At 42.5% G+C, this 59,707-nt stretch overlaps 2 protein-coding genes across 2 annotated transcripts in view; both read left to right on the top strand.

The window, feature by feature from the left end:
• The first annotated feature begins 17,249 nt into the window (after positions 1-17,249).
• On the top strand, positions 17,250-28,710 carry LOC137503207 (farnesol dehydrogenase-like). Its single transcript, XM_068230729.1, has 6 exons — positions 17,250-17,435; positions 19,855-20,071; positions 20,899-21,028; positions 23,187-23,316; positions 28,336-28,482; positions 28,569-28,710. The coding sequence occupies exons 1-6, from the start codon at positions 17,304-17,306 to the stop codon at positions 28,608-28,610; spliced, it is 798 nt and encodes a 265-aa protein (XP_068086830.1). The 5' UTR covers positions 17,250-17,303; the 3' UTR covers positions 28,611-28,710.
• A 6,057-nt stretch (positions 28,711-34,767) lies between these two features.
• LOC136886827 (farnesol dehydrogenase-like) overlaps positions 34,768-59,707 on the top strand; it is a 26,138-nt gene continuing 1,198 nt past the window's right edge. The window contains exons 1-4 of the mRNA XM_068230461.1: positions 34,768-34,963; positions 48,072-48,288; positions 49,163-49,292; positions 51,380-51,509. Coding sequence (XP_068086562.1) covers positions 34,832-34,963; positions 48,072-48,288; positions 49,163-49,292; positions 51,380-51,509 — 609 coding nt within the window. The 5' untranslated portion in view covers positions 34,768-34,831. The remainder of the gene's footprint in view (positions 34,964-48,071; positions 48,289-49,162; positions 49,293-51,379; positions 51,510-59,707) is intronic.

The raw sequence follows: 59,707 nt of genomic DNA, 5'->3' as shown, positions 1-59,707 counted from the left end.
AGCCTACGTTTTAAATACTATTTTCAGAAATTCAGTGAACGTGAAAATTCACATAACACTACAACACTGCGCAAAATCAAGCAGTAAACTTGTTGTTTTATGTAAATATTTTACGTTTTGCTGAATGAATAACAGGAATTTCACTTTTCTTATTGGAAATCCTGCCATTCCCATCCGGGGAATTGTAAATCATAGCTTGTACGATTAAACCCCGTATCTTTGTAAACTGTACACAAAAATTATAGCGTGTCACTTTTCTTTGAATGTATAGGTATAATAAAATAAAAATGATTGCTTATACCAGTTATCGCGATTCTTTAAATACCGCAGTCAACATTTCGCTGAATAGTGGAGGGCAGATTCGTAGTCACAATCGAACATCATCGGTCTATTTCTCCCCTAAGTATGTTCACTCTTCGCTTCACTGTGACGTATGCTTGCTACGTAAGCTGCCCGCATTTACTTCGGGCCATTACGGCCTCAAAGGTATGCAAAGGTATCTACCTCCCCAGCTACTTTTCACCAATATTCAGGCAGGCTGTTTTACTCGGGACGCAGCAGCAATCCCATCTATAGGAGATGAGTAACAGAAAAAGAGACAAAGCACACCACAACAAACAAGGGTCAATTTGATGTTATTGTTGATCAGTTTTATGAGCTTATATGGGAATGATTCTTCCTTTCTACCTCCTCTTTACACTGTAACCACCAACGCACGCACTCGTAACTAGAAAGAAACTTCACCTCCGAATTGTGTATGTTCTTATCTACTTTTTCTTTACAACATTACTGGTCATATGCCTCCAATGTCTAGCATAGGCGCCATGTATGCGGCGTCCAAACACGCCGTCAGGGCGCTAACAGAAGGTCTGAGGAAGGACTTCGTTGAACACAAGGAAAACATCAAGATTACGGTAAGTTCTGACACCCCTAGGCGCATGGCTAGTCCAAACGAATTTGATAGACTACTCCTATAAAATCTTGTGTCAGTCTGTTCCGCATGATGTGTTCATCTCTGAAGGATTAACTAATTTATTTATTTATGTGAGAATTGTTCACATGAAACATGGATTGGTGTCTAAACGTTTGTAAGTGCGCGGTGTTTGGACAACACTCTCTCTGGACAGTAGATCGATCGGGCTCCAGTGCCTGTGCATTGGCCTACCTGATTTCCTGACCTTGATCTACTCGACTTGTATCAGTGGAGACGTGCGGTAAACGTTATTCTGGTTAACATTAACAACCTGGAAAAGCGTACCAATCACGCTTGGGCGGCTGTTTGAAAAGATCCAGGTATATCGACCAGTTTCCATCTTGAGGCTGTATATAGGGTGTGGAAAAACTGTTTCGTAAATTAAAGAGGTGTTAGAGAGTTCAAACGCAAGTTTTATGAACATAGGAACCATAGGTCTGCGGTGATTAGTTTCGGCGCTACAAGGGCTTAATAAGACGATCGACTGCAACCTCTCAGATGCTTGAACGTAAATGTGACACGCACGTTGCGTGAACAAACATACAGTACCTCAGAGTAGAAGTTCCAAATGCCTCTCTCCAACCTGGCGGCACAATTCACATCCACCCAACACTGATTGGCCTATCCGGCGCTTCTCGGACACTATGTGTAGCTTCAACGATCTGCATGGCTATACTGAAAGTCAACTCAAGAGCTGAGGAAAAGTATTCTTCCGCATGTGGGCACGTCGTCTGCTCACCCTTCCCATCTCGGTTTCACTTCTCCGCCACAACCAGCTTATTATTAACGTCGTGCGTCTGTCTGACAAGTAACTAGTTCTCAAATAGTGTAGTATCAAAGGAAATCACTTCCTTTCGTATACTTGTACTTTGATTACGTACCATGTCCGCCTCTGTGGTGTAGTGGTTAGTGTGATTAGCTGTCACCCCCGAACGCTCGGGTTCGATTCCCGGCTCAGCCATGAAGTTTGAAAAGTGGTACGACTGCTGGAACGGGGTCCACTCAGTCTCGGGAGGTCAACTGAGTAGAGGTGGGTTCGATTCCCACCTCAGCCATCCTGGAAGTGGTTTTCAGTGGTTTCCCACTTCTCCTTCAGGCAAATGACGGGATGGTACCTAACTTAAGGCAACGGCCGCTTCCTTCCCTCTTCCTTGTCTATCCCTTTCAATCATCCCATCCCCCACCAAGGCCCCTGTTCAGCATAGCAGGTGAGACCGCCTGGGCGAGGTACTGGTCATCCTCCCCATTTATATTCCCCGACCCAGAGTCTGACGCTCTCTCGCTGAGTCCGAGGGAAAGACCGAACCGGGAGGGTAAACTGATAAAGAAGAAGAAGAAGATTAAGTATCATGCCTATTTATTCCTTTATTGACCATGTAAAACCTACAGGTTACTGACGAATACCGAGGCAAGAGAAGCAAGGTTTATTTTTATTTTATAATGCAATTTGTGTGAGGCACATGGGGACTTACAACGAAAAGTATGAGGACGTAAGTACACAATTCCTCTCTCGTGCAACGACAATCAGAGGTACTTTCTCACAGTTCAACAAGCTGAAAACCCACCTATGAGTGGGATTGCAAAATGCAGTGTTTCCAGGAATGTTGTAAATATTGTAGTCTCTTCATTCGGAGGGTAAAAACGAACCCATCATTCCCTCATGGCAACATTTCTTCAGATAGAGGGTAGTTACGAAAATAAAGTACAAATTGTAATTATTTTTATTTCGAGTACGCTAAGGATCCTATACCTACACCATGTTATGGCCCTTCCAGTTTTACTTACGGCGAGTGGATAGTTCGAACTGAATTGACACACAGGCCTACTGACGAACAGTCAAATGAACAAAGGTTTTCGGTCACATAAATCTGGCATGCAGCTTAGTTGAGTTACGTTTCGTTTCACTTTCATTGTCGCCTTCACTGCTTGTTTACATAAATCAGACACTTTCTTAAAACTAAATTTTCAGCGACTTTAGGGAGACGTATCGTCAGAAACCCTCACGACGTATATGGGCATATATGATATGGTACTACAAGAAAACACACGAATTCCTTTAAATTCCGCGCGAGCGGAAACCTCTTCACTGACCAGAAGTCTGGCTAACATCAAAGGGACCGCTTAGGTTATGGGTTGACCCTCAGTATAGGTCCCTCTCTCTTTCAACAGGGGTTTCATACACCAGGTATTTAATGTGACCGCACAAACAACAATGTGACTCTCGAGCGTCTGGGAGGTAGGTAGCGGAAACTCATAATACGAAAGTAAAGTTGGAATTCAAGAGGACAAACTGGGGCAAATATTCGTTCTTAGTAAAAAATACTTAGGAAATTAAATGATTTCCAATAGAGATGTTCAATGAATTTCCAACTTCTTTGAAATGTTAAAAACATTTAAGCTCTTAGGCCTTTTCAATCGTGAAATTACCAGCGTTTTGCCCTAGTGTAGCAGTGGGTTCATCAGTTGGATTGTAGCAATCCAGGACGCTGTCGGCTAGTGCGCCTTTGAGAGACATCATAATTCACAGGAACGTTTGCATCATCCTCCCTGGCAAGTGACGGCAAGATATGAGCGAAAAAGGTGGAGAACAACAGGAGTTATCCACTATTTGGTTTTCGACCGCCTCGCTAAAGATTAAAATCAAGAAAGAGCTTTATCCCCGTCTCTGCTACTTTAAACAAATCACCACCAACAGGGCTCAGAGACCTGTGGCGAAGTAGAATACAATACATTTCGGAGAGTGGATGGTATCTCATGAGAGTCATGCATCTACACCTCCTGGACATCAGCTCAGCTGGGCTACTTGGACATCACTTAATCATTTGAGGAGTTGTACTGGAAGGTCTATAGGGACAACCTCAATAGGTGGGGGTATTTAGAAAAACAGACAGAACTCTGTGACTGCGGGGAGATACAAACCGCCCCACACATATACCGTAAAACTGTCAAAAATGCCCCGTCCAGTGTACAATTCGAGATCCCGTTAAAACAACCAAACAGGGAATATTGCTGATTATTGGATGAATTCGGTGTGATCCCATGAAATATATATCTGTAAAGAGCCATGTATTACACCCTTCCGGGCCTCGAATGGACGACCCACGCAAAAGAATGCCTCCACGTAACATGGTAAACACCCACGGACGAGACTAGCGTTATTCTCGAGGTTCTGAATTATCCTATATGGTCCGGTGTAAAGTTCTGTAAACTTGTGGCAGTATTTCCTCGGAGGGTCGGACATAGCTGGTCGCTTAACCAGGACTAGTTCTCCCACACGGAGTGGCCGATGAAATCTTCGGTTTCGATGACGTCTGAGCCTCTTCTCTGCCTGGGCTTTGAGATGGTCCAAAGCTATCCTAACACGAAGTTCAGCCGAAGGCCTGGGATCTTCTGGACACTGTAGCACGCGGTGCCACAGTCTCTCTGGTGTCTGATCAAAATGTGCCTCTATCGGGATCTGCCCCGTAGATTCATGAATCGTACTGTTGATGCACTCCATGATGATTGGGAGGACATCAACCCATCGCCAATGCAGTCTGGCGCAGTAAAATCTGCAAAATTTTTCTATTTCGCGCATGATCCTTTCTGATGTTGGACTCGGGATGCCTAATAGAACTAAAGATGTGCTGGATTTAGAGTTGCTCGATCTCGCGTTTGAAAATGGCGGAGGTAAATTGAGACCCATGGTCACTCAATATCTTGTCTGGCTTCCCCATTGTTGGAATGATCTTATTTCGGATCTGTGTCAGTACCGACCTGGAATTCGCCTTCTGTACTGGGCACAGCATCACATATTTCGAAAAAACATCTACACAGACCAAAATGAACTGTAACCTTCTCATCGCCTTGGGTAAGGGCCCATAAAAGTCTATCGCAGCTCTCGGGGCTTCTCTGGCAACAGCGGTTTAGGTGGTTGCCGCAGGAGATAAGTGTCGGGTTTGGTCCGTTGACAGGTGTCACATGTTGTCAACACGGTCCTAATCACCCGCCTCATTCTAGGCCAGGCAAAGGTCTCCTGGAGTGTTGAGGTAACTTTATCGATTCCCGCATGACCGATGGAATGATGCGCGAGCCAAATCAGTTCGACTTGAAGCACGGGTGGAACAACAATACGGTATTTCGTAAGGTCTTCATCTATGAACTGGTGAAGTATTCCATTGAAATATTTATATTTGGATGCCTGTCTCTCAGTCTCCTTGTATTCAGGTGTTCCTGCTGGTACCCTCTTCTTGAACAAATCGATCAACCGTCTGGTCGCGGGCCAATTCCCTTGCTCTTTGCCGATGCGTTGCAGCCTGTCCAATGTTTCACGGTCACCCTCGCTCAACTCGATGTGGCGAATAACTTGGGCTTCCGGTTCGGGATTTCGGCTAAACGCGTCAGCAATCACGTTGTCCTTTCCTGCACAATGCTCGATCTCTAAGTCGAATTGTTGAATGAATATCGTCCAGCGATTTACTCTCCCGGATGCCTTCGTCGACTTCAAAGCAAAGGTCAAAGCTTTATGGTCTGTTCGAAGCACGACTGGGAATCCGTATATGTACTTCCTCGAGTGACTGAGGACTGTAACGATTGCCAACATCTCCAATTCCGTGACTGTATACTGGCATTCATGAGCCCGAAGTCTACGACTCATGAACGCGATGTAGTTTCTGCGTTTTTCCTGATCCGGTGTCTCCTGGTACAATACCGCACGTACGCCTATCATGGATGCGTCGGTTTGGACGACGAATCTGCTCGGAAAGTCGGGGTACCCAAGCTTAATGCTGTTGGCAAGTAATTCCTTTGTCCTTTGGAAAGCTTCGTCACAGGTCGAATCCCATTTGCATCTATTATTCTTCTTCAGAAGATCCTGAAGAGGAGCTGCCGCCTCGGTGCAACCGGGACGATGATCGGCGAAAAACCCCCAGATTCCCCAAAACTGCCTAATGTGTTTGACTCGTGTTGGTTTGGGGAAATTTTGAATAGCCTGAATCTTAACGGGATTCGCAGCGACGCCCTCCGATTCTACGACGTGTCCGAGGAACAAAATGCTTTTCTGGCAAAAGTTCGACTTATCCAAATTAATTTTGAAGTTGTTTTCGTTCAACTCTGCTAATAACATGTTGAGGTGTTCCAAATACACCTCCAGAGTCTTGCTCGCAATCAGGATGTCGTCCACATAACGCACCGTGATGTCCTTCACCTGTTCTCTCAGATTCCTATCAAGCGCCCTTATCAAGGCGGATACTGCGTTCTTCATCCCGAACGGCAAGTGTTGTAGACGTACATCTGTCCGTCGAAAATGAATCCCGTCAGTATCTTGGATTCCCCTGACAACTTCATGTGGTAGTAGGACGATCTCAAGTCTACCCCAGAGAAATAATTTTTGATGCTAAATTTCTTCAAAATATCCTTAATGTTGGGTGCCCTATCGTATTCTGGTACCAAACGCTCGTTAATGACCCGTGCGTCTAGGCACACTCTCAGCGAACCGTTCGACTTCTCCGCGATGACTAAAGGTTTTCAAAATGGCGTTGGAGCTTTGGAAATTAACTGGTTTTTCCATATCTTTGATGATTGGTCGGACCTTGGCATAATGTTTCTCGGGCATTGGGTATGGGTTCCGTCGAAAAGGTCCCAAACTGGTGACAACGAAATTGTGTTTGAAATTCGTAATTTTTCCCGGTTGTGATCCAAATGCATCTCGGTGGGGTTCCAAGATTTATTTCAGTCTAGTTCTTCCCTCTTCACTTATCATGGCTTTATTAACTTTCGATAGCACTGCCTCCTCAAATGTCGGTTCTTCCTCCTCCTGCTCCAAGTTTGCAACCATTCCCTCGAATCCGATTATTATCTCTTTTTCCTGACGTTTCCCATTTAGAATTTGCTCAGGACGAAATTCCTCGTCGTAGGTATCTTGGGTAGTCCAGATCCTCTCATCAACTGCGCAGTCTCCACTTTCATTTAGTTTCGCTCCTTCCGAATGCATGTTTATCTCTAGTCTGATCTCATTGCGGTGCATGTCGATAACTGCCTTATAGTCCCTTCAGAAGTCCACGCCTAATATAATGTTGTATTCCATCTTCTCGAGGATAATAAATGCATGTGAAGTTACGGCCTCTCCGATCTGTAAATCTAAATACACCTGAGTCTTGCATACTGTGGTGCGATCTGGGATGATTCCTCGTACCTTCATGTTAGAGACCGGTAGTAATGGGATCTGCTCCTTAGATTTTATTTCCCGTATGAGCGTTCGAGAGACGACACATACGCTGGCTCCTGTGTCTACAAGTGAACGCACGCACAATCCATGGGCTCTGATGTACACAACTGATAATTCCCTGATAATCCTCTTATTCTGTAGGTGTGCGTCTTCGATCAAATCCTCGGGTTGGATTACCCACGCAGCTACGTTAACTGACGTCCACTGCGACTCGAAAGAATGGTTGCTTCCCGAACCGCAGGCTATCTCCTCACTGGTTAAGCGAATTGTTTGCGCAAGGAGCTACTGGCATACTCCGGAGCCTGGGGTTAAATTCCCTTCCACGCCCTTCTATCCGGTGGGCTTACAGTTGGAAGCTTTCTGCCCCTTCGCATAGTCCCATGGCGGCCATATCATGTATGGGTCTCTGCCACTTGTCAATCCCGGGCGGCGTGTTTTGCAGTTGTTCGACATACTGCCGAGACTCATTCCTGCGATCCCGTATGTACTCTTATCTCCTTCCTGGTCGCTTCCCCGTTGACCATTGTCCGCGCGGTCCCAGTTCTGGTACGGTCTCCTCCGCTGTCCATACTGGCGATACCGGAGTCTTGGTCCCTGATACATCAGCTCGCGGGGTCCCGGATCGCGAGCGTTCCAGCCAACTTGGCATTCCATGTTTGGGGTCCCCAATCATTCCTGATTCTCGATGGATACATCTCCCGAACTTCATTCGTACTTGTCCCCTGACTCTTTCTTTTAGGTGGGCTTTCATCTTGGACTAAGTCGACAACGTGGACCGCCTCGCTATGGCGCTGTCGAGACTGTAATCCACTCATTTGATCGAGCTGCCTCAATATTTGTTCAGCATCGACCGCATTTCGGACATTCGCCGCTATGAGCACCTCCTGCACTTCCGGTGGAAGCTGTTTGCCGATGGCGGAAATCAATTCCAACTCTGAGGGAGGACTATTCAATTCCTTAAACCTTAACAACTGGCCCACGAAGTACTCGCAGAAACGGGTCTGCCCTGCGACAGAGTACCTTCGCGAATACAATTCCAGTCTCAAATTCTGTTGCGTCTCAATCCCCCAATATTTTTCGAGGAAGCGTCGCCGGAAATCCTCATACCAACGAAACACTATTTGAACGCCCGGTACCAGAGCAAAGGCTGCTCCGTTAAGTACCGTTCCACTAGTCTGAGTTACCGGTCCGCTGGAACTCGGTGATCAATGAAGTATTGGTCTACCTCAGCAAGGAAACCTTTCAGGTGAGATGGGTGTTTGACCCGAACTTATTCGGCTCGTCATTCGTCATCTGGATGAGATTATATACGGGAATTGCTCCACTCTCCTGCGGAGTCGACCTTACCCGAGGTGCGCTGTGCAATAGTCCATTTTCGTTTCGCGGCGAAATGTCAGCGTTCGCCTCGTGGCCAATACTGCTGGGCGGACTCACTCTGTCAACGCTCTCCTGCTTCTTGAGGATCGATCGCATCACGATCTCCCCTGTCGCCTCTTGGAACTTTAACAACTCGCCCTCCTCTCGGATCTCCTTGATAAGCTCAGTGTGGATCTCTACTTGGACGGCAGCCTTGTGAGTCTTATTGCCCCACTCTTCCACTTGTCGGTTCAGGCCTTGGATCTTCCCTCGGATTTGTTCTTGTTCCGCTTCCATCTCTTCGGTCACATCCTTCCGAAGTTCCATGACTACCCCATGGGCCTGAAACTGGACTTCCTTGAGCTTGGTGGTCGCAGTATCCTGCACTTGGGCCAGGCGGTCACTGAGCTCATTCGCCACCTTGTCGAGGGATTCCGTCGTCTGTGTCCTTGATTCTCGGACCTCCGCTTTGGCATCCTGCACGTATCTCGCAACATCCTCTACACGGTTGCTCACCTTCTCCATCTCCTCCTCGCACGCGCTTACCCGGGTGTCCGTCAGGTCGATCCTATTTGTTACCCTATTCTCCACTTGCCTTAATTGCTGGATGACGTCCTCTAACTTCCCCTCTAACACCTCGGTCATCTTTGCATCCAATCTCGCAGCGGTCTCGTCGCTACGTTCACGACCTAATCTCATATCCTCTGTGAGCTCGTCTAACGAAGCCTTATTCGTAGCCGCCTGAGTCTAGCAAAGCTGTGCCTGCTTGTCTAGCTGCGCTTTAACGTCTGTTGCGCGCTGATCCTCTCTAATTGTTCCTTGAAATGTTCCTTGTGTTCTGCCAACAATTGGCACATCATCTCCCTCATGACCTCCACTTCCATATTAGATTCAATCTTGGAGAAAGCGGATCTCCCGTGGGCCGAAATTTGACCACCGGTGATCGACAGAAAGCATTAATACATATAAGGTCTAATATAAATTTCGGCGTGACCTATCTTTACTTGAAATTCCAATAAATCAATCCAAACTGAGCCTACAAACGGCTTATATCACGCACCCTATCACATAAACGTCACAATTCATTGTATGGGAAATTTCATCATATCACCCGACAATAATAATAATAATAATAATAATAATAATAATAATAATAATAATAATAATAATAATAATAATAATAATAATAATTCTACTTAGCCCTTAACCTGGAATAAATTTGCCGTTCTCGCACGCGACCTACCGAGGGCTCGATCCTACGTATGCCGGAAACATGGCCTACTCAAGTCACAAATGGATGTTATCACCTTGAGATTGGCAAGATGGTGACTGCAGACAATTACCCGTCTCAGACTGATAACATCGCATGCGTCACTGCGCAAAAATTAGAGGATGGGTTGAGGTAACCGTCTCTCGACCGCGGCCTCTAAAGTCCTCTCGAAATAGATATTTACTTCTGCCAAAATGTTATACCTAAGCACACAATCTTTGGCAGATACCCGTAGGTGGCGAAATTTGAAGAATTTTACCGGCCGTTTTCACCTCACACTGAGAGAATCATAACATTGTCTCCCAACGAACTGACAACTTCGTAGTCTGTCCCAGGTATCAATTTCAATTTATGAGCGACACTCATGCGGATTTCCACTTAAACTGGACACATGATTTTGTTGTTCTTGTCATTTTCCTATCCTATTTATTATTCACGTCGCCCCTTCTCGTGGCTCATCTTGTGTGGATTATCATCACGAGTTGTGACTTCCGCACACCCGTACGATAACCTTGACAGTCATGCTGAATATCACACAATCTGAACAACTACTGCAGTATCCAATTTATAATTATGAATCTTAGCACTTAGGACATGTGCTTAACGTCTCCATCCGTTCGATTACGTGGCGGGTACTCCAATTCAAATAACTGCCAGCCCGTTCGATACCAAATGTTCAGATAGTGGCACGAACCTGGTGGTTCGACTCCATCATAGCACACTATCCTTCCCGTGGGCGGCTCCAGCGTAAAATATAAACAATGTCGGGCCCCACGTTGGACGCCAATGATACACCCTTCCGGGCCTCGAATGGACAACACACGCATAAGAATGCCTCCACGTAACATGGTAAACACCCACGGATGAGAGTAGAGGGAAGAGCGGCTCGAGTTGCCTAACGAGCTTCGAAGCCGCTCCCCTCCTACTTTCTGTGCTGGCCTCGGCAGCTCGAGCACTTGGGGGCTGGTACGTTCGCAAGAACAAAAACAAATACTTTAGATGGAGCCTTATCTAATATGAAAGTCGGATCTCTGGGTTCAACCCTCTACTGGATACTGCTTAGTACTGCTAAAAATGACAAGAATCATATAATGGGGGTTACGAAGATTAATTTATTCAAGAATATGACATAATGAAAAAGAACGAACCTATACAATGTATTCTCCGCATACGGGAGGAAAAGAAAATAGTTAACACTGTAAATCGACTCGTCTGAGGGCGTTGTCTGCACAAAGGTATAATTGAGGTTTTGCGACCAATATCGTCTATCTTTCACTCTTTAGTCCGTACCTCTATCGTTAAATTTTAATACTCTGTCGATCACACCATGTACATACTATTCTTAGCACGTAATTAACCGGCTCCTACACTACATGATGAGATTCTAAAAAGTATATTTATATAATACACAGACAAAAACACACATATCATTGAGCTAAACCACGGACTTCCCTTATATGGCACCAAGACAAACAACGTTGAACAACGGTTCTGTTTGAACTCAAAATAATGCACACTAAATACTAAACACACTCATATGTACATATCATGCATAAATGGGGCCATTCCTGTAAGAAAAACATGGTTATCAATATCTTCTGCTCCAGCACAAGCTTAATGGAAGCTTGCACAAGGTGGCCCACTCTGACCAGGGCTCGAACTGGACGACTTCCGACTAAGAGGTACATTCCTGAAATCCCTAAACTAGCTACAGTCGCATACTATCGGATTGTGGGGGAAATTCATAATCATTTATTAATTACCTTCAAAATCGTCGTGTTATTATCATTTACAGAAATGTTCTTAGCCGAACCATTTAAAACAAACAAGCAAGCACGGTGTGGAAGCCCAGAACCCCGAGTGTTACTACAGTAGGTTGGCACGGCCGCTTTGTCCCGAAGGGAGAGAAGCAAACACATACAAAAAAGGAAGGGAAGGTTATTCGCTTTACTACAACCATCAGTCATTCCTTAGCTACGCCGGATTCTTGACTCCGTTCAATTACAACGGCCGGCGCTCCTTTCTTGGAGACCCATATTCTGGCCCAGTTCATTTGTTTATTCATCTTACCACAGAATTCCCAAGAAATACTCATTTATTCTCTACCTTCTCATTCTTATCATCAGTGCCTACTGTAGGGACCATTACTCCGAATTATATCACCGTAAAACTATCTGGGCATTCGGCCCTCTCATTACGTCTCATTATCGCGTATCTTCCTTCTTTGGGCATAGGACTCTCATGATTCCTCAGTTCCACGCTTCTCATCCTCTTCGCTCATCACCCAAAAGTTATGCATATATTTATATTTTGACCATACATTAAAGACTCTGGATTCCCTGGATCTCATCCCGGTTGCAGACAAAAAGCTCCATACAATTCTGTTTAAATAATCAAGGATCACGGGAAACTCGCAAACTGTCCCTCACAATTATACCTAAATAACACAGTTATGTACCTTTCTCGATCAGGATTTCTTCTCTCTTGCTGCACATGCAATGATTATATGTATAAGCTACGCATGCATCGTCTGACTGGCCCATGAGTTTCCCCAGCATATACGATAGCCATATTGGACATTAACTAACAGCCTTTGGACATGGTTTCCCTGCTCATCAACACTATTGTTCCAACCACCCCTAGGGGAACTCAAATATTCTTCTATCCTTGTTTCCCATACTTGCTAGGATATTCTACATATTAATAAGAATAACCCCTCACGATAAACTAATCACTAAGGAAGAAATGGGTCGTCCGAGGAGTTAGCTCCCTTGAATGTACGTTACCATGATAAAGAACAATAAAATTTCCATATTAGGACATGCATTATTTTACAACATTTAGGTATTACAAAGGAAAAACACATTCTACGACCCGGTTATACATAAACGTGCTGAGAATATTATATTTTGACATCAACTCATCTGTTTGGTGGCGATGGTTTTCCTTCCACGGGAGACCCATGGCGGAGCTTAATGGTGCATGGCCTCAGCGCTGGAAACCAGCGTGTTGTCCTTCGTCCCTGGTCCACACAAGTCCGTCATCCTGGCTGGCTCGTTCGCTGCTGAAATCTTAGAGAAATCCAAAGGGGTAACACTCCACAACTCGTCACACGGTCCTCTGTTTAACGCGACACACACACAGAATTTACACAATAAACCGGCGGGTCATTCTAATCACAGGGGGGTGCCTTCACAGCATGAGTCGGGTGGCTCACGGTACTCGAGAACCCTGACTCAGAGTAGCGATTTGGATGATACCAATTTATTAATATCACGGACTCATTTAGGCCGGCATTGTCCATAGCCGACTCCCTCTACTCGTTCCTAAATTATGCTCGCAGCTTAATTAATTGACATGCGGCACAGAGACATTTGCCTGGGCTCGCTAGGCTTCCCATCTACACTTCGCAAAGGCTTTTCTAATTCACGGCCGCGGCGGACACAACAACACTGTCCTCTCTCAGCGACCCGCCTTTATGATCTTAACACCGGAAGACTAGGGGCGCAAACGTTTCACGGTACATTAACGGCAACAGCTCCTTTCATCGCAGGAATTCCAGACATTTAAATGGTGCGTATTGTAACCCCCTCTTTCCTCCTCCATTGAACCAGGTGCGCTCGACAAGCGATCGGGAGTTCTCCCGTAATTTGATTCCCGCCTTTTAATTAATCCATTAGCGTCCTCTGGTGGGTGGAGTCATCTTTGAGCGCGATTCTTAGCTTGGGGGACGCTTTACATCCATACGTGTTTGCTATATGTTACCGCTGGACGTCTGGTGACCTCCTTTCGCCCCTTGAATAAAGTATTCCATATTTTCAATCTGGGATACGCAGAAAATTCAGCTCTATTCTTTGGTGTGCCTCCCATAATTTTCCCATGTCTGTATCAAAATATGCTATAATTTTTACGTGCCAAAATTCGACGTTTGCATCCATGAAACGTGCATAAAAACCAAAGTTCCTTCTGTTAGTTTGGAACCCTGGGAAACTAGGCACACCTCGGGGCGAGTTTAACTACCATAGCGTCGCGTCGTATCTCTAACTCTGTCTGTAAGTTGAGAGGGCTTTTTCACGGGGGCTTGGCTCCAGACCAACCTTTCCTTTGTTTTCCAGGCGATCTTTCGCGGGTTCCGTTCTGGCCACACGCTGCTCGAGTCGCTTCGCCCATCATCCTACAAATAACGCGACTTTCAGAAATGATTTAATAGGGTAGAAAGGCACCCATGATTTCAATGAGCTGTACAGGACACTTTACGGTTTCAGTGTGTTGTATAATTGTAACGTATGTGTTTATGTACGTATATTTGTATGCATGTATATTTGTGTTGTATCAACACGCTGGAACAAAATAATAATAATTCCCCTCCCTGAGGGTGAGGGCGGGTCACCTAGACGGTAAAGCCCTCTCTCTGGCCAGGAGACTCGGGCATGGTATGAAGGAATGTAGGAGACTGGAGGCGGATAATTGGATGTGCGGATATAGGAGGAGCCTTTTGGGAGAGTGTTAAGCGTTTATTACATTTCAGCAGCTTTTATTTTTAGTTTTATTGATATTTTTAAAAGTATGGGAGATGAGTTACGAAAGTATTAAAAGGGGGTAACATCGGTGAATGTATGACTTCATGTGTCTAGGGGGTGGTGGATTACTTTTCTTAAATACTGTGTTACTGGATGTGTGGTGCAGGGTGGGAAGTGATTTCAATGATGTTTGGCGGATTGATGGTAATACTTGAGACACCTCTACAAGCCTCCTGTGTAGGATAATGCAGTGACGGTGCACAAGGGCAAGCATGTGTCTTCACTTGTATGAATGTCTGCCTTTGGCCTTTATATAAAAAATTACGTTCCCAGAAGAAAACCATAATTTGATTTCATCGAATGTATATGTTAAAAGTATTTAAGCTCTTAGGAATTTTCAATCGTGAAATTACCAGCGTATCGCCCAAGTGTAGCAGTGGGTTCATCAGCTGGATTGCTATACCCTCCCAAGGCACTGGCAGCTTGTGCACCGTTGAGACATCACTCCAAGCCTCTTATGTAGAACAATGAAGTGACGATGCACTAAGCAAAGCATGCCTCCACTTGTATAAATGCCTGCGTTTGCCCTTTGAAATGATTACCAATAATCTAAGTAAATTTCTGAAAGGGAACCCGCCACCTAGGCGATATCACTAAATGCATGTCAGTAAGGCCAGGATTTTATGTAGTAACAGGTTAGATTGCAAACTAATTTGGTTAGTAGGAAGTGTCGGCCACCCGCTCTTCCATAATGTAGCAAGAATAATATAAATTATAGGGGTTCTGGTGGGCCGTACCCCTAATGTTTATGCAAACCCCCTAGCGTAGTCGTTAAGAAGGTAGTCTATACTTGTTAATCGCTTCAGAAAGTTTGCATTCTAACCTATTAATGCATAAAAATCCAGGCTGTAATATCAGTGATGACAGATAAATACCTCTCCTCTCAATCATTTTTCGCTTCTTTTGATTCCAGAGCATGAGCCCAGGAATAGTGCATACAGATATTGTTAATACTTCCCCCTGAATCGACCGAGAGTTTTTCCTTAGCCTCCCATATCTGAACTCTGAAGACGTTGCCGACGCAGTCACCTACGCCATATCGACGCCTCCTCATGTACAGGTATTGAAATTTACTTTTAGAATCCTGACCTTATTCCTATGCATAGAGAATGTGATAGCAATGCTAATCTGTCATTTCGTTACAGATTCATGAAATCATCATTAAGCCCGTTGGAGAATCATTCTAATGGTGCTAGAGTCCACGATGGGATCCAGTTCGTCCTATGAGAGACCCTGAATGGCACTCTGTAGCCTAAACGATTGATGTAAAAAATATTGAGAATGTACAATCCATTCTATCATTCATTTCCGTTGTACTGTTTCTGTATTGTTGAAAGTAGCCCATCTCGTGGCTATGGTGTTAACGCGCCAATTGCCTGACATCGTGGTTAGCTGGATCGAGTCCCGTCGATGGGAAGAAATGGTGTCATATTTCCATTTAGAAAATAAAATGACCATAAATATGCCTTACCAGATGAGTTGCCTGTGCGGTTAGGGGCCCGCAGTTGTGAGCTTGCATCCGGGAGGTAGTGGGTTCGAACATCAATGACGGCAGCTTGAGTGCTAATGCTTGACGATGATGATCTTATTTCCAGGCAATGACGTTGTAGTTTGGTGACCGGTGTTTATTCTTCAATCTGCCTCAGCTTATATATCCGAAGGGAAGGTTCGAGAGGTTTCTGGACTAATCCGGACACACTCTCTCAATTTTATTGGTCAGTGCAAAAGTTACATCCAAACAAAACAAAAATAAATTCAGTCAGTTTAAGCAACTTCACAATAACACAAATACTCAATACTCCAAGATTTGAATGGGTTGCCACGCACTGTTGGTGGGGGTAAGGGAATGAAGGAGCGGAAAGGAACTGGCCACCCCACCGTACGCAAACTCCGGCTCAGGCACACCTCTGCGGAGGTTCGGACCTGTCTTCGGGCAGAATACACCCTTACCTTATTGGCTTCTTGCGTCACACTAACTAATTTTTCGGATTTCGGAGATGCCGAGGTGCAGGAATTTAGAGTTCTTTTACGTGCCATTAAATCTACCGACACGAGGCTGACATATTTCAGCACCTTCAAATACGACCGAAGTAAGCCAGGATCGAACCTGCCAAGTTGAGTTCAAAATGCCAGTGCCTCAACCGTCTAAGCCATTCAGACCACCTAAATGACTGTTAATCAAGGGCGAAATTTTAGATACCTTGTGTGTTATGGCGGCGATGGGGCAAGAAAGCGATCGTAGCATTGATGAAGGTACAGGATTTGCCTGGTATGAAACGGTAAACCATCTTCAGGGCTGCTGATAGTGGGGTTCGAACCCACTATCTCCCGAATGCAAGCTACCAAGTACGTGACCCAAACAGACAGTCACTCGGTCTTTCTTTCAGCTAGTGTATCGAATTGTATCTCATTTCGTTCTGTACAATGCATTATTATTGGAGACTACACTTTTAAGGGAGGTATTGGTCCACCTTTGAATGCTAATTGCTATCAACTAAATTTCAATGGAATTCACAATTTTATTAATTTATGTGGTACATGTTTCGTCCTCCTTCGAGGACATCCTTTGTTACAATTGACAGCATGTCGTAGTTAAAAATCAAATTCACAAAAGGTAAACATATGGAGTTGAAAATAAATGAAAGAGCACATAACATTTTAAGAAGGAGAAAAACAGTCTATGTCTTGACACTCGCCATTCTGGCCTCCCATCATTGAAAACAACAGGCGTGTCCTTTGAAACATCGTCGGGTGTACTTGGAAATACTATATCGAGTACCTTTATCTTAATGACGATGATATGGCAGCTTCGTCGTCAAGGCGGGGCTGATAAAACGGCTGGTTATATGCATCTCGCAACTAGTGTCCCTGCCATCTGCAACTGTTTTTCTGCGAGGTTTCTAGTTCGTAGTGTAGAAGATGGAACGTTGGACAGGACGTGTTGCTGTAGTCACTGGAGCAAGTTCCGGTATAGGAGCCGCTATAGCGTATCAGCTTCAGGATCATGGTCTTCACGTTGTAGCGCTGGCGAGGAGACAGGAGAAAGTGCAGGTAAGTACAGTGCAGGAGGCCTTGGGCACAGTTACATCATACCAGCGTAAACAACGAGCTACTCATCTCAGGGCGATAGAAAGGATATTCTAGTCTAGGAAAGACTAGAGGCGAATAAATAAACCAATAAACAAACATATAAGCAAACGAAGAAATAAATAAAGAAAAGAACAAATAAATAAACAAAATATCAATAAATAAAAACAAACAAATAGTCAAATAAATAAATACACAAAAAACCAACAAACAAAGTAGCAAATAAATAAGCATATAAATACACAATTGAAAAACAAACAAATGGCAAGTAAATAAACAAACAAATAAATAGGCAAGTAAGAACAAACAAATAGCCAAATAAACAAACAAATAAAAACTAATAAGCAAATAAAGAAACAAACGAACAAGAGCAAACAAAAGTCAAGGATACAAATCGAATTAATAAAAACTAAACAAACAAATTACCAATTAAACAAATTAACAACAACAAACAAATTAACAAGTTATTAAAAATAAACATATAATACAATGTGTATAAAAAGCAAAAAAATAAATCATTAAACAAATATAAGTAAATAGAAATAAATATTTAACTAAGTAATAAACAAGTAAACAAACGAACGCAAAAACGTTCCCTTGGAAAACCTTAAAATTTTGTATTAACCTGTTCTGTATTATTCCTTCAGATATCCACATTTCCTTCCTGCCATCCTTTCTTCCCTGAACTCACTGATTGCTATTCGTATTCCTATGGGCATATTAAAAAATGATGTGCGTCACTTGTCGTCCATCCTCATTACGTGGCCAAGAAATTTTACTCTCATCATTAGTATTGTATCCGACATGTTTTCGCTTTCTTCGCTCTTATAAAGATCTTCGCTCTCGTGTACTTAAACTCTACTTTTTCTGATTATAATGGTCGCCAAATTTTTCTTAGAATCCTTCTTTTCATTTTCTCCACCTTTTCCATTTCTCCTGATTACTCGTATATGGTGAACATGCATTTCGTAAAATAGATTTTTTCTGGCTCTATTACAGTATTGTAATATCTAATTTTATTTGCCAGCTTCTTGTAGGTATCCTTAGACAGTTGGTACGCTGGTTCTATTTTTTGCGCTCTTGATTTGTTGGCTTCCTTTGTCTAGTCCACTAATTTGAATTACTTCAATTAAGTACTTCAATTTGCCAAATTTGTCGATTTTTCATATTCAATTCTTAACAATTTTAGCCAATAACAATTCCGTTCATCTTACATGAGTGTTGCCTTTATATCTGCTTCTTCGAACACTTTCATTTTTCTCCGCAGCTCTTGGTTTGTAAGCATCTTTAATAGTACGAAATTTCAACTTGATCCTACACTTGATTCCTAAGAAAATGATACACAACTTCCACATTTCCAAGTTTGGAGAATACTTAGATTTAAGTTTCAGTTTATCGATGTTTTCTTAGCCTAATAAAACATTCCAGGGCCATATTAATCATCTTCCACTTCATTTCTACATTTTTCTTGTTTTCTTTCGGTTCTTGCTCCTTTGGTTCCCAATTAAGCTGCTATATTTGTTCCTTGCGGTTGCCATAAAGACTCCTCTGGCAGTTTCTTCCTGGTATGAAACCCACAGCTCGTAACACCAACGTCCTTGCCACAGTCCCATCATTGCCAGTAATCACAGCATCTTTTACTTTAATATTCAATGTCTGTAGCCCCACGAAAGTAGATTTTGGAACCCGTTTCCAGATGCATTCGGATTGTAAGTCTCTGCGTGCAAGCAGTTCAGGCCGCTCATCACAAAGAGTTACTAGTAAAGGTTCCAATATAAGTACGATATACTTGAATTCATTTGGTTAAGTTAAAAGAAGCAGTAAATATAAAATAGGAAATAATCGTTGAACAATACTGCACAGCCGGCAGCTGGTTACTCGGAACAGAATGCAGCGACAACCTCACTAGAAACAAAACACACTGAAAGGCGCGAAAACAAGTGAAAATCGATAATGTGTTCACAGAATGGCCAACGTATGTTAAGAAACATTCTAGCGGACACAGGAAAGTTGAACAGAATTTCTTTACCCAGTGTAGTAAAAATATGTGTGTTAAATATGAAAAATGGGCCTAAGCCCAGTTTTTAACACAATTATCAAACACCCCGTAAATAACCATTATCTCCAATAACATATATATAGAATTAATCCTGAACTTCCGTATAGTATTTTTCACTAAATACCAAGAAGCCCTATTTTTATATTTTAAATTAAAAGCTCCTTTTTTTTTCCCTTTCAAAACGCATTTCATGAAGTGCTGATCTCAAAATCCTAACAAAAAATGTGATAGTAAGCGTCTGAGAAGAAAAATGATGGTAGGCTTTGTGGCCTGTAGTTTTGATTATAAATCCTCACTGTAATATTACGATGTATTCTCTTTCAGGAGGCTGTGTCTAACGCTAGGGAGGGAGCCAAGACTCGTAACCGCTGCAACCGCTACCACCCCAGTAAAGTGCCTGCAGGCAAGTTGTATCCTCGAAAATGTGATGTTCAGAAGGAAGAAGATATACTGGCTACATTCAAATGGGTGGCCGAAACACACGGGAGAGTAGACATACTGGTGAATAATGCTGGAGCGTTCGGAGAAGCATCAGTAGCAGGTGTGTTTCGGGGTAATGAAGGGTCCCACCACAACTATCGCTACTATTCTTAACCTTTCCACTCCAGCATAGTGAGAACGGACTATAATAGTGGCCTCGGGGCCGGGCCCTGAGGGTGAAACACACCCATTCAGACATCCGTGGCCTTGACGAACTTGGAAACCCCACGGTGCCCAACTCATGAGTTTCCGGATACTGTTTCCACCTTGAAACATGATTAGTTTGCTATCTCGTCGTGAATCATCATCATCATCATCATCATCATCATCATCACTGGCGCGACAGCCCTTTGTGTGCCTTTGCCTTCTGAAGAAGGTTTCCCTATTCTTTTCTGTTAAGTGCAGAGTCCTTCCAATTCTTGATTTCAATTATCTTTACATGCTCTCTCATCCCTTCTTCCCACCTTAACGTTGGTCTTCCAACTTTCCTGATTCCTTCTGGCACTGCATTAAATATCTTCTTTACCATTCTATCATTAGAACGCAGCACATGTCCTGCCTACACCAACCTTCTGATCTTTATGTAGTTAGTAATGTTTGGTTCTTTATATAAATTATACAATTCATGATCATAACTTCTTCTCCAGACATGGTTTTCTTCCACTGGCCAGAAGATTTGCCTCAAAATCCTTCTTTCAAATACCGAGCTGTCTTTCATCAGATTTTGGGAGTGCGCAGGTCTCAGCATCATATGTTAATACAGGCTTTACTAAAATTTTATACATTAGGATTTTCGTTTTCCTGAACAGCAGCTTAGACTTCAGATGTTTTGGATTTAAGACGTCTTATATAACTCCTAACCTTATATTTGCTCATATGTCTCAACAGAATGCCCTACAGAAGAATGGACTCGTATCCTCGATACCAACGTCTTGGGACTGAGCATTTGTACCCGGGAAGCTGTGAAAATCATGAGATCAAAAGGAGTGAATGATGGTCATATTGTACATATCAATAGGTAAGTAAATAATAATAATAATAATAATAATAATAATAATAATAATAATAATAATAATAATAATAATAATAATAATAACACCATTGGGTATTTGGAATCAAAAACAAATTGGCAAATATAATCAAATAAACTAAAGGGGACGACCTCCAAGGTGAAGTGCATGGAGAATTGTTGCAACCGTTTAAAATGAAGACAGGCGTCCTAGAAAAGGTTGTAAGAATTCGGAACTCAGAACTTGAACGTCAAAGGATAAGCCCAATGCCTAGGAAGAAATTAACGAGGTTTAAAGTCAACCAGGCGGTCATGTACTCGTAAGGTATGGATGGATTTCCAGACAATGTTACCTAGCAACCGTGCTGGCTATGTCTTATGGCTGGTGTTCATCTGAAATCAGCAGCCGTTGATGGATGGCCATGACTAACAGACATACTTAGGTCATTTCATTTTCGCAAAGGGAAAAATGTTTATTGTGGTTATTTTTTTTTTTTTTTACTTTTGCTGTCATTCGCTCATTTTGTTTACCGACGAGGTCAAGTATGGAAGATATGGAATCATAAATTTGCATAACACACAAACGTAGGCAGTTGAAAATCCTCATTGTACCGTTGTCGCTAATCATCATCAGCACTTTGGATGCAATATGTGTTCCGTTGATCGCCCGAAGCATGCTACCTTGACGACTGAACGGACCAGCATATTAGACCTTCTTTAGGGACAATTTGCCTGTACTACTGCAATATTTGCCCCTAACAGTTCACCGTACCATGTGGGCCACACACACCAGTCCACTTCAGTTTGCATGTACGCCGGTGCTTGGACAAGAACTTCCCACGACAGTGGATCGGGCATCGATGGACTGTGCTTTGGCCTGCCTGGTCTACTGGACTTCTATCAGTGGGTCCACAGTAAAAATGTGATGCACACTATTCCAGTTAACGACATCAATGAACTGGAATAAAGTATCAATAACGCCTGCGCAGCTGTTCGGCAGGGACTTCGCCAGTCCATGTTGAGAGTGTTCATGGAGGACACTTTAAGCATCTTCTGTGATGTGGCCAGTATTTAGATACACCCTGTAGTAATCATGAGGATGTTGCTTCCTCCTGTCTGTAGAATGTATACTGAGGAGTTTTCGCATCTTAGAAGCTCTGCAGTTTGCACTCGATGACGAAAGAGGCAACCTTCTCGTGTGTACAGACTCGTTACGTTCTCTGCAGTCTATCGCGCCTGTTTCGCACAACACTCACTGGTGCAGCAGATTTATGAATTTCTAGACAGGTTGTGTGATGCTGGTACCAGAATAACTTTCGTCTGGCTCCCAAAGCCACATTGGGATTGCGGAAATGAACTTGCGGATGAATCTGCAAAAGAAGCGGTAATTTTCCCACGTAGACCTGCCATTGTACCAGCCGCGGATATATGTTCTCAGCTACGGTGAACCGTCTTGGCGTCCTGAGAATCGGAATGGCTATCTATCCGAACTTCAATCCAGCTGGGAGCAATTAAAAAGACAACTGCCATTGGCGGTCTTCTTCCCGACCTTCACGGAGGGGTACCGTAGTTTTATGTAGGCTGAGAATAGGTCATGGAATATCTACACATTCCTCATCGTGTTCTTGTGATGCCGACTTTACCGTGACCTACATCCTCACAGAGTGTGCCGATCTCTCTGACTTAAGACCGAACCTCCTCGGGCTGCAGCAGTCACTCGACCTCTCAGACACGACGATAACGAGAATACTGCTAATCTCGTCATTCGTTTTATGTGTGAAAGTCGATTAATCAAGGGCAAATATATTTCAAGTGTTCAGTTACTCAGGGAACTTATTCTGGGAACTTACGTTGCCTTTCGATGCGCTTGTGACCTTTTTGCCATAATACCTAATACTTTCGTTTTATTTTTAAATTCATTTTCAATTTCCTCTGTTCAATGCGCTACATACATTTATTTTAATTATTGTTCCCCTTTAATTTGTTCAGAGATAATGATTAACCAGTTGTACTTTCTCTTAAAACAAGAATCACAGCCACCACTTATAGGGGATGTTTCTTTCATTCTACCTCCTCTTTACACAGTAACCACCACAGCAAGCACTCCTAACTAAAGGCAAACTTCACCTTCCAATTTTGTATGTTCTTATCTACGTTGTCTTTTCAGCATTTCTGGTCATTTGCCTACTCAATCTAGCAAAGACACCATGGACGCGGCGTCCAAACACGCTGTCAGGGCGCTCACAGAAGGTTTGAGGAAGGACTTCGTTGAACACAAGGAAAACATCAAGATAACGGTAAGTTTTGACACCCCTGGACGGCTGATGCATGGTTAGTCCAAAATAATGTGACAGACTGCTCCTGCAAAATCTTGCGTGTTTTATCTCAGAATTCATTCATGTCGTATAGGCCATGTTTGGACCACGTCACTTCAACTGTCTACTTCTGACCTTGATGTCTACCCAGTACTACCGCATAAGTTCGCGGTGTCGTTCATTCATCTCATGTGCCCATGCCTTTCCTGTTTTTAACTTTGGTTTGTCTCGCAAATCGTGGAATGCTTGAAGTTTCCTTTTAAGTGCTATACGGTTCTGCATGTCATTACGAGTGATTCCCATTTCTTCAAGGTCTCTATCAACCTCAATGAACCAAGCCCCTTTAGTTTTCTTCTGCTGAAAGAGGGCAATGATGTGGCTGGTCAGTCTTGTTCCGTGCATTCGTGTCACTTGGCCATAAAAGATAATTCTTTCTTTCCGGATGGTGTCGGTAATCTTCTCTCCTTGGGTGTATAGTTCGTCGTTATGCCATCTTTTGTACTCACCATTGTCTTTGACGGGACCTAAGATCTTTCTCAAAATCTTCCTTTCTTTAGCCTCCAGTTTCTCGAGTAGGCCTCTTTCGTTCATTGAAAGGCACCCTGAAGCGTATAAGACCTCTGGATGGATGACACATCTAGTAAAGCCTCAGGTTTGCTTTGAAATATATGGACCTTTTATTGTAGACGCCCTTGGTTAAATGGTATGTCATTTCCATTTTGTTCATCTGTATTGTAAAGGCATATTTCTGTGACAAGTTCGGTGATATCAGTTCTCCCAGATACTTGAACTTATCTACTCGTATAATTTTGTCCTCTCCGACTGTGGGCACTCTGGGTGCCAGCTTGATATTAGTTAAAAATTTTGCTTTCTCAAAGGAGATCTGGAGGCCTGCCTTCGCTGCTTGTGTTTTATGCTGAAAAACCTGTTTCATGGCTGTGTTTAAGGACTCGGAAAAATTCAAGATCGTCTGCAAGGGCTAGGCAATCAACATCAACATTTTGGCTTTTGAACCCTAGACTAATTCCGATTTGAATTTCTTGATCATTCAGTTCTCTATGCCATTCCCGGATGACTTTTTCATGGACACAGTTGAAGATTAGAGGTGATGTGATAGTCCATCTCCTCGCCTAACACTGTCTTCATTTCAAAGGCGTCTGTAATCTCTCCACTGAACTTCACCTTCGAAGTGGTGTTGGTCAATGTTTGTTGAATTATTGTTCAGGCTTTGTTGTCTAGGCAAAATTCCTTTTAAATTCCCATCAGGGAGGTGCGATCTATCGAGTCATGCGCCTTCTTAAAAAATCTATGAACGTTACAACAAATTCTTTATTTCTGAGATTCAAATATAAAAGATGGTATTTGAGGTTCAAGAACGCCCTTTCCTGAAACCTCCCTGATATTCACCGATTTGTGGGTCTAATTGCTCTGCTGCCCTCGTTTGAAGGGCTTTCAGAATCTTGTATGTTATCAGCAGGAGATAGATACCACGGTAGTTGTTCACGTCTGTTTTATCACTTTTCTTATGAAGGAGGTGAATCAATGCTGAAGTCCTGCCATTCGGAAGATCTCTGTTTCCCAATTCTCGCAGATAATTTCTATTACTTTATCCAGACTTTTGTCATCTGCATACTTCCAAAGTTCAGCAATTATAGAATCCTCGCCTGGTGCCTGTTATCCTGAAGTGGCTCAGGCGGCAGCGCGCCGGCCTCTCGCTGCTGGATTCCGTTGTTCAAATCCCGGTCACTCCATGTGAGATTTATGGTAGACAAAGTGAAAGGGGCAGGTTTTTCTCCGGTTACTCCGTTTTTTCCTGTCATCTTTCATTGCAGCAACACTCTCCAATATCATTTCAATCCAATTGTCAGTCATTTATCTTTGCCCCAGCGGAGTGCGACAAGCTTCGGCAGCTGGCACAATTCCTATCCTCGCCGCTAGATGAGCGCTTCATTCATTCCATTCCTGACCCGGTAATATGACTGGAAACAGGCTGTGGATTTTCATTCATTCTCATTTCTTCTTTCGTTTGTGGCGACGAATTGGGATGAATCCGCACAACGTTTTCAAAAGGAAATGTGGAATTTGGAGCTTCACAGTTCAAAAGGGATGCAAAATAATTTTCCAGAATCTGGCAATTGCCCTTATCATTGTGAGCCATTTTACCGTTGAAGATTCTGAATTGTAGGCTTGAAGGGTTGTATTTGTTGAGATTCCTCTTAAAGGTTCTATAGAAGTTTCGTGTATTGGTCTTCTAGAAGTCTTGTTCAATTTGTACTAACTGCATCTTGTCAAGCATACGTTTAACCCCACGGATGGTTTTTGGAGCATGTTTTCTGGCGTTGAGGAATTTTGTGCTGTTAGTACCGTTCTCATTAGAGTTCCATCTCTGCCAAGCAAGTTCTCTTTGTCTTACTGCCTCACAACATTCACTGTTCCAACATGCATATTTCCTTGTTTTTGACAGTAAAATAGTCTTCATTTCTGTTCCCAGTTCTCTGAATTCGGAGATTCAAGATTTTGTGTGAATTCTCGGGTGGACTTCAGCGTCTCTATATCAAATCTATCTTTTTCACCTGTGTCTTTCTGGAGTTTATTGGAAGCAGTTGAACTTTAATCATTGTGAGATAGTGATCTGAGTGTAGGTTGGCATTTCTCAGAACTTCGACATTCTGACATCATTCCGGGTGATGGCAATATGACCAATTTGAAATTCTCCAAGATTGGTATTAGGTGATGTCCAAGTCTTCTGTTTCCTTTGTAAGTGTTTGAAGACTGTTCATTTCAAGACTACTAGATCGAATGCCCTACACAGCTCCATAAGTCTCTGTACATTGCGATTTGTTCTCCTACGAAGTGGGTAACTTCCAACAATGTTTTGCAATTTCTTATCTTTGCCAAGCTGGGGACTGAAATCCTCAACCAGGATGATAGTGTGCTTGTCTGGAACTTTAGAGTTGATATCTTGTAGCTCTTCCCAAAACTTGTCTCTTCTTTCCGGATCCTTCTTATTTGGCTAGTTGGTGTGTGCGTGGACATTCACAATGGTGTACATTTTGTTTGTGCATTGGAAGGAAAGAGCAGAGACTCGACTATACGGGAACTGAAGTACGTGATGGAATTCAGAATCTTCTTGCTGACGACAAATCCCATCCCGAAATTATGGATAGTTTTCACGACACGTTTGGCAATTTTCCCTTTGAAAATCCTATAACCCTATGATTCGAACGCATGTTCATCAGTGAAGGTGTTTCTTGAATGTTTGATTTCTAAAGGTTTAATTTATTATTAATTTATTACGAAGACCAATGTAATTTGGCGGAAAGGTCATCTGTGTTAAATAGTCTCATTATATAAGGGCCGTTCATAAAGAAACGATTCGGAGGTTATAAAATGAACGCCTGTACCGTTATTTCAAAAGTATTGCCCAGCACTCTTGAGCCACTAATGCTACTGGCACACAAAACGGTGAATGGCCGTCTCGTAAAATTCCTGGGGCTGTGTTGTGAACCAGTTCCTAACGTATTGCTTGACGTCTGTGTCCGAGGTAAATAGCTTGCCCCTCAGAGCCTTCTTTAGCTCACATTGGATTTTTTGGTTGGCGGCGACCGTGCATGCTTCCACTGGAGACTTTGCCGTTTTGTCTCGGGTTTGAAGTGAAGACACCATGTCTCGTCTCAAGCGACCACTCGTGACAGGAACTCATCCCCTTTCTTGGCATAGCGCAGAAGATGTTCAAAAGAGAGTTCCATTCGATAACCTTCCTGTGCTGGTTGAATACTGTGAGGCTCCCATTGGGCGCACGTTTAGCGAAATTTCAGTCTGTCCTTAATGATGGCGTGAACACACCCGACGCTCACTCTGACCTCTGCGGCAATGGCTGTTACCGTACCTCGCCCGTCTTACACAATGAGGGCATCCACTTGCTGGACAATGGCATCGGTAAAACGGTGAGGCGTTCAAGACAGTGCATCATCGGCCAACAACATGCGGTCTTCCCTGAATTGCTTGGCCCTTGCAACGGACGTGCAGTGTTCTCCGTACATTTGCGCCATTCTTCGATGAATTATCGTTCTCTTCACACCTTCTGCTGTCAGGAAGTGATCTACACCCCTTTGATATTCATTTGAAGACTCTATTTCTCTGTTCAGCACGACTGGGTGCAGTGGACGATCAACGTATATGCGTGCTGGCTCTGTCGTCACGTGGTGTGCACCCGTGTCCCTCTAGCGGTGAGTTTAGGACCTCAGCGCTCTTATAAGGACCTCGCCTTCCTTCATAGGCAATTGCATTACGATCCTTTCATCAGTTTTCATTTTATAGCCACATGCTCATTTCTTTATGAATGGCCCTCAGGTATCATTTTTATTTATTTTAAGTACTGGCAGTGTCTGTTATTGCTGACGCACTTATAACAAGTACCAAATTGACAGTGGAGCATGATCACTGCCATTTTCACGCCATCTCGTGATTTAGATTGTAAAGGTTATAAAAAGAGATGGTGTTTAAATCCCTGCTGAGAACCCATTTAGAGTATGGTTCCAGGATTACTTGATTTAAGAACTAGAACTAGAAAATATCGCAAGGGATAGCAGCACCATTTATTCATGGTGATTTCCGACAAAAGGTAGTGTTGCGAAAATATTGCGAACTTTGGGACGGGAAGATTTGGGAGTAAGGAGATCAGCTTGTCGACTAAGCGGTAGGTTCTAAGCTGTCAGAGGAGAAATTGCATGGGTTGAAGTTAGTGGACGAATATGCTTGAGTTCACAACATGAAGTTGGAATTCAAGAGAACAAATTGTGGTAAATATTCGTTCTTAGGAAGAATTAGGGATTGGAATGTTTTCCCCAAAGAGATGCTTGACACATTTCCAACTTCTCTGAAATGACTTAAGGAAATTCTTCGTTAAATTTGGTGGGCGACATCCCTAAATGTATATCAGTCAGTGATGACAGATATATACATCTCCTTTCAACGAATTTTCACTTCTTTTGATTGCAGAGTGTGAGCCCAGGAGTAGTGAATACAGATATTTTTAACACTTCTCCCAGAATCGACGCAAATATGTATTATAGCCTTCCGAAACTGAACTCTGAAGATGTCGCCGACGCAGTCATCTACGCCATCTCGACGCCTCCTCATGTCCAGGTACTAAGATGTATTTTTAGAAACCTGACAATATTCTTATGAGCAGAAAATGTGACAGTGATGCTAATCTGCCATTTCTGTTACAGATCCATGAAATCATTATCAAGCCCGTTGGAGAACCATTCTAACATACCAGAGTCCACGGTGGAATCCAGTTCGTCCTGTGAGAGACACTGAATGGAATTCTGTAGCCTAACGATTCACGGAAATATATACATTGAGAATGTACCATCCATTCTGTTATTCATTTCCACTGTACTGTTTCAGAATTGTTGAAGATAGCCCTCCTCGTGGCTATGATGTTTAAGTCGTCAACTCTCTCGCACCGTGGTTAGCGGTTCGAATGCTGCCGGTGAAAAAAAGGTGTCAAAATTCCTGTTTGTAAAATCAAATTACTATAAATATGCATTTCAACAAATGAATATAAAATTGATAAAGATGATTTTATTTTGATATATCGACTCGTTTTGAGAGACATCTGGATGGAATTTGGAGTCAACGAGTGTAGGATTCAGTGCAATTAAAGAGAGGAAACTGATTTAGGGCCTATCAAATTACATTAATGAAATAATCACTTCTCTAGAGTACGAAGAGATGAGGCACCTTTGGCAAAAGATCTTTCTGAATGTCTCTCTTCGGTGGATAGTGGGTTCGAACCCCCCTGTCAGCAGCCCTGAAGATGGTTTCCTACCTTGACACCAGACTTCATTCACACTCCTAGCCCTTTCCTGTGCCATCGTCTCTATAAAGCCTCTCAGTGTCGGAGCGACGTAAAGCAACTTGTAAAGGAAAAGTCTCTCAGTCAAGACCATCCATCAATACTTCACTTCACAGCCTGCACGTTTGCTAGGTAACATCCCGTCACACCTTTTGTGTCGTTAATTCAGATTACCGCCAACCATGAGGCATATTTATGAAAAAAAAAATGGACTGGACAAGGAAGCACTTAGGGGAGGAATACGCAAAATTTAAATAGCCTGCCAAACGTTACGCAAGATCTACAACAAGAAATCCCTTTCCCAAAACATTAAGATACGTCACTATGGCCCAGTTTCATCAACACATGTTAGTACTTAACAAGGTGTTAAATCATTTTAACATACGATTTAAGAAAATTTGCGTTTCATCAACAACTGTTAACGCTAACAAATGTTAAACTGCGTATTAAAGTTAACATCAGCTATTTCCAATGTTAAATGGCTAACATTAGCATTTAGCAACCTGTTCCAAAATGGCTGCTGTGAATCTCCCTTTAGACGCGGAATCTCTATTTAGATCTTTTACACAATAATCATTACCGAAGAAGCGTTCAGCGACGTAATGAGTTTGAAAATTTGATGGATACAAAATTTCTTCATAGATAAAGGTTATCGAAAATAGTCGTTGCTAAGATTGTTGATGAAATTCGAGTAAGTTTGGAATATCCTACGAAGAGAAACTTACCTCTTTCTCCAATGTTGCAGGTACTGATAATATTACTATTTTATGCTCACACAATGGTCGGAGACAATGCTGGAATTTCTAAAGCCACTGTTAGTAGAGCGTGTGCAGCAATAACATCCGTGATAAAGAGGTATATAACCTTTCCTTCAGTAGAAGAGCGTCAGCAAATTATCCGCGACTTCTATGAAATAAGCCGTTTTCCTGGTGTTTGTTTTAGGTGCAATAGAATGCACACATGTAAGAATCCAATCACCTGGAGGCAATTGGGCCGAACTATGTCGTAATCGGAAGGGATATTATAGGTTAATGTTCAGGTGATTAGTGAGCCTAACCTCCAAATCAGGGATATACTTGCTAGGTGGTCTGGTTCTGCACACGACAATACAACATTTAATAACTCCCATATCGGAGCACAGTTTGAAGTGGGACAATTAACGAAGTGATTTTTTAGGTGACAGTGGATACCCGCTAAAAAAGTATCTGTTTACCCCCATTGAAAACCTCGCGGACTTTCTCACACGCCTCGTCCTTTTCTTTTATCGTCAAGCCATCTGTGCGCTTGCACTCAATAATTTCTATATATTTACTAACTAATTCAATTAACAACTCTTTTTCGAAGAAGGAAAAATAAGAACTACGATTCCGTTTCACTTCACGCGCCATATTTTACAGCTGTGCTCAAACAAAAGCGCATCGGAGCGCGCTGTAAAACAGCATTTTCTTACCGCTGCCTCCTTGATTCGCACCAGTTCTCAATACAGGGAGAGTTAACAGTCGATTAGTTAACATTTCACAAGAAAAGTTTGATGAAACGCAAGAAAACTAACAAGATGTTAAATTTTTAACTCCGTATTAATTAACTACTTGTTAGTATATATTTAACATGTGTTGATGAAACCGGGCATATGAAACAGTTCTGAAGGCAGTAGTTATGCATGTAGCCCAAACCCGATCTCTAAATGCCAATAAAGGACTCCTCGAAAACTGGAGAGAAAGACCACAGAATCATTAAAGGAATCATTGGATCCAATCAGAAGATTGGCATGCACCAGAAAAGATCCAGCAAAGAAGTCCTCCAACAAGATATATCGTATGCTGCCCTCGTTTCATCATTGCACCAAGATGTTCGCTTTTTCTTATCTTTATACACAGCTGTTCCTAGACATTCCATTGCTGTTTCTATTACAGCATTCCTGTATGCCACCCATTCTACGTCTATATACTGATCCTGATTGAAGTCTATAATTTGGAATTTTTTACTAATCATATCCACGTACTTCAAATTTCCTCGCCCTAGGGATACTCTCCTCTAATTCGTTTGCAGACTGATTTCACTTTCTCCATCCTAGGCCTAGAGATACTTACTTCACTACAGTTCAGACAGTGGTATGTAATAAAATGTCCCCGGTATACCGGCATATTCCTAACATACTGTAATAATGAGGTAGGAGAGGCCGAACCCCCATGTCGGCTCAAGGCTTAACGCGTCCATCCGAAGAACGAAGCATCATCATCATCATCATCATCATCAACAACAACAACAGTGTCGTATTCCCCCCCCCCCCCCTCCTTATGAACACAGCGGAGGGGTTTGGCATTGAATTCAGGCTTTTGGCACGCAATCAAGTGATTAGAAATTGTATACCCTTTTCTTCTACCCCGGTGGCAATCATTCTGATGACATATTTCCACGAACCGGATTCGAACGGTAGGCTAGTGTCAGAAACATTGTCCACTCCAGTAAATTACAACGTGTTTTTTATTTTTATTTTTGCAAGTTGCTTTACGTCGCACCGACACAGATAGGTATTATGGCGACGATGGGACAGGAAATGGCTAGAAGTGGGAAGGAAGCGACCGTGGCCTTATTCAAGATACAGCCCCAGCATTTGCCTGGTGTGAAAATGGGTAACCAAGGAACACCATCTTCAGGGCTGCCGACAGTGGGGCTCGAACCCACTAATCTTCCGAATACTAGATACTGGCCGCACTTAAGCGACTGCAGCTATCAAGTTCGGTGTTCTTATCAGAATGATAAATTATTTCTTAATTCCTCTATATAAATAACACATCATCACATTTTTATTCCACACCCAAGACGTTCATGCAAATGGATTTATCAAAGGTAGAAATTACGAGCATAACTTCAACATCCTTTCGTTCTTGAATCAAGACTTTGAAGATAGCGAGTGCAGAATACATGGACAGCCCTAAGTATACCATAACGACTCGAGTCAAGGAGGAAGTAATTTGATAGGTCGTGTGAGGAGAGAGAGAATTGCACTGTCGTGGTCAATGTTTTAAGGAGCTTTGTGCAGGCCAAGTTCTCAGTAGTTATAACAACGCTTCGGGTGTAACATTCTTTAATACAATGCAGCGCTGGGAGGATCGTATTGCAGTCGTTACAGGAACTAGTTCCGGAATTGGAGCTGCGATAACGTATCAGTTACTCGATAATGGAGTGAACGTCGTAGCTTTGGCACGGAGGGTTGAAAAGATAGAGGTGAGTACAGCAAGCCATTTATAAACTGACTGCACAGGAGTGATAACCAATAGCGGCTGAGACAATGAAAATGTCCAACATAATGACGCAATACCAAATATATGAGAGATAATACAGGACAGTCACTGCTGTTATCACAAATATAGCGGACAGGATGACAGTGGCGCTCCTCGTGACAGGACCTGGCAAACTGCCGCCAAACTGGAAAGATTAATGCATTTGAGAGTAATATTTATTTATTTATTTATTTATTTTATTTATTTATTTATTTATTTATTTATTTATTTATTTATTTATTTATTTATTTATTTATTTATTTATTTATTTATTTATTTATTTATTTATTTATTTATTTATTTATTTATTTACTTAATTTCTTAGGTTTAATATGTGCCAGTTTGCGTTAACTTTGTTCTTCCTTTCTTTATCTGTTTACCCTGCAGGGTTGGTGTTTCCCTCGGACTCAGCGAGGAATCCCACCTCTACCACCTCAAGGTCAGTGTCCTGGAGCGTGAGACACTGGGTCGGGGGATACAGCTGGGGAGAAGGACCAGTACCTCGCCCAGGTGGCCTCACTTGCTCTGCTGAGCAGGGGCCTTGCAGGGGGATGGGGAGATTGGAGGGGATAGACAAGGAAGAGGGAAGGAAGCAGCCGTGGCCTTAAGATAGGTACCATCCCGGCATTTGCCTGGAGGAGAAGTGGGAAACCACGGAAAACCACTTTCAGGATGGCTGAGGTGGGAATCGAACCTGCCTCTACTCAGTTGACGTCCCGAGGCTGAGTAGACACCGTTCCATCCCTCGTACCACTTTTCAAACTTCGTGGCAGAGCCGGGAATTGAACCTGGGCGTCCTGGGGTGGCAGCTAATCACACTAACCACTACACCACAGAGGCGGACTAACGTATTTTTACAGTATTTTAAGTTAAAATGTTATCGTTATGCAGAAACATTTTTCAGACTTGAGTAACACTATTCATTTAAATTGTAAATAAATAGAGTCCGCCTTTGTGGTATAGTGGTTAGTATGTTTAGCTGTCATCACCGGAGGCGAGGGTTCAATTCCCGGCTCTGACACGAAATTTGAAAAGTGGTACAAGGGCTGGAACAGGGTCCACTCAGCCTCGGAAGGTCAACTGCGCGGAGGGGGTTCGATTCCCACCTCAGCCATGCTCGAAGTGGTTTTCCGTGATTCCCCACTTCTCCAGGCAAATGCCACCTACCTTAAGGCCACGGCCGCTTCCTACCCATTTCCTTTTCCATCCGTTCCAATCTTTCCAACAGCCATAAAGCCCCTGTTGAGAATGGCAGGTCAGGCCGCCTGGGCGAGGTACTGGTCATCTTCCACACTTGTATCCCCCGATCAAAAGTCTCACGCTCCAGGACACTGCCCTTGAGGCGGTTGAGGTGCGATCCCTCGGTGAGTCTGAGGGAAGAAACAACCTTGGAGGGTAAACAGATTAAGAAAGAAAGGAAGAAAGAAAGAAAGAAAGAAAGAAAGAAAGAAAGGCATTTGTTTATAAAATACATTCTGAAACATTCACTCGAATGGATTTATTGAAGTCTAATGAAGGGTTTCATGATGATTCTAAAGGAAAATAACCGATGTCAAACTAGACAGTAAAAAAAACTAACTAACATGTTAGTAGGTAAAGGTTTATCATCCCTGCCCTAAGTCTTATGGCGACGATGGGCGATGGGATAGGAAAGGGCTAGGATGGAGAAGAAACCGATCGTAGCCTTATAAAAGGTATAACCTGGTGTGAAACGGAAAACTATCTTCAGGGCTGTTGACAGTGGGGTTCGAACCCACTATCTCCCGAATGCAAGCTGACAACTACGTGACCCAAACCACACAGACAGTCACTCGGTCTTTCTTTCAGCTAGTGTATCGAACTGTATCTCATTTCGTTCTGTACAATGCATTATTATTGGAGACTACTCTTTTAAGGGAGGTATTGGTCCACCTTTGAATGCTAATTGCTATCAACTAAATTTCAATGGAATTCACAATTTTATTAATTTATGTGGTACATGTTTCGTCCTCCTTCGAGGACATCCTCTGTTACAATTGATAGCATGTCGTAGTTAAAAATCCAATTCACAAAAGGTGAACATATGGAGATGAAAATAAATGAAAGAGCACATAACATTTTAAGAAGAAGAAAAACAGTCTATGTCTTGACACTCGCCATTCTGGCCTCCCATCATGCGTGTCCTTTGGAACGTCGTCGGGTGTACTTGGAAATACTATATCGAGTACCTTTATCTCAAGGACGATGATATGGCAGCTTCATCGTCAAGGCGGGGCTGATAAAACGGCTGGTTATCTGCATCTCGCAACTAGTATCCCTGCCATCTGCAACTGTTTTTCTGCGAGGTTTCTACTTTGTAGTGTAGAAGATGGAACGTTGGACAGGACGTGTTGCTGTAGTCACTGGAGCAAGTTCCGGTATAGGAGCCGCTATAGCGTATCAGCTTCAGGATCACGGTCTCCACGTCGTAGCGCTGGCGAGGAGACAGGAGAAAGTGCAGGTAAGTACAGTGCAGGAGGCCTTGGGCACTGTTACATCATTCCACCGTAAACAACGAGCTACTCATCTCAGGGTGATAGAAAGGATATCCTAGGGCCGGTTCTACCATCTGCTGGTAAAGTGGCTGGCAGCTGCCGGGAAGTAAACTACCTGGGGGGTATAAATCGGCTGGTACTTTGGCTTGCATCCAACCACCTCCGCGCAAGCGCTAGGTAGCTACCCGGAGCTAGACACCGATATACGAAGTTGTTTAGACTGATTTTCAACGATTTCTCGCTTTCGATTGTGGTGCTATCTATCGTCAGATGCATGAAACTCATTTCGATCGTTTTATTTTCCTGTGCTTGCATCTGTTGTTTATCACCAAAAAGACTAATAAGGGGTGTCTTAAGAGTTATGCACAACGATTTATGTCAAGCTTTCGTGATTTTAATCTATGAGCTTCAATATCAATACCTAATTGGGATTAAAATTTCGAGATTACATTTTCTGACGCCAGTTATAACCTGTCATGTAAGGCAACGTTTTTGAAAAGTATTCTCGTAGTAGATTGGTCAAGTTGCTCGCTCCGTAATAAAACGTACGCAGGTTTTCATCGTATTTCTAATTTACATTTAAAAATTTAGTTTAGTTCCCTGCCGTTGTTCTTATATCTCTTTTTACGCGCTTCCATATACGTATGCACACATACACACATCTGCGTTACAGACTTATTGCCCTGAGCATTCTTTCTGCAGGCTTCTGTGAATTGATTAAGTATCTCCACGATGCTCTATTTGCAACTAGCTCTGTGACCTCGTTTAGTTCCACATGCTTCCATTTATTGATAATGCATTTCATTCTAGTGTTTAACTTTATGAAGATAAAGTTGTAAGGTATTGTAAATGTAAAGAACTAATCGGGATAAATATCCATTCATAGGAAGAGGAATTCGGGAATGGAATAGTTTCCAATTTCTTCGAAATAATTTACAACAAGACTATGTAAACAACTGATAGGGAATCTGCTACCTGGGCGACATTCCTATATGCTATTAATCATAACATCACTTCCTATAAGTAGCACTCATATAAAGCAAATTCCTAGTAGACATAATATTGTGATTAAACATTTCAACGAAATATTGTACCGGGAACAGCCGGTACGAAACTAAGTCCCCGTAATTAAATTTAAAACTTCGCGTTACACGCCGGGCCAGTAGCGGAAGACAGACTGGAACAGCGAGCAACAGCTGTGTGTGACGTAGAGCGGAGTGACGTCACAGCCTGCCTCACCGTAACACAGAGTGAGCCTAGACTAGTATGGAATGTTCCTTGAGTTTCTTCGGATAATAACTTTTCCTACGATAATGACTAGACAAAATCAACCACATCATCGTGTAGCCCGGTATCTTATCTGCATTCCTGCAAGGTTTGATTAAAATCCGACGCGAGACGACGAAGTTGTGGAGCGAGATGTGAAGGCATGTTTTGGGCGTGAATCGGGTATAAATGGAGAGCCACTGCCTTCGTAATGTCCAGGCCGTACTGTACCTCTGATGACGTCACGCTTTGGGGGGGACTTGAAGGCGATACGCATACGCTCCGCTTGAATAACACACTCGTTTAAATTACTTAAAGAACTGTTAACAACTTATAAAACCAAAACCTATCGTCAAATATTTGTTAATTCTGACATACAATGCATATTCTTCTCCGTAACGTTCTATTTCTCGCGTATATACGTTCGTTTGCGTGAGTAAAGCCTAACACTTTGAAACATGTTCTTGCGATTTTATCCATTTTCTGGTCAACTGGAACATTCACATCATACACACTGACAGAAAACATGCAGCCAATTACCATTACTATTTATTACAAATATAAATTATTTCTGTACCTCACTGTTTCCACTGCAGCTTTCCTGGACCTCTTACAGGAAGTTACACCAGTATGGAGTAGGTCTGCTCTCTTTGAAGCACTTTGTTGAATACACAAGTCGGTGTGAATTTTGGAAAAGTTATTTAAAAATGTATTCACCCAAATATAAATAGGCCTACACTGTCCGGCCAGGTCTTCCAATTTCTTCTCGCAGTCACAAATGACTAGGGAATCTGCCAACTGCATTGACTCCAAAGCCAAGGATTTTGTGACACACTTAGGATTGTCTGAATTTAGAAATACCATCTTATATGTATATGACACCAACACACAAAATACTTTGTACACCCTACTTCCAAGTTCTATTGACATGTCTGATGGATACTTTAAGCCCCCTCGATTTATGAAATTCAGATATCTTACTTCTGGAGGTAATTCATGTATAAGATCTGAATCTGTCAGAAGATAAGATTTACATAAATCACACTGCTGTTTGATACTCATATATATTTTTTATTTTAATTTTTTTTGCTATTTGATTTTCGTCGCACCGACACAGATAGGTCTTACGGCGACGATGGGACAGGAAAGATCTAGGAATGGGAAGGAAGCGGCCATGGCCTTAATTAAGGTACAGCCCCAGCATTTGCCTGGCGTGAAAATGGGAAACCACGGAAAACCATCTTCAGGGCTGCCGACAGTGGGGTTCGAACCTACTGTCTCCCGAATACTGGATACTGGCCGCACTTAAGCGACTGCAGCTATCGAGCTCGGTGATACTCATAAATAAGACTTGCATTTTCAAATACACCGAATTCAGATAAGCCATAGGTCTGATTACATAAAAATATAGGACCTACCTAATGTTACCCATGTTTATAACATAATAAAATAACTCACCATCTGGACGAGACACTCTTATTTCTCTCAGGATGTGATTTTCAGGGAAGTGCTTGATACACACAACTGTGTTTTGATTAACTATTAAATTCTCCCTGGGAATAGCCTTCTTCCATAACTTAACTCGTTCTTCATCAGAAGGAAACACAAATACCGGAGTGTACTCTCCTTGTTTATAATTGGCTTTGCAGCCAGGCACACAGCAACTCTTAGGCATGGTGATTTCTCTCACTGATCATCTTAATTCAAGTATATACAATTCGTGGTTAATATTAAAACACAGAATGCACAAACTCAATTAATTTTACACTATAAATATAACTTTACACAAATAAACTACAAAATTAAAACACTGAAGAACGATCTTCTTAACCTATAGCTTCACATAAATACACGCTCACACTAAGTTTTCTTCACTAATTAACGACTTTCCACTTAATAATGCAGTCGATGACGACTCATTCTCTCATATATCTGAGTGAACATGCATCCATCGTTAAAAATTTCAATAAAACTGCGAAAATCTATGTTTAACTCTGCTAACTCATGTGCTAAACTTCCCCCCTAACGATCAGCTGATTGCTTTCCCGCGCTCGTTACAGTACGGCCTGGACATCACGAAGGCAGTGGGAGAGCTGCTTCGCTTATACTGAGAGTCAACTCAAGACCTTAGCGATCCCTTTGATGTTAGTCAGACTTCTGGTCGGTGAAAAGGCTTCCGCAGCGCCAAATAATTCCCTAGGTTTATTACTTGTTCTTGAAGTGAGGAGATTCCTTCAATTTGGTTAGATATTCTGGTGAACTGACTTGTTGAACTAAAATGTTTGCCCTGTATAAATATGGAAAATATATCACAGGTTGTATGTTATTCGGGTTCGATACCAACTCTTGTATTTCGTACGTAGATGGCTATGAATAGTTATTGTTCTCAGTGGTGTATGTAGCAAAATAATAATAATTTAATATGATATTGATATCTTATTGCACTGTGTAGGCCTAATTAGTAGGTTTGTTCGAGTTCATTCCACTGTTGTTAAATTCGCATAATATGTGGGACGTTGAAGATGGATCCAAGAAAACTGTTGGCAATACTGGCTGCAACAGCGTGTTCAATATTAATAATGGCTGCCAGCTGTGAGCAAGACGTGTGTGATGCTGTGACGCTTGAGTCCCCTGTGAAATACTTTAAGTGGAGAAAAATAAAGTAGAAAATCTAAACCAAATTGTTTTAAACTTTTACAGTAGCCTGCGAGATTAGAATCCACTGTGGACTGTGGAAGACGTGAAAAAGTCCGCGCAGCTGATCGGCGTTTCTGCGTACAGAGTTTACACCGCTCGCTTGGAATTTAAACTCCACGGAAAATCCAAGTCTCCAGCGAAAGATCGATGTGTAAGCTCAGCACTCGCCGTAAATAAAACAGGAAGGGCCTTGACACGGTATGGGAATAGGGTCCTTGGCATATTCGATGATAATAATAATAATAGTAATAATAATAATGTGTACTTTATATTCGTAACCGCCCTCTACCTGCAGAAATGTTGTCATGAGAGGATCATGAGTTCGTTTTTACCTTCCGAATGACGAGACTACAATATTTACAACATTCCTTGAAGCATTGTATTTTGCAATCCAACTCACGGGTGGGTTTTTCAGCATTTTTAACTATGAGAAACTGCCACTGACAGTCGTTGCACGAGAGCGGAATCGTATACTTATGTTGTAAGTCCCCATGTGCCTCACAGAAATCGCATTATGAAATAAAAATAAACCTTGCTTCTCTTGCCTTGGTATTCGTCAGTAATCTGTAGGTTTTACATGGTCAATAAAGGAATAAATAGGTATGGTACGTAATCAAAGTACAGCTATGTGAAAGGAAGTGATTTCGTTTGATGCTTCACTGTTTCAGAATGAAGTACTGTACTTGTCAGATGGACGCACGGCGTTAATGAGAAGCTGGTTGTTGCGGAGATGGAGAACGGTGACGAGACGGGAAAGGGGTACAGGGAACGTTCTCACATGCGGAAGGATACTTTTCCTAAGCTCTTGACTTGAATTTCAGTATAGCAGACCAGTGTGTTTCGCAGTGGAGTTCACGCTGCTAACAGCGAGCGGTCGGCTCGCGCAGACTGCGATACGACGTGTAGTGATTGTCATATTTCGTGGAGGAGGGAACACATCTCCAAACTCTGAAAGTGGACTGAATAGCCCTGAAAACACCCACAAACATTTTTCTTCGGCCGGGTGGCGCCACACCTCTAATTACGCGCCCAGACGACCCAAAAAAGCAAAATTGGCCAGACACCAAGAGGAAGTCGCCCCCCCCCCCCTCCCATACTGTACTATACTTGCATTGCCCACGATATTGACCCAGCAATTCCAGCAGATGACATCCTTACGGAACTTCGCCCCACAGGCGTCTACATCGCCGCTAGACTTTATCAAATCGACAAACCCACAAGAGAAGTATTATTATATTATCTAGTGCAAGAGGACGTCTACAACGCTGTAGACAATGGGGTATATATCCAAGGACAACTACATCGAGTACAAGATACCCCAGGGAAATTACTCGACCAGCTAATGAAGGAATACGCCGCCGCCACAGCCAACCCCACTACTGGCACATCACACCAACAGCAGCCGCCCTCTCCTTACACCTCCCAGACCACCACCACCGTCACCACCACTACTTCCACCTCCTCTCATTTTACCTCCAACACCCCTACCACCACCACCACAGCTACTACGCACCCCTCTCCCATAATGCCATACCACCCCCGACCCCCCCGCGCTCAGGGCCAGCAGGAAGAAGTAACAACGCCGCCAAATGAAGCAATAGCAATTCAAGCAGACAATACACAACCACCAACACCAGATAATGTACGACCGCTAACTTCACCACCCAGCCAGAACAACCTATACAGCTGTGTTGCCTGTGGCGTGGAACCTAACCTACCACCAATAGCAAACCTCCAAGAACTCCAAAAAGCAGGAATCCCGGTGAAGAAAGCCATTAGGATCCACAACGATGATGGCCCTACATATTTAGTACGCCTGCAACTACCAACGCCTGAAGACGTCCAGCGCCTGTTCACGCAAGGGATATACCTCAACGGCCGACATCTCAGGATAGAACCGTCCCGCTGTCCGCCCCAAACTCCTAATCAACATAAATCACCCCGCCACCGCACACGCCCCCGGCCTGCACCCCCTCAGCAATCTTCCAGTCCACACTTCCGCTTTCCACCATCTTCACCCAGCAACTATCCACCACCCCCACCTGCAATCTTCCCACTACTCCCTCCTCCATCTAACCTCTTAAGTCTCCTACTCACCTCCCTGGTAAATTTCTCATCCCGTATCACATCCTAGCACTTCACATCCTCCCTCCACCTCACGAAACCCGTCACTTCATCACACCACCATACGCAACCTGGTTGTAAAATCGCTCATGTAACTCTCATAAACATCCATAAAGCTCTGTATATATGTATGTATCTTTGTCAATAAAGCACAGAAAATGTAAATCTGTCAATAAAGCGCTAGAGAACCTACACTTCCTTTATCCCATCTCCTTTACTTATTCAAACCACATTTTCCCCATCTCCTTATTTTTCACTCCTTCTCAACCCCGTCATCTCTCCTGGCCAGAGATAGGGCGACACCCACTAGGTGGCCCGCCCCACCCCACCAGGGTGGGGAATGAAAACTTGCAAAGAAGATATTTCGTCGAGTGATAGAATTCTGCTCCAACGGAGGGTGATAGAAATTGTGCTTCATCAAACTCTTAATATTATCAAGTGATTGTTTATTCTGAATGAATGTCTAAGACTTGCGATTATTTTTCCAAGTGTTCACAATTCAAAGTTAATGTTGTGGAGAGTGATAGGGTTTGGAACAGTCTTTGATCCTTACAGAGTGATTGAATATTTCGAGATATTTCACTAACATGACTGCGCTTTAACTTAGAATTCTTCAAGTGGCAAACATTAAGAAGTGATTGAGTACAGATGTCACTAACTTACAATTTCGTGTGTAGATAATTCTATAAACGGTGTAAATGTATTGTAGATGATGGGCTGTGGACTGAATTTGAACTGTGCCTTTTTAATTCTACGAACATTCGAACTAAGAACTGTGCAGTTTCAATTCTACGAACATCCGAACTAAGGACTGTTGGTGAATTATTAATTTCACTTTATTTTTTTTAACATGCGTGAGAAGATTAACTTCACGAGTGAAAGATTCTTATTTCATTTCAATCCAATTGATTTCATTAAACAGTGTTCAGACTCAGAAATATGTCGTTTCATGCATTTTTCAGTATACTAAGCTACCGTAATTTAAGTAGTATGTTACCAGAAATACAGTTAATAATGTTCAACTCTCAAAACTTGCCCGGCAGGTAAAGTCTTATCGGGCCCTCGAAGTGGCCGATAAATTACGCGCCGGGTAACTACGATTTATGCTGCCGATAGCGCTACCTGGGAGTGGTCGAACGGAAACATCCTTTTACGCGGAGGGCAAGTTACGCGCTACTTTACCAGTAGGTGATAGAACCGGCCCCTAGTCTAGGAAAGACCAGAGGCGAATAAATAAACCAATAAACAAACATATAAGCAAACGAAGAAATAAATCAAGAAAAGAACAAATAAACAAACAAAAAATCAATAAATGAAAACAAACAAATAGCCAAATAAATAAAGAAATACACAAAAAATAACAAACAAACTGGCAAATAAATAAACATATAAATATACAATTGAAAAACAAACAAATGGGCAAGTAAGTAAACAAACAAATAAATGGGCAAATAAGAACAAACAAATAGAAAAACAAATGAAAACTAATAAGCAAATAAATAAACAAACGAACAAGAGCAAACAAAAGTCAAGGATATAAGCAAACAAATCGAATTAATAAAAACTAAACAAACAAATTACCAATTAAACAAATTAACAACAACAAAAAATTAACAAGTTATTAAAAATAAACATATAATACAATCTGTATAAAAAGCAAGAAAATACCTCATTAAACAAAAATAAGTAAATAGAAACAAATATTTAACTAAGTAATAAACAAGCAAAGGGGCTGCCTGGCCGAGGCGTTAAAGGCGTGCTCGGTTCGCCCGGAAGGACGTGGGTTCGAATCCCCTTCAGGAAGTCGTAAGGTTTAAGAAACAAGATTTCCACTTCCGGAGATACATATGGCCCTGAGGTTCAGTCAGCCTACACCAAAAATGAGTACCAGGTTAATTCCTGCGGGCAAAGACGGCCGGGCGTAGAGCTAACCACTCTACCCCATCACGTGCCGAAGTTAACAATGGTGGAAGCCTTTACCTTCCACTCCTCCAAGGGCCTTCATGGCCTGTACGGAGGTGACTTTGACTTTGAATAAATAAGCACAACAAATGAACGCAAAAACGTTCACTTGGAAACCCTTAAAATTTTGTATTAACCTGTTCTGTATTATCCCTTCAGATATCCACATTTCTTCCCTGTCTTCCTTTATTCCTTAAACTCACTGATTGCCATTCGTATTCCTGTGAGCATATTAAAAAAATTATGTGAGTCTCTTGTCGTCCATCCTCATTACGTGGCCAAGAAATTTTACTCTCGTCATTCGTATTGTATCCGACATGTTTTCGCTTTCTTCGCTCTTATAAAGTTCTTCGCCCTCGTGTACTTAAACTCTCCTTTTTCTGATTATAGTGGTCCACAAATTTTTCTTAGAATCTTTCTTTTCATTTTCTCCATCTTTTCCATTTCTCCTGATTACTTGTATATGGTGAACATGCATTTCATAAAATAGATATTTTCTGGTTTTTTTTTTTTTACAGTATTGTAATATCTAATTTTATTTGACAGCTTCTTGTACGTATCCTTAGACAGTTGGAACGCGTGTTCCATTTCTTTGCGCTCTTGATTTGTTGGCTTCCTTTGCCCAGTCCACTAATTTGAATTACTTCAATTAAGTACTTCAATTTGCCAAATTTGTAGATTTTTCATATTCATTTCTTAACAATTTTAGCCAATAACAATTCCGTTCATTTTACATGAGTGTTGCCTTTATATTTGCTTCGATTACTTTCATTTTTCTCCGCAGCTCTTGGTTTGTAAGCATCTTTAATGGTACGAAATTTCAAATTCATCCGACACGTGATTCCTGAGAAAATGACATACAACTTCCGAATTTTCAAGTTTGGAGAATACTTAGGTTTAATTTTCAGTTTATCGATGTTTACTTAGCCTACTAAAACATTCCAGAGCCATATTCATCATCCTCCACTTCATTTCTACGTTTATCTTGTTTTCTTTCGATTTGTTTCTTGGCAATGAGCAAAAGACTCCCCTGACAGTTTCTTCCTGGTATGAAACCCACTGCTCGTAACACCAGCGTCCTTGCCAGAGTCCCACCATTGCCAGTAATTACTGCATCTTTTATTTTAATATTCAGTGACTGTAGCCCCACGAAAATAGATTTTGTTACTCGTTTCCAGATGCATTCGGATTGAACTAAGTAACTAACTAACTAAGTTTTCATTCCTCCCCTGACGGGGGAGGCGGGCCACCTAGTAGGGAACACCTACTCTCTGGCCAAGAGAGTTGCGGGGGTTAAAGGTGATGTGCTTTATGTGGGAGGGGGTAAATAAAGGTGATGGAAATTGGAGATATGATTCTGGGGCGTCTTGGTTTTCCTGTTTCTGTGTTCCCTTTATTCTTTTTATTTTTTAAAATATTGATTCATAACATTATTGGTATTTTGTTAGTTACATAAAGGCACAGTGATACAATGCAGAGTTACATGGAGCGGTAGGGGAAAAGATGGAAAGCAATGAGATGGAAGGTAGAGGAGAATGTAGCAAGAGAGGTTAAGAGAAGACGGAAAAGATCAGTAGAAGACGGGGATGGGGAAAATGAGCTGTGGGAGGGTGGAGTGAACCAAAGACGTTGTCGAGGTGAGTGAATAGGAGATGCAGAAGGCCAGGGAAGCCGACGGGTTGAGAGAATACGAGATTGAAGACTAGGAGGAGAACGAGATGGTTCCACACGATAAGTACGGCCAAAGAGTTGAAGTCCATGTGTGAGCAGATGAATGACGGCTTCGGGCGTAGCGAAGTGGAGACGTAACAAAAACGTAGGTTCACCTGAGTTGTATATCCTGGAGTTCCCAGTGACAAAAAGTCCAGTTTGATGAAGGGCAGAAGTGATGACTTCGACTGGAAGAGCAGGAACAACACCACAGATGACACAAGTATAATTGGCTGTGCATTCAGACGGCGATGACAATGGTGGATGCTCAGGAACAGTAGAGGAATCAGTTGCAGCTTCGTCGACAAGCGGTTGCTGTGAGTCGGACCGTTGAGCAGAGTGTTGAGTGGTAAGAGGGGGAAACGTCATGACAGGGAATGGATGAGACATAATGGTAGTGGTGGCAGGAAAGGTAGAAACGGCAGAAACTAAGACTGTAGTGGTGATAGGGGTGGTGGTAGGTGTGGTAGTAGCTGGGACGAACGGCGGTGCAACAAGTGTAGACAGAGCAGGCGGTGGTTCCATCAGCTGGGCGGGACGACGTGAAGTATATATGTAGGCCGGTCGGGAGAAGTGCAGTGGTGATGCCATTGGGAGAGAATCGAGGACGTAAGTGAATATAGCCGACTTCCAATTGTGGTGTCAGCCTATGTGCTTGGGCTCGGCGAGGTGCGATTTACAGATGAGGCGTCACCCCGGCCGATAAAAAATAATAGAGGATCTCTGCTGCGTGTCTTTTTGTGCGTTGTGCCTTCTGCCGCCAGCTGTGCGCGATGCCTTGCAGCCTGTTGTTCGGATTGTAAGCCTCTGCGTGCAAGCAGGAGTTCAGGCCGCTCATCACAAAGTAAAGATTGCAGTATAAGTACACTATTCTGGAATTCATTTGGTTAAGTTAAAAAATGCTGTAAATGTCATAAAATAGGAAATACAGCCGGCAGCTGGTTACTCGGAACAGATTACAGCGACAACTTAACTATAAACAAAATACACTGAAAGGCGCGAAAACAAGTGAAAGTCGATAATGTGTTCACAGAATGGCCAACGTATGTTAAGAAACATTCCAGCGGACACAGGAAAATTGAACAGAATTTCTTTACCCAGTGTAGTATAAAATATGTATGTTAAATATGAAAAATGGGCCTAAGCCCAGGGTTTAACACAATTATCAAACGTCCCGTAAATAACCATTATCTCCAGTAACAAATATATAGAATTAATCCTGTGACGTTGGTGTCGAGTATTAGCTCTCCCCAACCTATCGTGTTTTTGAAAATTGTCATTCGGAATTATTTCAGTCTTGCATTCTACAAGTACCTTCTACGTGGCCTTGCCCACTTTATTTAATTGATACCATCTTCGTCATTGTCACCTTGAGATTATATTGCTTTAATGTTTTCTCTCGGAATCCTTATAATCTTGGTCTGGTACGATTCCGTGCCGTGAGCGAGTCTATGACTTTCCCTTTCCGCTCGGTGGGGCCATGCTAATTAATAGTGTGTGCCGCCATGAGTCTTGCCTTGAGTATGATGGAGGAAGGACGTGTGATTACTCCGCTCCGGCATTTGGTTTCTAAATGCGACATGAAGCCTGGATAGTTGGTATTTGTATGAGGGCTTGCCCTCAAAAATCTTCTCAAGCACTTTTCAATTGTACGTCCTCTGAGCTATTTAGTTTTCTTATGATGTGTAAAGTACTTGAACCTCTACGTAAGTAACGTGTTTCTGCAGCTTCAACCAACATGTAAGTCTCTTCATAAATTCTATTCCTTTGGCACCTGGATTCTATCGAAGATGGTGTACAAAACTGTGTGTCTCAAGATTCCTGGTGTGTGAACTTCTAAAAGCGTCCATCCTCACTTTCTTTTGATTTTAGTTAGGGCATTCTTTAATTCGGGTTCCTTATTGTATTTTGTTAATATGGTCTAACTGTCTCTGAAAGGCGTGGGTAGTGAAATTTAAGAAGGTTACTTCCAAATAAGAATTATGATTTCATATTTCTTCTAATTTCGAAAAGGCAGATTGGGTTATACTTATCTAACGTTTTCGGATGGTTATGTGTAATTGGAAAGGTAACTACGCTGTTTATAAACTATAGAGCACGAGAGGTTTCGCCTGAATTTCAGTGAAATGTTTTTCTGCCACATTCTAATTCTTTTTTTATTTTATCTCCTTGGGTTCATTTTAATTATGTTTTTGGGGTTTCCTTTCCTCTTGTATATGTACCATTGTTGTTCTTGTTTTGATTTTGGTGGTTGCTATGGACGCATGGGGTGTTTACGTTTCCATAGTAACCGGTTGGGTTGATCACCACTACTATTTTTATCATTATTATTTTGTGGGTGGCTTTCGCTCTTTACGTTGTATTCTAATTATATGTCTTGGGCTGACTCTACGTTCTGGTGGTGTATTTACTTGTTTTACTTGCCTTTACCTTCTTTATTTCCCTTCTTTATTTTTCTCTGGGGATTATTTTATTCTACACTCTGGTTGGGTGGTATGATTAACTACATTTTCTGGCAGTGAGATATGAACTGAATTCTGGTGGAATCTCTGGAAGGTAGTTGGTGCTCTTCAAATTAATAATAATAATAATAATGATAGAAAATTAAATTGCTTGAAACTATTAAGAGAATAACTTAAGTAAGGAATGGTCTCTGCTGAAGTGTAAAACTGGTTACTAAGTCCTCAATTTCTTGGAGGTTTTTAAAAATATTGAAAGTATATTATTTTCTTTTCGTTCGGTCAAACATTTTAAATTTTCAGATCACCTTTGCATTTTATGAAGATTGTAGTTTCATTTCGAGGGCGTTCATTCCTTCATTTTACACTGATTATGTCTACTTTTACTCTTATTTATTAAATAAAATAGTATGTACCTTGTTCTCAAAGAACATCTTGTTTTCTTTGGTAGTGTTGAAACAACTTATTGCCATACCAAGAGTAATTTTGGGTTCATGGTCTCTGGGTAACTGTTGGGTTAAACTATGTAACGGTAAGTGTTTAACATTAATGATTTATTTTGTCTATTGACTTAATTTTCTTGTCTGTGTTTAACTTCTACTGCTGATAGTCGGTAAGGCGGTAGAATCCTGAAATTCCGTGTATTTTTCACTAAATACGAAAATGCCCTATTTTGATATTTTAAATTAAAAGCTTCTCTTTTTCCTTTTAAAATACATTTCATGAAGTGCTGATCTCAAAATCCTAAGAAAAACTGTGATAGTAAGCGTCTGAGAAGAAAAATGATGGTAGGCTTTGTGGCCTATAGTTTTGATTATAAATCCTCACTGCAATATTACGATATATTCTGTTTCAGGAGGCTGTGTCTAACGCTAGGGAGGGAGCCAAGACTCGTAACCGATGCAACCGCTACCACCCCAGTCAAGTGCCTACAGGCAAGTTGTATCCTCGAAAATGTGATGTTCAGAAGGAAGAAGATATACTGGCTACATTCAAATGGGTGGCCGAAACACTCGGGAGAGTAGACATACTGGTGAATAATGCTGGAGTGGCCGGAGAAGCATCAGTAGCAGGTGAGTTTCAGGGTAATGAAGGGTCCCACCATAACTATCGCTGCCAATCTTAACTTTTCACTCCAACAAAGTGAGAAGGGACGTGTCGCATTGGGGCCAGGCGCTGAGGGTGAAACACCCATTCAGACATCCGTGAACTTGACGAACTTTGACACCCCACGGTGCCGAACTCATGAATTTCCGGAGATTGTTTCCTTCTTGAAACACGATGAGTTTGCTATCTCGTCGTGAATCATCATCATCAACAACATCATCATCATCATAATCATCATTACTGGCACGACAACCCTTTGTGTTTCTTGGCCTTCTGAAGAAAGTTTTTCCCATTCTTTCCTGTTAAATGCAGAGCCCCTCCAATTCTTGATTCCAATTATCTTTACATCCTCTCTCATCCCTTCTTCCCACCTTAACTTTGGTCTTCCAACTTTCCTGATTCCTTCTGGCACTGCATTAAATATCTTCTTTATCATTCTCTCATTAGCACGTAGCACATGTCGTGCCTACACCAGCCTTCTGATCTTTATGTAGTTCGCAATGTTTGGTTCTTTATATCAATTATAACATTCATGATTATATCTTCTTCTCCAGACATCATTTTCTTCCACTTGCCCAAAAATTTGCCTCAAAATCCTTCTTTCAAATATACCGAGCTGTCTTTCATCATATTTTGAGAGTGCGCAGGTCTCAGCACAACATGTAAATACAGGCTTTACTAAAACTTTATACATTAGGATTATAGTTTTCATGAACAGCAACTTGGATTTCACATGTCTTCTGGGGCCATGATAGCACTTGTTAGCAAACGGTATATGTTTTCGGATTTAAGACGTCTTGTATAACTCCTGACCTTATATTTGCTCATATGTCTCAACAGAATGCCCTACAGAAGAATGGACTCGTATCCTCGATACCAACGTCTTGGGACTGAGCATTTGTACCCGGGAAGCTGTGAAAATCATGAGATCAAAAGGAGTGAATGATGGTCATATTGTACATATCAGTAGGTAAGTAAATAATAATAATAATAATAATAATAATAATAATAATAATAATAATAATAATAATAATAATAATAATAAATATAATATCATTGGGTATTTGGAATCAAAAACAAATTGGCAAATATAATCAAAGAAACTAAAGGAAGGTGAAGTTCATGGAGAATTGTTGCAACCGTTTGAAATAAAGACAGGCGTCCTAGGAAAGGTTGGAAGAATTCGGAACTCAGAACTTGAACGTTAAAGGATAACCCCACTACCTAGGAAGAAAATAACGAGGAATTAAAGTCATCAGACTGTCATGTACTCGTAAGGTATGGATGGATGGATGGTCAGGCAATGTTACCTAGCAACCGTGCTGGCTATGACTTATGTCTGGTGTTCATCTGAAATCAGCAGCTGTTGATGGATGGCCATGACCAACAGACATACTTACGGTCACTTCATTTTCGCAAAGGATAAATGTTTGTTAATGGTTTTTTTTCTGTCCGTCGCTCATTTTGTTTACCAACGAGGTCAAGTTTGGAAGAGATGGAATCTTAAATTTGCATAACACACAGACGTAGGCAATTGTAAATCCTCATTGTACTCTTGTCGCTAATCATCATCAGTACTCTGGATGCAATGTGTGTTCAGTTGATCGCCCGAAGCATGCTACCCCGACGACTGAACGGACCAGCATATTAGACCTTCTTTAGGGACACGTTGCCTGTACTACTGGAACATTTACCCCTAACAGTTCACCGTACCATGTGGTCCATACATACCAGTCAACTTCAGTTTGCATGAACGCCGGTGCTTGGACAAGAACTTCCCACGACAGTGGATCGGGCATCGATGGACTGTGCTTTTGCCTGCCTGGTCTACTGGGCTTCTATCGGTGGGTACACAGTAAAAATGTGGTGTACGCTATTCCAGTTAACGACATCAATGAACTGGAATAGCGTATCAATAACGCCTGCGCAGCTGTTCGGCAGGGACTTCGCCAGTCCATGTTAAGAGTGTTCTTGGCGGACACTTTAAGCATCTTCTGTGATGTGACCACAGATACACCCTGTAGTCACGAAGGTGTCACTTCTTCCCGTCTGTAGTGTGTATAATGAGGAGTTTCCCCCATCTTAGAAGCTCTGCAGTTTGGACTCGATGACGAAAGAGGCAACCTTCTCGTGCGTACCGACTCGTTAAGTTCTCTGCCGTCTATCGACGCCTGCATCCCACAACACTTACTAGTGCAGGAGATTCATGACTTTCTAGACGAGTTGTGTGATGCTGGTACCAGAATCACTTCCGTCTGGCTCACAAAGCCACATTGGGATTGCGGAAATGAACTTGCGGATGAAGCTGCAAAAGAAGAGGTACTTTTACTAGGTAGACCCGTCATTGTACCACCTGGGGATATTTGTTCTCAGGTACGGTGAACCATCTTGGCGTCCTGAGAATCGGAGTGGCTATCTGTCCGAACTTTCATCCAGCTGGGAGCAATTAAAAAGACAACTGTCGTGTGGCGGTCCTCTTTCCGGCCTTCACGGAGGGACAACGAAGTTTACTGTAGGCTGAGGATAAGTCATGGAATATGTACACATTCCCCATTGTGTTCTTGTGGTGCCGTTTTTACCGTAACCTACATCCTCTGTACCGATCTCTCTGACCTAAGACCTAACCTCCCTCGGTCTGCAAGAGACACTCGAACTCATACAAAACGATGCCGATAATAATGATAATCTCGCCATTCGTCGATTAATCAAGGGCATATACATTTCAAGTGTACTGTTACTCTGGGAATTTACGTCTCCTTTTGATGCGTTTGTTAACTTTTCGTAATAATAATAATTTTCGTTTTATTTTAAATTCATTTTCTAATTCCTCCGTCAATACATACATTATTTTATTTTTGTTTCCCTTTAATTTGTTCAGAGATGATGATTAACCACTTGTACTTCCTCTTAAAACAAGAATCACAAACACCACTTATAGGGGATGATTCTTCCATTCTACCTTCTCTTTACACTGTAACCACCACCGCAAGCACTCCTAACCAAAGGACCAACTTCACCTCCGAATTTTGTATGTTCATATCTATGTTGTCTTTTCAGCATTGCTGGTCATTTGCCTCCTCGATCTGGCAAAGGCTCCATGTACGCGGCGTCCAAACACGCCGTCAGGGCGCTCACGGAAGGTCTGAGGAAGGACTTCGTTGAACACAAGGAAAACATCAAGATTACGGTAAGTTTTGACACCCCTGGACGGCTGATGCATGGTTAGTTCAAAAGAATCTGACAGACTACTCCTGCAAAATCTTGCGTCAATCTGTTCCACATGATGTGTTTTATCTCCGAATTCATGTATCGGCCAATATTGGATCACGTCATTTCAACTGGCTACTTCTGGCTTTGATGTCTGCCCAGTACTTTCGCATGCGTTCTCAGTGTCGTTCTTTCCTTTCCTGTGTCTTGTCTCGGAAGCCGTGGAATGCTTGAAGTTTCTTTTTAAGTGGTACACGCTTCTGGATGTCATTACGTGTGATTTCCCATTTCTTCAAGGTCTCTATCCACCTAAATGAACCAAGCCCCTTCAGTTTTCTTCTGCTAAAAGAAGGTAAAGATGCTGTGGTCATTCTTGTTTCGTGCACTCGTGTCACTTGGCCATAAAAGATAATTCGTTCTTTCCGGATGGTGTCGGTAATCTTCCCTCCGTGGGTGTATAGTTCGTCGTTATGCCATCTTTTGTACTCCCCATTGTCTTTGACCGGACCAAAGATCTTTCTCAAAATATTCCTTTCTCAGTTTCTCGAGCAGGCCTCTTTTGCTCTGAAAGATATGGATCTTTTATTGTAGACGCCCTTGGTTAAATGGTATGTCATTTCCATTTTGTTCATCCGAAATGTAACGGCATATTTATCTGACAAGTTTGGTGATATCAGTTCTCCCAGATACTTGAACTTATCCACTCGTATCATTTTGTCCTCTCCCACTGTGGGCACTCTGGGTGCCAGATTGATATTAGTTAACAATTTTGCTTTCTCAAAAGAGATCTGGAGGCCTGCCTTCGCTGCTTGTGTTTCAAGCTGAAAAACCTGTTTCATGGCTATGTTTAAGGACTCGGAAAAAATTCAAGATCGTCTGCAAGGGCTAGGCAATCAACACCAACATTTTGGATTTTGCATCCTAGCCTAACTCCGATTTGAATTCCTTGATCATTCAGTTCTTTACGCCGCTCCCGGATGACCTTTTCAAGGACACAGTTGAAGATTAGAGGTGATAGTCCATTTCCTTGCCTAACTCCTGTCTTGATATCAAAAGCGTCTGAAATCTCTCCCCTGAACTTCACCTTCGAAGTGGTGTTGGTCAATGTTTGTAGGATTATTGTTCTGGCTTTGTTGTCTCAGCAAAATTCCTTTTAAATTCCTATCAGGGAGGTACGATCTATCGAGTCATACGCCTTTTTAAAATCTATGAACGTCACAACAAATTCTTTATTTCTGAGATTCAAATATAAAAGAATGGATTTGATGTTCAAGATTTGTTCCCTGCAAGAACGCCCTTTCCTGAAACCTCCCTGATATTCACCGATTTGTGGGTCTAATTGTTCTTCTGCCCTCGTTTGAAGGGCTTTCAGAATCTTATATCTTATCAGCGTCCGCCTCTATGGTGTAGTGGTTAGTGTGATTAGCTGCCACCCCCGGAGGCCCGGGTTCGATTCCCGGCTCTGCCACGAAATTTGAAAAGTGGTACGAGGGCTGGAACGGGGTCTACTCAGCCTCGGGAGGTCAACTGAGTAGAGGTGGGTTCGATTCCCACCTCAGCCATCCTGGAAGTGGTTTTCCGTGGTTTCCCACTTCTCCTCCAGGCGAATGCCGGGATGGTACCTAACTTAAGGCCACGGCCGCTTCCTTCCCTCTTCCTTGCCTCTCCCATCCAATCTTCCCATCCCTCCACAAGGCCCCTGTTCAGCATAGCAGGTGAGGCCGCCTGGGCGAGGTACTGGTCATACTCCCCAGTTGTATCCCCGACCAAGAGTCTGAAGCTCCAGGACACTGCCCTTGAGGCGGTAGAGGTGGGATCCCTCGCTACGTCCGAGGGAAAAACCGAACCTGGAGGGTAAACAGATGATGATGATGATGATGATATCTTATCAGCAGGAGATAGATACCACGGTAGTTATTCACGTCTGTTTTATCACTTTTCTTATGAAGGAGGTGAATCAATGCTGAAGTCCTGCCATTCGGAAGATCTCTGTTTCCCATATCTCGCAGATAATTTCTATTACTTTATCCAGACTTTTGTCACCTGCATACTTCCAAAGTTCAGCAATTATAGAATCCTCGCCTGGTGCCTGTTATCCTGAAGTGGCTCAGGCGGCAGCGCGCCGGCCTCTCACTGCTGGGTTCCGTTGTTCAAATCCCGGTCACTCCATGTGAGATTTATGCTAGACAAAGCGAACGGGGACAGGTTTTTTTCCGGGTACTCCGTTCTTTCCTGTCATCATTCATTCCAGCAGCACTCTCCAATATAATTTCATCTGTCAGTCATTTATCATTGCCCCAAAGGAGTGCGACAGGCTTCGGCAGCTGGCACCATTCCTATCTTCGTCACTGGAGGGGGCTTAATCATTCCATTCTTGAACCGGTCAAATGACTGGAAACACTCTGTGGGTTTTCATTCATTTTCGTTTCTTCTTTCGTTGGTGGCGATGAATTGGGATGAATCCGCAAAACTTCTTCAAAAGGAAATGTGGAATTTGGAATTTCACAATTCAAAAGGGATGCAAAATATTTCACCAGAATCAGGCAATTGTCCTTATCATTGTGAGCCATTTTACCGTTGGGGCTTCTGAATTGTAGGCTTGGAGGATGGTGTTTGCGAAGATTCCTCTTAAAGGTTCTATAGAACTTTCGTGTATTGGACTTCTAGAAGTCTTGTTCAATTTTTACTAGCTGCATCTTGACAAACATACGTTTGACCCCATGGATGGTCTTTGCAGCATGTTTTCTGGCGTTCAGAAAGTTTGTCCTGTTAGTATCGTTCTCACTAGAGTCCCATCCCTGTCAAGCAAGTTGTCTTTGTCTTATTGCCTCACAACATTCACTGTTTCACTATGCATACTTCCTTAGTTTTGAAGGTAAAATGGTCTTCATGGCTGTTCCAACCAGGTCCTCTTGTAGTTCTTCCCAGTTCTCGGGATTCAGGATTTTGTGTGAATTCTCGGGTGGACCTCAGCTTTTCTATGTCAAATCTATCAATCATTTTCACCTGTGTATTTCTCGAGTTTATAGGAAGCAGTTTAACTTTAATCTTTCAGATATAGTGATCTGAGTCTGAGTTGGCATTTCTTAGAACTTTGACATTCTGACATCATTCCGGGTGATGGCAATATTATCAATTTGAAATTCTACAAGATTGGGATTACGGGATGTCTAAGTCTTCTGTTTCGTTGGTAAGTGTTTGAAGGCTGTTGATTTCAAGACTAGATCGAATGCCCTACACAACTCCACAAGTCTCTCTCCATTGAGATTTGTTTTTCTATCCGCTGGGTAACTTCCAAGAATTTCTTTTCTTTGTCATGCCGGGCATTGAAATCCCCAACCAAGTTGATGGTGTCCTTGTCTGGAAATGTAGAATTGATATCTTCTAGCTCCTCCCAAAACTCGTCAGTTCCTTCCGGATCCTTCTTACTTGCCTGGTTGGTGGGCGCGTGGACATTCACAATGGTGTACATTTTGTTTGTGCAACAGAAGGAAAGAGAAGAGACTCGACTATTAGGAGAATTGAGATCCGTGATAGAGTTCAGAATTTTCTTGCTGATGACACATTCCGTCCCGAAATGAGGGACAGTTTTTACGACGCACTTTCCAATTTTTTCTTTCAAAATTCTGTAACCTTCTGATTCGAAGAGATGTTCATCAGTGAATGGTATTTGAATGTTTGATCTCTGAAGGTTTTATTTATTTATCTAATCATTTATTACGAAGACCAATGTAATTTGGTGTAAAGCTCAGCCATGTTAAATAGTCTCATTATATAAAGGCCATTCAGAAAACGAAGCGATCCGGAGGCTGTAAAATGAACAAATGTACCGCTATTTCAAAAGTATTGCCCAGCACTGTTGAGGCACTTGTCACACTGCGACACAAGTCGGCGAATGGCCAACTCGTAAAATTCCTGGGGCTGCGTTGTGAACCAGTTCCCAACGTAGTGCTTGACGTCTGTGTCCGAGGTGAATTGTTTGTCTCTCAGAGCCTCCATTAACTCACACGGGATTTTTTGGGGGTGGCGACGATCTTCCATGCTTCCACTGGAGACTTTGTCGTTTTGACTCGAATTTGAAGTGGTGACACCATGCCTCGTCTCTAGCGACCACGCGTGACAGGAACTCATCCCCTTTCTTGGCATAGCGCATCAGATGTTAGAGGAGAGGTCCATTCGACATGCTTCCTATGCTGGACGAATACTGTGAGGCACCAATTGGGCGCACTTTTAGCGAAATTTCAGTCTCTCCTTAATGATGCGTGAACACACCCGACGCTCACTCTGACCTCTGCGGCAATGGCTGCTACCGTAACTCGCCCGTCTTACATAATGAGGGCATCCACCTGCTGGACAATGGCCTCGGTAATGCGGTGTGGCGTTCCAGACCGTGCTTCATCGGCCAACAACATGAGGTCTTCCCTGAATCGCTTGACCCTTGCAACGGACGTGCAGTGCTCTCCGTGCCATTCTTCGATGAATTTTCGTTCTCCTCACTACTTCTGCTGCCAGAAAACGCTCTACACCCCTTTGCTCTTCTTTCGAAGCCTCCATTTCACTGTTTGCAGCAAGGCTGGCTGCAGTGGACGATCAACGCATGCGCGTGCTCCTTCTGTCGTCACGTGGTGTGCACGCATGTGCCTCCAGCGGCGAGTTTAGGACCTCAGCGCTCTTATAGGGACCGCGCCTTCTTTCATAGGCAATTGCATTACGACCTTTTCATCAATTTTCATTTTATAGCCACATGCTCATTTCTTTATGAATGGCCCTCAGTTGTCATCTTTATTTATTTTAAGTACGGGTAGTGTCTGTTGTTTCTGACGCGCTTATAACAAGTATCAAACTGACAGTGGAGCATGATCACTGCCATATTCACGCCATATCTTGCTTTAGATTTTAATAAGAATGTTCATGTTTGTGGGTTACTGTAGTCACGTCCTAGTTCGTGAACCATGGGCAACGGCTGAGTGGTTTAGTAAGTGGTCCAGAGATTCGGGATACCAGTTGCTGTGGGATGGGAGTGGGCATCTCGGACATCGTCTGAGTCATGGTCCTCCTTGTGCTCAGGCGGCTAGGACTATAAAATTCACCGGTGGTCCATAACCCGTTAAAGCAGAGATCCTCACTTGGACTATGTGCAAGTAGGGTATCATCCTGCTTCATGAATTTACCGAGCTCAGAACATTTTAAGCAAGCCTCGGACCTATGGGAGTAATGGAGTCCCACTCCCATTTGACAGGCGAGGGACTCCTTGGAAACAACTTGGCGAAAGAAATGGAATTCGATGGGGAGCTATCAATATTAATGGGGCTTATGGAAGAAAGAAGGTAGAACTGGCTGAGTCAGCAAAGAGGATGCATCTGGATGTGCTAGGAGTAAGTGATATTCGGGTAAGGGGAGATAACAAGGAAGAGATAGGAGATTATAAAGTGTACTTGACGGGTGTTAGAAAGGGAAGGGCAGAGTCTGGGGTAGGGCTCTTTATCAGGAATACCATTGCACGCAACATAGTTTCTGTTAGGCACGTAAATGAGCGGATGATGTGGGTAGATTTGTCAGTTGGAGGAATTAGGACAAGAATTGTTTCTATGTATTCACCATGTGAGGGTGCAGATGAGGATGAAGTTGACAAGTTTTATGAAGCATTGAGTGACATTGTGGTCAGGGTCAACAGCAAGGATAGAATAGTGCTAATGGGCGATTTCAATGCGAGAGTTGGGAATAGAACTGAAGGATACGAAAGGGTGATTGGGAAATGTGGGGAAGATATCGAAGCTAATGGGAATGGGAAGCGTTTGCTGGACTTCTGTGCTAGTATGGGTTTAGCTGTTACGAATACATTCTTCAAGCATAAGGCTATTCACCGCTACACATGGGAGGCTAGGGGTACCAGATCCATGATAGACTGTATCTTAACAGACTTTGAATTCAGGAAATCTGTTAGGAATGTACGAGTTCTTCGCGGATTTTTTGATGATACAGACCACTATCTGATCTGTAGTGAACTAAGTATCTCTAGGCCTAGGGTAGAGAAATTGAAATCTGTCTGCAAACGAATAAGGGTAGAAAATCTCCAGGACGAGGAAATTAGATAAAAGTACATGGATATGATTAGTGAGAAGTTTCGAACAGTAGACAGTAAGCAGGTTCAGGATATAGAAAGTGAATTGGTGGCATACAGGGATGCTGTAGTAGAAATAGCAAGGGAATGCTTAGGAACAACTGTGTGTAAAGATGGAAAAAGGCGAACATCTTGGTGGAATGATGAAGTGAGAACAGCCTGTAAACGTAAAAAGAAGGCTTATCAGAAATGGCTCCAAACAAGGGCCGAGGCAGACAGGGATTTTTACGTAGATGAAAGAAACAGAGCGAAACAAATAGTTGTTGAATCCAAAAAGAAGTCATGGGAAGATTTTGGTAATAACCTGGAAAGGCTAGGTCAAGCAGCAGGGAAACCTTTCTGGACAGTAATAAAGAATCTTAGGAAGGGAGGGAAAAAGGAAATGAACAGTGTTTTGAGTAATTCAGGTGAACTCATAATAGATCCCAGGGAATCACTGGAGAGGTGGAGGGAATATTTTGAACATCTTCTCAATGTAAAAGGAAATCATCCTGGTGGTGTTGCAAACAGCCAAGCTCATGGGGAGGAGGAAAATGATGTTGGTGAAATTATGCTTGAAGAAGTGGAAAGGATGGTAAATAAACTCCATTGTCATAGGGCAGCAGGAATAGATGAAATTAGACCTGAAATGGTGAAGTATAGTGGGAATGCAGGGAAGAAATGGCTTCATAGAGTAGTAAAATTAGCGTGGAGTGGTGGTAAAGTACCTTCAGATTGGACAAAAGCAGTAATTGCACCTATCTATAAGCAAGGGAACAGGAAGGATTGCAACAACTATCGAGGTATCTCATTGATTAGTATACCAGGCAAAGTATTTACTGTATCTTGGAAGGGAGGGTGCGATCAGTCGTTGAGAGGAAGTTGGATGAAAACCAGTGTGGTTTCAGACCACAGAGAGGCTGTCAGGATCAGATTTTCAGTATGCGCCAAGTAATTGAAAAATGATACGAAAGGAATAGGCAGTTGTGTTTATGTCTCGTAGATCTAGAGAAAGCATATGACAAGGTACCGATGGAAAAGATGTTCACTATACTGGGGGACTATGGAATTAAAGGTAGATTATTAAAATCAATCAAAGGCATTTATGTTGACAATTGGGCTTCAGTGAGAATTGATGGTAGAATGAGTTCTCGGTTCAGGGTACTTACAGGGGTTAGACAAGGATGTAATCTTTCACCTTTGTTGTTCGTAGTTTACGTGGATCATCTGCTGAAAGATATAAAATGGCAGGGAGGGATTCAGTTAGGTGGAAATGTAGTCAGCAGTTTGGCCTATGCTGACGACGTGGTCTTAATGGAAGACTGTGCCGAAAGCCTGCAGTCTAATATCTTGGAACTTGAAAATAGGTGCAATGAGTATGGTATGAAAATTAGCCTTTCGAAGACTAAATTGATGTCATTAGGTAAGAAATTCAACAGAACTGAATGTCTGATTGGTGATACAAAATTAGAACAGGATGATAATTTCAAGTATTTAGGTTGTGTGTTCTCCCAGGATGGTAATATAGTAAGTGAGATTGAATCAAGGTGTAGTAAAGCTAATGCAGTGAGCTCGCAGTTGCGATCAGCAGTATTCTGTAAGAAGGAAGTCAGCTCTCAGACGAAAATATCCTTACATCGGTCTGTTTTAGACCAACTTTGCTTTACGGGAGTGAAAGATGGGTGGACTCAGGATATCTTATTCATAAGTTAGAAGTAACAGACATGAAAGTAGCAAGAATGATTGCTGGTACAAACAGGTGTGAACAATGGCAGGAGGGTGCTCGGAATTAGGAGATAAAGGCTAATTTAGGAATGAACTCGATGGATGAAGCTGTACGCATAAACCGGCTTCGTTGGTGGGGTCATGTGAGGCGAATGGAGGAGGATAGGTTAGCTAGGAGAATAATGGACTCTGCTATGGAGGGTAAGAGAAGTAGAGGTAGACCAAGACGACGATGGTTAAACTCAGTTTCTAACGATTTAAAGATAAGAGGTACAGAACTAAATGAGGCCACAACACTAGTTGCAAATCGAGGATTGTGGCGACGTTTAGTAAAATCACAGAGGCTTGCAGAC

The sequence above is a fragment of the Anabrus simplex genome, chromosome X (genome assembly GCF_040414725.1).
Source record: "Anabrus simplex isolate iqAnaSimp1 chromosome X, ASM4041472v1, whole genome shotgun sequence".
Lineage (NCBI taxonomy): Eukaryota > Metazoa > Arthropoda > Insecta > Orthoptera > Tettigoniidae > Anabrus > Anabrus simplex.
This window is presented reverse-complemented; position numbering and strand designations above follow the sequence as displayed.

Bases quoted from the DNA above. Each gene is read 5' to 3' on its own strand.
- LOC137503207 (XM_068230729.1), top strand. From the start codon at position 17,304: ATGGAACGTTGGACAGGACGTGTTGCTGTAGTCACTGGAGCAAGTTCC. The intron at 17,436-19,854 runs GTAAGTACAGTG...ATTCTCTTTCAG, and splicing joins GGAGACAGGAGAAAGTGCAG to GAGGCTGTGTCTAACGCTAG. The intron at 28,483-28,568 runs GTACTAAGATGT...TTTCTGTTACAG, and splicing joins CGACGCCTCCTCATGTCCAG to ATCCATGAAATCATTATCAA.